This window comes from Mesocricetus auratus, unplaced genomic scaffold (assembly GCF_017639785.1).
Source record: "Mesocricetus auratus isolate SY011 unplaced genomic scaffold, BCM_Maur_2.0 Super-Scaffold_100007, whole genome shotgun sequence".
Taxonomy (NCBI): Eukaryota; Metazoa; Chordata; class Mammalia; order Rodentia; family Cricetidae; genus Mesocricetus; species Mesocricetus auratus.
In genome coordinates this window covers 77,286,297-77,356,109 of record NW_024429191.1, presented here as the reverse complement: position 1 = coordinate 77,356,109, position 69,813 = coordinate 77,286,297, and the positions used below count along the sequence as shown (strand labels likewise).

Here is a 69,813-nt window from a genome sequence, read left to right as displayed (position 1 = left end):
CCATTCCTGTCAATTATGCGCCCATATCCCAGACTCAGGAAAGCGGCTTCTGTTGACTTCTACCTCGTCTCAGTCCAAAATATGAAATTGGAGGTTAAGAAATTAATACAGAGGAAGGTGGGAGTGGATCCTGAAGGAGTTACGGGGAGGAGTGGAAGTGTTAATGTGATCAAAATTCATTGCACGTTGTGTGTGAAAATTCTCAAATAATTAATACAAAATGCTATATTTTTTAAAAGAAGGTAACCAGAGTGCAGGTCTTCTCTATCCAAACGGAAATGCCTCCAGCGCCTGTAGAGTCAGATTATACCCTTACAGCTGGAAGTCTCTTGGGCCACCTTGCTTTCCCTTTAACTGTGACATCTTTGTACCTTATTGCTGCTACTCTAAATAAAATGTGTTTCATTGGAATAGAAAACCAATTTTCCTGTGTTTGTTGCTTTATAATGATTGTCTCCGGTTAATGGAAATTATATTCAAAGCCCAACTACCCCAAACTTTCTTGACCCTGCTCTCATGATGTCAGGAAATGTCCAACATGAAGAGTTAAAAATTGGAAAAAAGGAACTGCAGTCAGTCATGTGTAGTAAACTCATGAGTGTATCAACCTGCCACGTCCAGAAGACACTGGGTTTTACACTCTTTCCACTCTCTTTTTCGTGATCTTTCCTGAGCAGAGTGTGTAAGTGTGTGGGGTGTGCATGTGTGTGCGTGCATGTGTGTACACATGTATGTGTATGTGTGTGTATGTGCACATGCATGCATGTGTGATAAAATGTCCATTTTAGGTCTGAATTCTCTCCAGTCCCTTATCCTCTACTTTGATGGTTGGGATTCTGCATTAAGTACCCATGTCTACTGCAAAAAGAAGTTTCACTGGTGAGGGCTGGGAGATGCCTACTTTTTTTTTCCAGAGGTCTACCTGTTGATAAGTTGCCCGTGTTACACGAAATAACCTCCTACCAGTGCTCAGGAAACCAGGCCCGCTTAAACACAGTAGGTCACACCCACAGGCAAAGGCAGGAAAGAAGGAGGGGGGTGCTAGTCAGGAGGAAGCTCTGGGTCTGAGGAGAGCTGAGACTGGGTGACAGGAAATGACAAAGACTAGAACACAACACACACAGGAATGAAAATTTCAAAGAATAAAGAATAAGAAAAGTGGTACTGGAGAGATGACTCAGTAGCTCTGACTGCTCTTCCAGAAGACCTGAGTTTAATTCCCAGCATCCACAAAGCAGTTCACAACTGTCTGTAACTCCAGCTCCAGAGGCTCCAACACAGCCATGCAGGCATACATGCAAGTCAAACACCAATGAACATGAAAAGCTAAAATATATGAATGGAAAAGAAAATAAAAAGTAAAAAAGTGAAAGAATATTTTAAGAGATTCTGTACCAAGCAGTTAAATGACAGTCAGTTTTTCATAGCAATTTATTAAAAACTTTTTTATTTAAATTAATTTTATTTAAATAACAACTTTTCATTTATTTTACATAGTAACTGCCATTTCCCCTCTTCCTCTTCTTCAAGTCTCCACTTCCCAAATACCTCCTCCCTTCCACTCTTCCTCTCCATTCAGAAAGGCACAGTTCTCCCATGGGCTTGAGCCAAGCATGGCACATCAAGTTGAGGCAGGACCAAGCTCCTCCCCTTATGTCAAGACTAAGCAAGGTAATCCAGCATGGGGAATAGGTTCACAGAAGCCAGCTGAGCCCCAGGGACAGGTTCTGACCTCACTGCTAGGTGTCTTACAAGGAGATCAAGCTGCACGACTGTCACACACATGGGGAGGGCCTAGGTCAGTCCTGAGGAGGTTCCCTAACTGTTGGTCCAGAGTACATGAGTTCCCATGAGCTCAGGTTAGCTGTCTCTGTGGGTTCCCCCATCATGACCCTCCTGGCTCTTATAATCCCTCCTTCAAGGCACCTGAAGCTCAGCCCAGTGCTTGGTTATGAATCTCTGCCTCTGCTTCCATCAGTTACTGGACAGAGTATCTCTGAAGACAATTAGGGTAATCACCAATCTGCTTACAGTAGATGGTCAGTTCAGGCACCCTCTCCACTATTGCTAGGAGTCTTAGCTGGGGTTATCCTTGTGGACTCCTGGGGGTTCCCCTGGAGCCAGGTTTCTCCCTGTCCCCCCAAATGCACACCCCATCAAGATGTCTGTTTCATCAGTCTCCCCCTCCAACCCACCAGTCTATCAGCCTTGAATAACTGCATGGGCTTCAAAATGAGTGAAGTGCTAAGAACACATGGAGGGAAATCTTTTTTCAAATGCCAAAGTTTGGCTGTCCTGGGTTTTTTTGCTTTCTACATGAAACCGAGTAGTGTCTTTCAAGATCTGTAAAGAATTGTGTTGGAATTTTGATGGGGATTGCGTTAAACCTGTAGATTGCTTTTGGTAGGATGGCCATTTTTATTATGTTAATACTACAGATTCATGAGCATGGGAAATTTTTCTATCTTCTGATATCCTCTTCAAGTTCTTCAAAGCCTTGAAGTTTTTTGTCAAACAAGTCTTTCACTTGCTTGGTTAGGGTTCCCCCTAGATATTTAATATTTTTGTGGCTATTGTGAAGGATGCTGTTTCCCTGATTTCTTTCTCAGTCTGTTTGTCATTTGTATATAGGATGGCTACTGATTTTTTACTACTGAGTTAACATTGTATCTAGATATATTGCTGAAGGTGCTTATCAGCTGTAGGAGTCCCCTGGTAGAACTTTTGGGGTTGCTGATGTATACTATCATATCATCTGCAAATATGTTACTCTGACTTCTTCTTTTACAATTTGTATACCCTTGATCTCCTTCAGTTGTCTTATTGCTCTAGCTAGAACATTAAGTACTATATTGAATATATACATAAAGAGTGGACAACCTTGTCTTGCTCCTGATTTTAGTAGAATTGCTTTGAGTTTCTCTCCATTTAATTTAATGCTGGCTATAGGTTTGCTGTGTACCACCTTCACTGTGTTTAGGTTTAACCTTGTATCCCCAATTTCTCCAAGACATTTATCATGAAGGGGTCTCCAAGACTTTTTAAAAGTTTTTTTTTTTGGCATCTAATGAAATGATCATGTGTTTTTTCCCTTTCAGTTTGTTTATATGATGGAATTCATTGACTGGTTTTCGTATGTTGAACCATCCCTGCATCTCTGGGATGATCACAGTGGATGATCTTTTTGATGTGTTCTTGGGTTCAGTTTGCAAGTATTTTGTTGAGTATTTTTGTATCTATGTTCATAAGAGAAATTAGCCTATAAATCTCTAACTTTGTTGAACCTTTGTGTGGTTTGGGTGTTAGGATGAGTGTGGCCTCATAGAGTGAATTTTCCATTGTTCCTTCTGTTTCTGTTGTGTGGAATAATTTGAGGAGTGCTGGTATTGCCTCTTCTTTGAAAGTCTTATAGAATTACCTGCTAAAACTGTCTGTCTGGTCCTGGGTTTTTTGGGGGAGGAGGTGGGGGGTGCTTTTAATGACTGTTTCTATTTCTTTAAGGGTTATAGGTCATTTAAGTTGTTTATCTGATTTAGTTTAGCTTTGGTAAGTGGTATCTATTGAGAAAATTACCCATTTCTTTTAGACTTTTCAATTCTGTGGAGCACAGGTTTTTAAGGTATGATCTAATGAATCTTTGTATTTCCTGGGTGTCTGTTGTTATGTCCTCCCCTTTTTGTTTCTGATTTTGTTAATTTGGATATCCTCTCTATGTGTGTTTTAGTTTGGATAAGGGTTTTTCTATCTTGTTATTTTTTTCAAAGAACCAATTCTATGTTTCATGGATTCTTTGTATTCATCTCTTTGTTTCTGTTTTATTGATTTCAGTCCTCAGTTTGATTATTTCCTGCTGTCTACTCCTCATGGATGTGCTTTCTTCTTTTTGTTCTAGAGCTCTCAGGTTTGTTTTAAGTTGTTAGTATGAGATCTTTCAATTTTTTAAATGTAGATACTTAATGCTATGATTGTTCCTCTTAGCGGCATTTTCATTATGTTTCATAAGTCAGGGTACGCTGTGCAATCATTTTCATTGAATTCTAGGAAGTCTCTAATTTCTTTCTTTTGTTTTGACCCAGTTGTAATGATAGTGCAAAGATTTCCTCATTCTATGCTGCCTTCACAGAGAATTATCATTTTACCACACTTGATTTATATCTAGATAGACACACAAGGAGACAGGTAGGTAGGTGGATGGATGGATGAAAAGAGGGAGGGGGAGGAATGAAGGAATGAATGAACAAAGGCCCGTATGTATAATACATGGATGTGTGTGTGTGTGTCTGTGAGAGAGAGAGAGAGAGAGAGAGAGAGAGAGAGAGAGGCGTCTGCACTCATATGTTCAGATGCAAATGTGCTCATGTTTGTGGAGAACAGAGGATGACCTTGGATATCATGCCTCAGGCACTGTCTATCACTTTAATTTTGAGAAAAGACCTGACTGGCTAGCAAACCCAATTCCACCTGCCTCTACCTCCCCAGTGCTGGGGTGACAAGTACATGCCCCTATGCTTGGAATACCTTCTGGGGGTTGAACTCAAGTCCTCATGCTGGCAGAGAAAGCACTGAGCCGTCTTTACAACCCTAAAACCAATGCTGATCCCCAGATTAAGAATTCTTTCATAGTAACTTAGCATTTTTCCATTTTTAAATGGAGAAATATTTTAAAATATACAAATGCCATGCCCCTAGTCAAACATTTATCGAATCATTTTAGGATTCACTGAGATTTCCTGACCAAGTTTTATTACCATGGATATAGAGACTCTGTAACTCCCTTGCTCTTTCCCATTTAACTCATCACCATTCCGCTGTTGTGGAGAGCTTCTGGTCTTCTTATATTTCTCTATTTAGTCTTAGTATAGGCTGATTATTCTTATTGCACTTGATGTGTTGAAATCCATTGCTGCCACTATTTGTTTTGATATTCAAGTTTTCCCATACTGGGCCAGTGAGAGTGCCTTCAAGGTGGCCCCAAAGGCATTTTCCTATTGAAAACAGTGAGTCATTGGTGACAGCTTGAAAATGGGTAAAGGAAGTATGGCTTCTACTGCATTCTTGGAGGTAGTCTGAATATCCCACCATCAAATGAGCATCCATGACTCACAGACAAGACGCTCTTCCTCATAGCTCACAGGGAGCTATCTCGCTATGATAAGCTACCCCCCTCACCTGCATTTCCCTGTTATCATCATTCTTCCCTTTGACATCAAAAGAGATGTGAGCACTGTGAGACACATTGGCTTAAGTAGCATCATGAGTGTTACGCAAACCACAAGCATAAGCAGTGACTGAATCCATAGGATGGGCCAACCCCAGAAGCAGAGTGGACAAACAAGGAAACAGGGAAGGAAATTTTGTGACAAAAACCAGATCCGGTAATCTTAATGCACAAGGAAAAGGAAATATTATTTTTCTTCATCTTCAAGTACTTAAAAAGGCAAAACAATGATCTGACTTAATGATGCCAATTTCTTCAGGGAAAAGAAAAACAACTTCGAAATATTCCAGGTCATGGTCATAGTACCCTTAGAAGAATATAAAAGGGGGCATGCAGCAGGGGGAATTTCAGATTCCCTACCTACTCATTCCCTTACTAATTAGAACCTCCACCTCTCACACCATGGCCAGCTCCTGTTGTGGCTCTGTCTGCTCTGAGGAGGGCTGTGGCCAAGGCTGCTGCCAGCCCAGCTGCTGCCAGACCACCTGCTGCCAGACCACCTGCTGCAGACCCACCTGCTGTGTGTCCAGCTGCTGCAGACCCAGCTGCTGTCAGTCTGTGTGCTGCCAGCCCACCTGCTGCCGCCCCAGCTGCTGCATTTCTAGCTGCTGCAGGCCTTCCTGCTGCCGCCCCAGCTGCTGCAGACCCAGCTGCTGTCAGTCTGTGTGCTGCCAGCCCACCTGCTGTCGCCCCAGCTGCTGCCGCCCCAGCTGCTGCATCTCCAGCTGCTGCCAACCCTCCTGTGGTGGTTCCAGCTGCTGCAGTCCTTGCTGCCAGCCCTGCTGCCGCCCCTGCTGTCGCCCCTGCTGCTGCCTGCGTCCAGTCTGTGGTCAGGTCTGCTGCCAGACTACTTGCTACCGCCCCACCTGTGTCATCTCCACCTGCCCCCGCCCCATGTGCTGCGCCACCCCTTGCTGCTGAGACCCTTGCCATGGATCCACTCCCTGCTCTGTAGATCCAGATATTTTGTGGATGTGTTTTAACTTGAAACACAGGGACAGAACTGATGCTGTGAAATTAACTTCATGAGTCCGGTGAGAAGCCAGACCATGGATGATGTCTGGAATCTGGATTTCACTTGGAAACAAGTTTTACTCAGTCAGCAAACAACTGGAAAAACACTTCTCTGCATGCTTTCTCTATAGCACTTTGCTAATATATTTCTGTACCAAAGGAAAGTTCCCATTTCTCTGCAATAAAAATTCAGTGTGACTGTTACTCTTTTAAGATGGTGTCTTCTCTTCCTAAACAAATGTGTTTGGGGGTTGGAAGACTCTTCTATCAGTAAAGTCCTTGCTGCACAGGCATAAGGACCTGAGTACAATCACCAGAATCCATATAAAAAGCCAGGGGTGGTGGCACATGCAAATTCAGTGCCCAGGAGGCAGAGCAAGTGAGTCCTTGGGCTGTTGGGCTACCAGGTTAGCCTAATATGTGAAATTTAGGTCCCAGGGAGAGACTCTGTTTCAAAAACTAAGATGGACAGACCTTACTGAATGACATTAGAGGTTGACCTCTGGCCTACCCAAACACACACACACACACACACACACACACACACACACACACAAGCACAGGCACATACACAGCAAGAGTATTTTAACTACAGAGCACACAAGAAATTTTCCTTGCTTTTCAGCTTCCATTAGTCCCTGACTTTTTCCCAGGTGTCTTACTATTTCACGAACAAATTACTTAGCACTATAATCAATTTGGGGGAAAGAGAAAAGCTGTGAAACATTGCAAAGCTTGCAGGACTTCAGGAATGTCAGAGTATGAAAAACACAATGTGTGCTTCACGCTTCAAACAGACAGCCTGCATCTTTGGGGTCCAGATGCTGCAGACCTGTAGTCCTTCTGCCTCCATGGAGAGCAGGGCTTCAGTATGAGCACAAAGCACATTGACACCTATGCTGAGATGAAACTCGGTTGTTTGTATGCTAGCCTCACATATTAATTGGGAAATAATATAGCAGGCATGTTCCAATATCAGATTAAAATGTACTTGAAATAGAGTAGGACTTTACCATGAGTAACCTTTTCTCTTGATAGTAAGTTTTCAAATCCCGATACATACGGAGGACAGAATCATATCTTAGAGGAGCGGGTAGATCCAGCAGGGGAAATAGACAAGCTGAATGTGGTCTGCTGTAAGCTGTGGCTAACTACAGACTGCATGCCCTCATCGGAGAAGTCCCACAGAGCTCCTGGTGATTGTTTCCATGTCCCTTTGACAAGTGGCCTGCTGAAAACTGAGTCTGCTGCCACTGACCCTCAGATCCCAGGCTCTTCATACACTCTTTCAAAGAGCATCTAGTGAATACTTCCATCACAACCCCAGTTGTAAACGCTGAGGCAACAGTGGGAGCCAACATGCATAGGACTCTGCACTTACGAGTCTACATCACAATGGAGTTTTTCAATAAAGTATCTGATGTGCTCCCCTTCAAATGTTTTCCCAAGGGAAGGAGAGAGGGTTCAGTGGCTAAAAGCATTGGCTGACCTTCCAGAGGACGTGTTTGATTACCAGCACCAGCATGGTGGATCTACAACTGACTGTAACTCCAGCTGCAAGGAATCCAATTCCTTCTTCTGGCCTCCGTGGGCACCAGGTACAGACATGGTACATAGACGTAAGTGCTGACAAAACCCACATACAGAAAATAATATGAAATAAAAATAAAACAAAAGTAAAATGTCCTTTTCAGTTTGCACATAGTATTTTTGCTTGTGACTTTATTCATATGGAAGAAACTGAATTTTAGTGTTCCGCTTTAGATGAAAAATGGGAAATATTCCCTCAAAAGGATATTTTTATTAATGACATATCCTATCTTTCCATTCTAGAGAGCAAATGACATCTTGTAGTTTGGAAAGGAAGCCAGAAGTGCAGGTCCATGGATGAAGAACAAAATGGACATAAACCTCAGCTATTTGTTAAGGATAAAAACTAAGTGAGCTGAATCTAATCCAAAAGACATTGCATGAGACAAGGTGAGATCCATGATTATGCTGCTGATGATATAAATGTATAAATATAGAGCAAACCTCAAATCAAGAGCTCTAGGACAATGGATCTCAACCTGTGGGTGTCACCTCTAGGGGGGACTCAAATGACCCTCTTACGGAGGTTTCCTAAGGCCATCAGAAAACACAAAAATTTACATAATGATCCATAGCAGTAGCAAAATTACAGTTATGAAATATTTTTATGGTTGGGGGTCACCACACACGAGGAACTATAATTGGAGGGTTGAAGCATTAGGAAGGCCGAGGTGCTCTAGGAGACTCAAGAATCAGAATGAAGGTCAATATACTGTGCAACTAAAGATAAAACACAAGAAAAAAACTGGCTGAATTTGAAATAATTACTCTGTAAGGCAGAGCTTATACTTGGCAGTGATCGCCAAAGTAAAACTTGCTTTCTAATGTAGAGTATCATTTTTATAACAAAACCTGGAATAATCCAAATGTTTCTCAGTAGAAGACTATCTAGATGAACTATAGTATGTCCACAAAGTTGAATATTGTATAGCTGAAATGCAATGAGAACTATCTGAAACCACTGCTATAGAATAAATAGTAACATGCCATTGTTGTCATGCTTTAAGAGAGCCGAAGCAAACTGTAACCAAGTGTGCATAGAATGAGAACAGTTATCAAATAAGCTGGAAGTAAATATGACCTTGTATTAAAATAACAATTTGAGGATAACCTTCAATTTAAAAAATGATAAACATTCAAGTTGGCCGATATGCTAATTAGTCCGAGTTAATCATTATCCAGTATGCACACGAGCCAAGAAATTACATTGTACCTTCCTAGTATGTACACATAGCATGTGCCAATCAAAGGCAAGTTCTAGTCCTAGAGGAGAGAGAGAGAGTGCACGCAAAGAAGAAAGACAAAAGCAAGACTTCTTTGGATGTGCCTCATTTTGTAAAACTTATTTTGGAGCCTAAAAATTTGCATAATAATAAAACAATTAAAGTTCTAAAGTAATTTTAGGACTATGAGAAGTAAGTATGGGATGTACAGTCAATTCCAAGTATATTCATGTTTTTCATGATCAAATACCTGACAAATGCGTCTCAAGGAAGAGGAGTTAGCTTTGCTTGCGCTCAAGGGGATATGGTCCATTGTGATGGGAAAGACCTGCAGTGGGGTATGGAGGATCTGGTCACACTGAGTCTGAGTCAGGGAGCAAAGAGAGATGAATGTTGGTTCTCCACTCTTTCTCCCTTCATTCTGTATGGGATCACAGCCCAAGGAGTGTGTTGTCAACACTCAGGGTGGCCCTTCCTTGCTTTGGTGAAATTGTCTGGAAACATTCTCTTTGATACATCCAGATGTGGGTCTCCACGGAGATGCTTAATCCCATCAGGTTGATCATGAAAATTATCCATCACACCAAGCAAGACAATGACGTGGTAACACATAGCTGTAAATTAGTCATTTGACCTCGAGCAGGTATAAAGGCAAGCAAAAGGAGTAGGTGAAATTTCCATAAACTAATAAAAACAATGTCAAAGAAAACACTCGGGAGGAAGGAGGGCAGGCTGCCTACTGACTTGAAGTAAAAGAACTTTCTGGAAAGTTCTAAGGAGATGGAACAGGACAATAAAAGGAATGGGACTTAACATTTCTGCCCTGGGGACTACTTAAGTCCCTAACAACTTTAATTCATTTCTGCATGAGCTTAGTGACCTCATGCCTTTGGGTTCTTTGAGAAGTAGCCTCACTGCGATAATCACAAAGCAGGAATAGGAGGTCTGGAGTGTGGCTGACACTCACTAACAGTGACGGTCTCTGTGACCTCGATTTTCATTGAAAAGTATATGATGTGTTTAATTCTTGATTTGAATTCTGATCTTCAGAACGTTCAGTTTGCGTCAGAATTTCCTTTCAAACATAGCATACTTCAGAGCTTACAGGACAAGGAGCACAGCTTACTATGCCCTCATTATCTAAGCAGAGTGTCTCAAACCCATAATTATTGAAATAGTGTTGCATGGGACTTTCTTTTTATAGGAAGCAGAATCTACAGCATATGCTGGCTTATCGGACGATGGACCAAACCTGTTCACATTTCATGTACCATACCTAGGGAGGATTACTAAGGGGATAAGTTTGTCTGGATAAATGAGGCTTGGCCATTGAAAGACACCCATATAAAGCTATCCATTCAGGTGCAATCCTTTCAATGAGCTATGAACACAGTTGTCCTTGACTGTAGCCAGATAACTGCCCTGAAGAATCTTCCCCCCATCTCTCTCTTTACCAGGACTCTACTGGGAAATCGATTATGTGTATCCGCATTAAAAGAGTCGACATTTTGTGAGCCGTTCTCAAAATATTATCAGGCCTGCCTAGAGTGACACATGTATCATGTGCTAGCCCCAGTTTAGAAGGTACACAGGCAGAAATAGAAGCACAAATCCCGTTTCACATGCCCAATTCAGTGAATCATTACAATGTAGAAAAAGAAAATGATGCCTTTATACATGTTTGAATATTTGACCTTACAGATGTAATTATGCCTTAATAACACTAATTACTGTCCTGGTAAGAAAAACACGGAAAAGAGCTTTGCTCATGGTGACACCAGCAGAGTATAAAGGCAACACCAACCAGGAGACCTTCAGATTCTCAAAACTCACTTTCTCAGAAACCCATCCCAAACCTCCACCTCTGACACCATGGTCAACTCCTGTTGTGGCTCTGTCTGCTCTGAGGAGAACTGTGGCCAAGGCTGCTGCCAGACCACCTGCTGCAGACCTTCCTGCTGTCAGCCCACCTGCTGTGTGTCGAGCTGCTGTAGACCTTCCTGCTGTCAGCCCACCTGCTGTGTGTCGAGCTGCTGTAGACCTTCCTGCTGTCAGCCCACCTGCTGTGTGTCCAGCTGCTGCAGACCCAGCTGCTGTCAGTCTGTGTGCTGCCAGCCCTCCTGCTGCCGCCCCAGCTGCTGCAGGCCCAGATGCTGTGTGTCCAGCTGTTGCAGACCCACCTGCTGCAGGCCTTCCTGCTGTGAGCCCAGCTGCTGCCGGCCCTGCTGCCGCCCCTGCTGCTGCCTGCGTCCAGTCTGTGGTCAGGTCTGCTGTCAGACTACTTGCTACCGCCCCACCTGTGTCATCTCCACCTGCCCCCGCCCCATGTGCTGTGCCACCCCTTGCTGCTGAGCCTCCATCCCTGGATCCAGCTTCTGTTTCATCTCTGTCCCTGTAACTGACCACAAGGACATACAGAATGGGTTCAATGCTGTTTTTGTTGAATCATGTCTCTGCATTTTATTGGACCCAACAACAGCTATTCTAACTCCGATCCAAATCCCTCATGTGGGCCTCTCCTTCCCATCTATGTGTGGACTTGCTTGTACCTTGCCAGCTGTTGTACTGACCTGACTAATCCTTCAGAGACTCCTCTTGACTTCTAGGTTCAGGTCACAAAGCTCAAAGGTCCACAGGTTGATTTCAATATTTCTATGGTGTTGCTCTTTATAGTATCTGTGTTAATTGTTCAATAAAGATACTCTTCGGCCATTCTTACTTCTCCAGTTTCCCTGTGTTGTGTCACTGTGTCAAAATAAACGACCACTTTCCCACACAGAAAATCCAGTGTGAGTTTATAAGTCTCTAAGATTTCCTCTTAACCCTGAAGAACTTGTGTTTTGGCATGCCTGTAGTGTCTGTGTGGTGGGGCGGAAGAGTCTGAGGGAAGACGCAGCCTGGAGCTTGGTTACTTTACCTCAAAGATTCAGCTTCAGCTTCATCTTTCCTGTGTGCAAATGAGACTTTACATACTAACATTGAACCTCCGTCTCTCACGCTCATCCTGATTTCAAACTTAGAACTTTTAGCTTTCATTGTATTAAAAGAAAACCAATTGCCCTCAGCTATAGACACAGACTCTACTATCCTGGTAGTTACTATGAGATATTTGAATGTCAACAGAAGTACACCCAGAGAACATGATTTACAGTCTTTCTAAAATGAGATTTCTGATTTATATCCATGAGTTTTTACATGTTGTCTAAAGACAAATGAGACTGTTGATGAAAGAAAGGCAAATGTTGTTTAAATTTTGTTTACATCAAAAAAAGCCTTTTCGTTCACCCTATAGATATGGCCAGCCTCTCCTCCTTGCCACACACCAAGAGTCTCTTACCCTACCTGACAGCCAATATCTGTACAAACCTGTGTTCCTTTTCTGTTTGACTTTTCAATTCTCCCAGACAAGAATAAAGCCTACCCCAATACTCTATCTCAGCACATTTTAGATTTTTATTTTATGTGTGTAAGTGCTTTGTCTGCATGTGTGTCCACGTACCACACGTGTACCTGGTATGAATGGAGGGCATCAGATCCACTGGAACTGGAGTTACCAATAGTTGTGAGCCACCACGTGGGTGCTTGGGATCAAAAGCAGGTCCTCTTCCTCTGGAAGAGCAGCAAGTACTCTTACCCTCTGAGCCAGCTCTCTAGCCCATATGCATTTTTATACTTGAATCATGTTTAGACATACTACAGAATGTGATGAATGTTTAATACACTTGCTTTACCACTGCTTAACAATATACTGCTTAGCAGTAGCACAGAAAGAGGCACCCTGTTCACTTTCGGGGCAGAAAGGAGAAAGCTGCTGTCATTTATTTCTGTATCTCATAGAAGGATGGCCAGGATATGTCCAGTTCTGTTTTGTTACTCTAGTTCCCCTTGCTAACAGAACGGATATAAATAACCTTGTAGAAGTGACTTCATATCTTTTTCTGGGTTATATCTGGGGATACATTATAGATTTGGAATAGCTATGTCCAAGAATAATGCTGCTATTTATTGGCAAATCTTAACAAAATCATGAGTGCACTTATTTCCATATTGTCAAATTTTGAGCTTTTGACCTAATGACTGCAAAGTATCATCTCTAATTATTTTATTTCTTTCATGATGTATGAAAGGGCATATGACTTATTCCCCTACCTCCAAATATTTTCAAGGCCTCAAAGTTTTCACACTTTTCTTCCCACTGTCATGCATCTCTATACAAAACATCTTTTCCCCATTAAGCAGCTGAGCTTTTTTCTACTCTATCTTATTTTTACCTTTAAATAATCAATTCTATTTAATAGGAGCTATAACAACCATCTCAAATATCAACAAGGTTGTTATTATTATTAATGTTATTACTTGTCTAATCTTTTTTTCCTGTTTTTAATACAAAATATTTCACTAATGTTTTCCCCTTCCCTTGCTCCTCCCAGATCCTCCTCAGCTCTCTTCCCAGTAAACTTTGTATTCTCCCTCTCTTTTTTTTATTTTAATTTTAAATAGCTTGTTTTGCATGTCAATCCCAGTTCCCTCTCCCTCCCTCCTCCCGCACCCCCATGCCCCCCATCCTCCCACCCTATTGCCAATTCCTTCTGCATAGGGGTTATCTAAAGTCTATCATTTCACTCAGGGTCCAGGCACTTCCCTAAGAGTCCAGACAGAGAGAGCAACCCTCTTTGTGTTATGGACACACGATGTCTGTTAGTATTCAAGGGATAAACACTGATCCACTGCTCAGGACCCCATAGGTAGCCCAGGCCTCCTCACTGACTCTCACATTCAGGGGGTCTGGATCGGTCCCATGCTGGCCTCCCAGCTGTCAGTCTGGGGTCCAAGAGCTCTCCCCTGTTCAGATCAGCTGTCTCTGCTGGTTTTGCCAGCCCATTCTTTTTCCCTCTCTTTAAAACAAGAAAAACAAAGCCGGGGGCGTTGATGGCACACGCCTTTAATCCCAGCACTTGGGAGGCAGAGGCAGGCTGATCTCTGGAAGTTAGAGGCCAGCCTTGTCTACAGAGCGAGTTCCAGGACAGCCTCCAAAACAATACAGAGAAACCCTGTCTCGAAAAACCAAAAAAAAAAAAAAAAAAAAAGGAAATAAAGAAAAACAAATGAGTCAAGAGATAAGACCAAAAATAACAAAACAAAATGGAACAAAAGCCCACAAAAACGTAGTGTTATGTAGTGTTTGTCTAGTAATACCCCAAAATAATTATAGATGTGCCCCTTTCCACCATTAAGTGAGTTAATAGCTTATTTTATCAAATACCAAATCTGTTCATCTGTCCTGTGCCTTTTAAAGACATTTCAAGCTGTCATTGAAAATGGGAGTTGAGCATGATTATAAACCACTTATCACACATGTCCAGTGTCTGAAGTTATGCCATTCTTTAATCAATTAATTAATAATTAATATTTTCACATTTTATTAATTAAATCTGTTCTTTGACAATTTCATACATGAGCATAATACATTCTGATTATTCTCACCCCCACCATCTCCCTCATTTATGTCTTTTTGTTTTATGGCACACTGAGTTAAACTGGGTCCATGTGTGTGATACTGAGTTTGGTGCTCACTGGAGACTGGTCCACTCACCAGTGAGCAAAGGAACAAAAGGCAAGGACTACAACTTGCCCAGAATCTACATACAATTCCTTGCTTAGAGGATGGCAGTCCATAGCCTTTCTCCCTATCTTTCCCATCTTACATTCTTCTAGTCCGCTCTTTGGCGATGTCCCCTGACCCTTAAAGGATATGGTGTGAGAGTCTTATGTAGAGCTGAGCCTTCATCTGTCTCCTGTTCTCAACATTTGGAGCAGCCATACAACCCTGCCTTCGTTACTGTTGCCTGCAAAGAAAAGTTTCTCTGCTTAAGGCTGAGAGTAGCATTTGTCTACAAGTGTATACATACACACCTACAAAACAGTTTGCCTCTCTCTCAATTTAGATAAACAAGCAATAGTAGTAAGTTTTCTTCTAGGGACTATGACTTTTCTAGACAATTTTTCACCAGAGACTATAATACTGGGCATGGATTCCTTCTAATATATCTTTTACACACACACTCTCTCTCTCTCTCTCTCTCTCTGCCATTTCTATTTTTGTTTGTGATGACTTAGCATGCAGTATTTTTAAAATTTTTTGTTGAGTTTGTTCTTTGACAATTTTATAGATGTATCTTCATTACTGGTGTGCCTTGTTTCATATCAGAACTATCAGGAAGGATTAAACTGCAAAAGTGTGTGTGTTCACATGTATGAAACAGAAGCATATGAAACTTCTCACATGATGAGGCCCTATGTATCTGTCTTTGTAGCTAACATTATCTAACTTCATTGATATTCTACCAAGCCAACGTCCTTCCTCCTTTCTACATGTATTCTTACAACCCTAGACAGACCTTCACATTTCACACCTTTAATACAACCACCGCCTCAGTGTTCTTCATGCTTCCTGCCATTCTCACACCTCCAAATACTTACAAGGTCTAGGTGTTTATCCAACTTTTGTTTCCACTGAATGATGACACAGCATTCAGTATAAATTCAAGAAAATCCTTAAATTCTCTCCATCCTGCTCACTGAGCACTGTCTTCCTCTGCAATCTACACACACAATTGGCAAGTCATTGGGCCCATCAAAAGCCCAAACATGGGCTCATCTAAGCCTATGTTTATCATCTGAATGTTTCTTCCTTTCTTCTCCGCACAAATAGTTTATTTCAATCATTGGTAAGTATCTTTCTTTTTAATACGTCGCATATTCACTCAACTGACCTCCCACTTATGAGTGGGTGCCATTCTAATACATACAAGTGAAACATTTCTTGAGAATAAGACCTTTTAGGCTACACTTTGGAAAAGGGAGAAAAAACAAGAGTTCTAATATGGTGTCATACCCTAAAACTGAAGCAATAGTGAAAGAAAGATTCAGTTGATGCAGTAGATGTCAAGAAAGAGGTCACAAGTGAGTTGTGCTGGGCATTGAAGGATGAGTAAGAGTTTGCTAACTTGACAAAGAAGAAAACAACATTCTAAGCAAATAGAATATTCTAGGCCTAATAAATGGCACCAGATTATCATTCTTCATATTCTATGACAGACTGGCTATGTCCCTTTACTCCATTTGGGACCCTAGTAACCTCATGAGTAAGGAATTAATAAGAATTGCACCCAACTCACAGAGTCCTTGAGAATTGTAAATAAGATAACAATTACAGAGGACTCCAAAAATTCCTAGCACACAGTAAGTATTCAACTAATTTTAAGTAGCAGGGCTATATCACACTGTCCACTGTGAATGCAGGGATTTAAATATCTAATTATTATTTTATTGACCAGTCCAACAACCTTGGAAATAACTGACAACCTCTTTACCATGTATGTGTCCTGACCCCTGAATCATTTGTAAGATGCAGATGAAAGTTTATGCCTTTATTTCTATCTTATCTCAAGCAAAACTCCAATATACATTTTTAAGGAAAAGAATAACTCAAAATATGAAAATACATACTTTAAAAGTTATTTTTCATTTATTCCATGGGAATTTCATGCATCTAGACAATATATTAAGACGATTGCATTGAACATACTCATTGGGTTTGTTGACTTACCAAAAGGTTGACCAAAATGTGCCCTTAAGTAAGTGTCATTGCAAAGTTGTTTCACCTTGGAGAGATTAAGTAAGACAAGATTGGTAGGACCTTAACTAAGTTTGCTCACACCTGACTGACCAGGTGGGAAACACAATATTCTTTGCTTATTGCAAGCTAACTCCTTCATATCCCCAAAATACCAATATTCCATCCTATTTTCCCACCAGTATCCCAGAAGGTCTGCTTCTAACCTATTGCTTCCAGAGATATAGTCACCATGATGTCTGTTCTGAACATATTACCCCAGGATAAGGCCAGACATAAAGAATTAACACTCAACCCAAGGAAACAAAGTCATGAACCGTGTCTAATTTGGGGGATATATCAAAGGGAAAAAGGAAAGCTGACTCTCTCTGCCAAATTAAATAGCACAGAGTGCAGCAGGAAAGAGAAGCAGCTCCTTTTCTATATATAAACACAACTAATTAGGGAAAACTAACTGTTCTTCTGTACTATAAACAAGAGTCATAGGGTTAGTAGCCCTCAGTCTGGTATAAAAGCAAGAGACAGACAGCAAGGAGAGAGACCAGACCTGGAACTCTCACCATCTTGTAAACCCGCTCAGAACCTCCACCTCTCACACCATGGTCAACTCTTGTGGCTCTGTCTGCTCTGAGGAGGGCTGTGGCCAAGGCTGCTGCCAGCCCAGCTGCTTCCAGACCACCTGCTGCAGGACCACCTGCTGCCAGCCCAGCTGCTGCCAGACCACCTGCTGCCGCCCCAGCTGCTGTGTGTCCAGCTGCTGCAGACCCAGCTGCTGTGTGTCCAGCTGCTGCAGACCCAGCTGCTGTGTGTCCAGCTGCTGTCAACCCTCCTGTGGTGGTTCCAGTTGCTGCAGTCCTTGCTGCCAGCCCTGCTGCCGCCCCTGCTGCTGCCTGCATCCAGTCTGTGGTCAGGTCTGCTGTCAGACTACTTGCTACCGCCCCACCTGTGTCATCTCCACCTGCCCCCGCCCCATGTGCTGCGCCACCCCTTGCTGCTGAATCTTAACTTTGAATTCACCATCTATCTCCTCATTCTCTACCAATGAAGTGCTTCCTTCTAGAAAATATGTAGTGTTCGAGGGACTTAATTCCCCAGTCCCAGAAGTCAGTGTTATTTGCCATTGTTCCGTGTGCACATCTGACTTCTGTCTAAAGTTCTTCCTCTTAGAATGAATTTATCAAAAATCTCCCAATGACTTAACAGGTCTCCCCCACATGTCTTACCTTGTCTTTTATCTATTCATCATGCTGGAGGAATTTAACTTTTTCCTGGCACTTGTAGGATCACAAATTTTAACCCTTATGCCATTACAGTCCAATAAAGTGTCTTTTATAGTCTTTGCAAAAATGTCCATACTTTGCTATTTCTGTGTAACAAAAATAAACATTCATCCCATGGGTACTGAAAATTGAATGTGATTGTTATTTTCTTTTTTTAAAGTAAATGTGTAAATAAAGAAGGGGGCAAGGGGAATGGTTCAGCAGATAAAAGCACTTTATTAATGAATCTGACTATCAGAGTTCCGAATCTGGCATTCACATTGTGGGAGGAGAGAACTGGCTCCCACATGTTGTTCTCTGTATGCTATGGCAACTGCAAACACACACACACACACACACACACACACACGCACGCACACACACACACACACACACGCACACACACACACACACCACACACACACACACACCACACACCACACACCACACACATACCACACACACACACACACACACACACGCACACACACACACACGCACACACACACACACACGCACACGCACACGCACACACACCACACACACACACACACACGCACACGCACACGCACACACACCACACACACCACACACACACACACACCACACACCACACACCACACACATACCACACACACACACACACACACACACACACACACACTGGGGGGGGAGAAGGTGGGAGAGAAAGAATATTTTAAAACACACATTTACATATGCTTCCTGAATAAATGTATTTTTGTCTTTATTTACTTAATTTTTGAGATTATATTTAGGTTACATTTCCCCCTCCAAATCCTTTCATATACCCAATCCCCACTCTTCTTCAATTCCATGGCCTCTTTTTCTTCAGTTGTTACTGTATGCGTATATTCCAAGGTCTAACTTGTTGAGCCCACTACAGAAAACTGTAACCAATCAATATGCAGAATTGTGGCGTCCAGTCCCTATAGATACGTCTATAAAACACTCCCTCACCTAAGGCTCAGGGAATGCTGTGGAAGAAAGGATGGAAAGATTGTAAGAGCCAGGGGGATCAGGAAGTTTACCGTGAGACTGTGTCTCCTGGAAGCGTCAGAAGCTGCACCCATAAATCTCACCAACATGACTGCCTAAATGCAAATTGCATTTCCACTACACTTAAATGCAGACAACATAGGTTAGTCAAACTTCCAACAGAGATGAAATGGCATTAATTACTGCCTAGCTTTCTAAAGGGATTAAAACGATAGAGCAGCCGTGAGTATATAACAGGAGAAATTGTCAGGGAAGACTGAACACAATTCACACTGCCTTTTAATCTTTAGGGAACTACAAACAGCCAGTGGATGGCTTAGTCTTCTTATCTTCTGCTCCAGTCAGATGTGGTGAATCTTATCTCCACATGCGTGCTTCATGAGGGCAGAATGTCAACAGGGCTTTCATCGCCCTGTATAGGGGACCACTCTGAGGTGATATAAGTGAGGGCTGGGGGAAGCCCATTGTTGTTGCTGGAGGTGGTGCGTTTTCCCCAAGGCTGCCCTCCTTTTCCAGGATGACATGATAAAGAACCACATTCCTCTCCTCCATTTAGAGATTGTAAACAATGCTATTCCATTCTCTGAACACAGAAGACCAGCTAAGCCTGCCCATGAGGTGGCCTTCCAGTTTGGCTTTTCCCAGTATCCAATGCTACTTGACCCTTCCCTTCCATGACAGTTGATCCCCACAGCATGTCTCTGTGAACCTCCAGCACCCTTCTGACTCAGCACCTGCTTTCTGGAGATTTCCACCTGTATCCAAAACCCATTCATGATAGATGACTTGAGAGCTGAAACCATTCATTAAAATGAATGTTCAATCTTTCGGTGCCTGGTAGAAATAAGAATATAAGTAAATGGCAGAAATACATTGTACATAATCCTTGAAGAAAATTATAAAGTTTATATAGGAACTCTACCTCTCTCACACACACAGTCCTTAAAATATAAAACAACACAGAAGTCTTTGATCAAAAGTAAATTCTCCTTCATGATTCATTGCTAATCTCATTCAAGAGTCATTGGTATGCATTACACACTTAAACACATTCATACACACAGTGAAAAAACAGCATTCACTCACACACCTAGCTTTTGTGTGTGTGCCATCATTTATGTAAAGATTATTTGATATACTTCAGGAAATGTCGGTACTTAAGCCATCCAGACTGAGTGTGTGGCTAGGCATGTTTATTTGCATTTTTAATATTTATTGTGAGAATGATGAGTAGATTCTATGAAGGATTGTTGTCTGTGTGTAAGATATCCATCTGTTTTCATAAATTCATATTATACTGACTTCATGGTTAATACTAATGCCCAACTGGTCCTCTAAGATATTCTGAGGAGACTGTCATGGCAGCCGAATGCATCTAGGCTTAGACATTTCACATGGCTGGTGCCCTATAGCCCACAGTATAAACCCATCATTAACACAAATGTTTTGGATTTTTTCTCCTCTTCTGTCCATTTTCCCCAATTCCTCTCTTGTACCTTCTGGGATGGAGTCTTCGTCTAGGGTTCTGTAGGATGTAAAACTCAAGCAAAGTCAAGGGATGTTCAGAAGTACTTTTAGCTGACAGTTTTCTTAGCAGTAACAATAAAACTGGGAAGTCTAGGGGCAAAAGAGAATAGGTGTTAACTTTTGGTAAGTGCCTGCGTCCTACCCACACCCAAGCCTATAGATATGTGAGTTAAGCCTGGTATTGATGGACATCTAAGAACAAGTCTCCCTCTGCAAATCAAATTTTCTGCTGCTTCCTACACCTAGCCTTTCTTTGGTGACACACTGCCGCAAATGCTGCCTCATAAGCACTATGAACATTTGACCAAATAATGGATTAGATAAATAAATGAGTTTTTCTCAGAGAGGACTGTGATATACCTTGGGGCTGCTTCCTGCCCACGCCTACACTTCCATCTACCGCACAAGCCTCTATCATAAAGTAGAATGTGCTGAGTTAGAAGCACAGTACAGGAGGTTCATGACCTGTGAAGAGGGCCCTTTAGGAGGACAGACACCACAGGGGAGGAAGCATCTCTGGTGAGCCTTGTCGGATGAGGAAGGGTTTGCAGAGCTGACCAGAAGCATTCCAAGAAGACAAAGCAAGCGCGGCAAAGGCTTGCAAGCTTGAGTCTTCACACTTTCTTTGCTGCTCAGAGGCAAGTTCAGCTCACTGTGTTTCCTCTTGGACATAAATTTTAGTTTTAGCCTCTCTCTGCTGCTCTATCAGAAGAAGAGTGCACAGTACTTCATAGAATTGCATTAAAAACAAAAGAAATACAGCACAACTCACACAGTGCCTGATACACAGGGACAGTTTACAAACCTTATCTCTGCCAGGACAGGACACAGGGAACACATTCTTATACTGCATATTTTGATTTTAGATGTTTCATTAAACTCATTGGAATTCTTTATTTTGTGCCAAGTGTTTCCTTCTGTCTGTGTCTTATCCAACCACTTACAGAAATACATGAGGCTATACCTGCTGTATGCCTAGAATATCCCAGCTGAAACTCTTGCATATATATCGACAAAGAAACTCAAAATGTTGTTTACATATAAAAAATTCAGACCAACAAGGTGACTCAGCAGGTGCTGGCATGCATGATGACTGGAGTTCCATCCCTGGGACCTACACGGTGAGTGTAGCATACACCAACACACTAAATCATAAATAAAAAAGTGTAATAAAATACTAATGAAGTATACTTCCTACTTTGTAAATTTTTTGGATGCCACTATGAGTAAAAAAAAGTCTACTGTTCAGTTTCCCAGTTAAAAGTTGAATAAAATTTCCTCACTCATAATCAATCTCCAGGAAGACTTACAGTAAAAAAAAAAAAAGTTTCTATGATTTCTAAGTGGTTGAACAACTGCCAAGTCCTTCAACTTAAAAGGTTGGAATGAGACATGACATTTCAGAACTTTCTCAGATCTGACCATCTCCCCAATCTTCCAGTGGACACACAAGACCACCGTCATCCTCATGGGAGATAGGACAGTCTCCCTCTAAATAGCCTTTCCTTCTAATTTATTCCTTTAATCTCACCTGGATAGAACATTCCTTGACATCAAAAGCATACTAGAATTTGTGGAAAAGCTTTTCCACAATTTGCAAGGAACTATGGACACACAGGAGGGAATTTTGCGTTTAGAAAACAAAATGCTAAAGAGTCATGTGACAAGTTACTTGCAAAAAGGACCAAGTCGACCCACTATGGAAAAAATGCCATGAGTATTTTAGTTGCAAACATGCGAGCTACCCGGAAAATAAAATGCCTTGTTTTCTATCTTTTGGAGTATTTAACTAGAAACATTATAATTATGCAATTAAATGATTAAGTTTCCCAAGAAGGAAAATACTAACAAGGAAATAATGATGTAGTCATATGATGTGTTCAGCGGGGTATAAAAGGGGCAGAGGTCAAGGAGACTTCCAAACCCAGTACCATTCACTCTCTTGTAAACCTGTCCAGAACCTCCACCTATCGCACCATGGTCAATTCTTGTGGCTCTGTCTGCTCTGAGGAGGGCTGTGGCCAAGGCTGCTGCCAGCCCAGCTGCTGCCAGACCACCTGCTGCAGGACCACCTGCTGCCGCCCCAGCTGCTGTGTGTCCAGCTGTTGCAGGCCCAGCTGCTGCCAGTCTGTGTGCTGCCAGCCCACCTGCTGCCGTCCCAGCTGCTGCATTTCTAGCTGCTGCAGGCCTTCCTGCTGCCGCCCCAGCTGCTGCAGACCCAGCTGCTGCATCTCCAGCTGCTGCCAACCCACCTGCTGCCGCCCCAGCTGCTGCATCTCCAGCTGCTGCCAACCCTCCTGTGGTGGTTCCAGCTGCTGCAGTCCTTGCTGCCAGCCCTGCTGCCGCCCCTGCTGCTGCCTGCGTCCAGTCTGTGGTCAGGTCTGCAGCCACAGCACTTGCTACCGCCCCACCTGTGTGATCTCCACCTGCCCCCGCCCCATGTGCTGCGCTACCCCTTGTTGCTGAGATCACTGCTCTAGGCTCATCTCCCCCTGCAGATAAATGCCAATCTTCCATGTGAACCCTTAGGACACATGGACTCTGTTTAACATCATTTAACAGGATGGACTGCACAATTCCGGTGAGCCCGCCATCCTCCCCCGAATAGGGCAGAGCATCCCAGCTCACTTGACATTCTCTCTTTTGCTACCGTTTCTTTCTAATGTTAGTGAGGTATAGAAATTAACTTGTATTTCATGGGCTAAGGATTCATCCTAATTCTACAAATTGATTAACTTTGTGACTCTCAATTGTTATTCCCAGTAAATTAGTCTTAACATTGACTTTACAACCACAGCCCTGAGGGTTTGGGTATATTCTGTATTTTATTTTTCTAAAATGAATTCCTTATGTCTTGTTGTTTCTCTTCCTTCTAATAAACTTTCTTACATGTAAGAATTAATTGGTCCTGTCCTCTGTGTCTTCCATAACCATTGTACTAAATAAATGGGGACTTAGATCTGGCTGCTTCAGGGCAATTTCTGCTATTGCAAAGTACCTGAGATTAGTTCCCAACATCCATGTTGAGCAACTCCAGCTCCAGGCAATGTCTGCTCATCTTTGGCCTCTGCAAGCCACCCCAATTAAAGTAAATTTTTTCATTTATAAGAGTTGCTGTGGTTATGGGGTCTCTTCATAGCAATAAAAAACCCTAACTAAGACCATGTGTCTATGTGTGGTTCTTAGTATTCAAATTTAGGAAATTTTTAATTCACATCATTAATTAATTAAAATACCTATACCATTAGTTCATTATACCTTTTAATCCCATCATCTCTATTTTGTAGAAGAATGCAAAAGCTCATTTCTGAGGGAAAAAAGTACATGCCAATGAAATCAAGAAAATCTTCTTTTCAGAGTTTAATAATCCAGTGTGGTGGTGAATGTCTGTAATTCCAGTATGCAAGGGAGCTGAGGCAGAAGACTCATAGTAAGGTTAAGGCAACTGGACTACATAATGAGTATTGGGCCAGTCAGCACTACACAGCAGGGCCATGTCTCAATTAAGTAACTGATTAATTAATATAAAAATAATGTCCTCAACTTATTCCATTTAACGAAGCGGCATGTCCGAATTACAACCACAAAGTGAGTTGCATTACTACTGAGTTCTGCTGTGAAGAGATTCACATTTTGTTGTGTTGTTATGGGCATACAACTCATCTGGATAGTCAATAATGTCTCAGAATGTGGTCCCTCAGGGTCTTTTTTTCTCTCAAGCATCTTCACTCTCAGTATTCTAACAGACACACACCCTTCATGGCTGGAATTCCTAAGCTCATTTCCTCTTTTTGAGGAGTTTAAAAACTAGGTCATAGCCAAGTGTTATGGTACAGGGCTATTGACTCAGGCCCTGTTCTAACAGTTCTTTAAGTCATGAAGCTCACCAATGAGTTAGCCCAGTGTGGTGGTTTGAAAATGGCCTCCACAGGCTCAGAGGGAGTGGAACTATTAGGAGGTGTGGTCTTGATGGAGGAAGTGTGTCATTGGGGTTGGGCTATGAGGTTTCAGAAGGTCAAGCCAGGCCTAGTGTCACTCTCTCTTCCTGATGCCTGCTGTTCCAGATGTAGAACTCCCAGCTTCTTCTCCAGCACCATGCCTGCCTGCATGCTGCCCCTCCTGCCATGATGATAATGGACTAAACCTCTAGACTGTAAGCCAGACCCAATTAAATGTTTTTCTTTCTAAGAGCTGCCATGGTTATGGTGTCTCTTCACAGCAACAGAAACCATAACCAAGGCAGCCTGTGATGCAGTTTACCCTTCTCATAGTCCAATTACCCTTTAATAGCATATTAGCTAGGGACTAACCTATGAGCCTTTTAAAGGGAGCACTCTTTTTCACACATGGGCCTTTGAGGCACTCACATATGAGCCATTTGTCAGCCAGGTACTTGGCCTTTCTTTCTCCTGGTGGACTTTCCTCAGCTTCTTCCTAGAATGTCACAGTTGTTCCAGAGAGAAAAGTGAAACTTCAACACGTCAGACTCAGGTCCCACAACTCGAGTAAACATCACTTCCACCATGTTCTGTTGGTCGCAGAAGATTGTTAAACCACAGCAGATGAGACCCCTGTGACCAACTGGCACTCAGGCAGACTAAATTTGTGGTAAGCTGACACCAGCCCTTCGAGTTCTTTCCTTGCTGCCTTGCTTATCTGAATAAGTCACAGCAACCCTTCATGTGGGTAAGCTGGATCCTCACATGGCTTGTGATTGGAAAATCGTGGCTACAGCTGTTTGTAGGGGAGAGATCACAGGTATCAAATGCTTTTTGTACATAAGAGAAATGAGACAGGGAAGCAAGAGCTCCAGGTTGCCAAGGGATTTGAGGACCGAGACCAGCTTCTCATGGAAGGTGGAAACTTCTTGTCAAGTTAGAATCTGGACTGCCCTACACACTGAGATAATCGTGAATAAACATAAAAAAACTGCACTATCTTCTCTGCTTCCTTGATCCATGAATGATAACTTGAAACTTTGTAAGAAGAACTGAAAGAAGCCTGAAAGTCTAAGGTTTGAGGCACAGCTGGACGTCAAAGGTCTGAGGAACAGCTGGCATGCTAGCAAGGACAGGAAACCCAGAATATCCACTTGACTGACATCTAGTGAAACTAGACAGATGACTCCCACCAAAGCTCATCTGCTGCTGCTATGGGTTAGTGGTGGTCCATTTTCTCTCAAAAAGGTGATTTCACTAAGGGGTGTCCAAGTCATAGACTTGGGAACCACCATTTTCACTGCTACCCACATGATCTGTGTGGCCTCATGTGGGTAAGAGGATGAAGTCCTGTCCATCACTGTCACACCAAACAGGCTACATAGTGGGAGCATGCTACAATTCAAACATAACCGAGATCAGCAATTAGTTGATTAACAAAATAACCCAGTAAGGACAGTTCTACAGCCAAGAAACACAGAACTCCTACAGGGATAAAAACCTCCAATTCATGATAAGTAATGATGTGGGGATCACAGACCCTGGCTGGAAACCCACCCCTCCATCAGCCTGGGAGCAGGCAGCTGCGAGATAATGTTTACTGAAAACAATTCAGTGCTATAAAGCTCTTGATAGGGCTCCGATAAGGGCTCACTCACTGAAACACCATGACTTTGATCCCCCCTACGCCTAGATGCTTCTTCCTGCTCCCTGCTGTTTCTCCCCAATTCTGGGGCCGGAGATTAAACCACCAGCCAGGAGGGTGAGAAGTCTGTGAGAGCTGTGAGAGGTGTGTGAGAGCTCGGTTGGAGAATTGTGTGTGTATGGATGGCAGTAGTCCTTACAAAGGGAAGCGTTTTTTCTTGGGGAGCTCTCCTAAGCCGACTTGGGGAGCATAAAGTTTTCTTAAAGCAACCGACCGGTCTCTGTGTCATCTATCCCGACCACCTCGATACATTCTCGGATGCAGGCTGCTCAGCAGGTGCGACATAATGACACTTTGGGTAAGGAAATGGATGGCCGATAGTATTTCTCCAGATGGTTTCCAGTTTGCTAGGAGCTCCCTGACCTGAGACAAATTAATATCTTCATTTTGTTTGGATCCTGACATTACAACTGTCTGGAGTTGGATTTGAACCCTGCATTAGATTTTTGGATCTCTTTGTAAACACGGGGTTTACTTTTCTTCCATTAACTTTCATAAAACCAGGATCTTCCTAATATTTGGTGTTTTGTTTTGTCTTTTGGGTCACAAATAAATACAAACTACCAGGAGACAATGTGAACTTCTATAGGGAAATCCAGCAGTGTCTGTTCAATAACTGATAATCCTTGACTATCTGGAACAAGAGGAAGCAAGAGAAGATGTGACTTACACAAACAGAGCCCATAATATCACTTCCTAAAAGGCATTGTCCAAGCACCACAGCAGAGGTCACTGAAGTCGTTGATTCTCAGCTTCATTAGATTATCTGTCAGTAACATTAACGCTCCCTTCTTCTCCCATCCAGGCTTTCTCTCTGCTAAGTAGGAATGGCACCTAAAATACAGGATAATTTGTTAGATTTTGACTTCAAATAATCAACAAAGACTTTTTGTTGGTAGTGGTGGGGTTTTTTGTCGTTTCTGTTTTATTTTTTTCAGGGACAGGGTTTCTTAGTGTAACAGCCCTGTCTGTCCCAGAACTCACTCTGTAGACCATGCTAGCCTCGAACTCACAGAGATCTGCCTGCCTCTGCCTCCCAAATGCTGGGATTAAAAGCATGTAACACCACTGCCTGGCAAACAACAAATACTTTTAAAATGTAAAGATGTATCATCTAACTCAGGTGCAATCACTATAAAATTATGTATGTAGAAAACAAAGATTTCATTTCTGAAATATGGCACCGTTAGTTCGAAAAGAAGTCCCACACTAACCTTTGACCAGAAGCCATTTCCAGTTTTAAAGCAGACAAACCAGGAAATAAGCCCTTATTGTTCTGCTTGGTGAGAGTTCATGGCTGCTTGTTCTGCACCACAGTTGTATGTAACTAACTTACTCAATCCTGGTAATAACAAACTAACTTAGTATGCCTGTCAGTGTGCAAAGATGGGAAGAGCTTTCACACAAAGACAGTAAAAAATTAAGCGATATCCAAGAATACACGCCAGGACTGGTCATTGTTGGGGTACCCCAAATTGAGAAGGGTCCCCAAGCTGGATTCGTCACCCCAAGAATCAAGAGTCCACACGCCAATTGATGCAACACGCAAGAGGTTTTAATTAGGCATCTGCAGATGGGCCTCTCAGTCAGCTTTTAGACCGATTGGCCCTGAGGTTCAGTCACAATCAGCTTTTAAAGACAAAGCCACAAGCCTTTGGGAGGGGTCCCTATCTTGTGATGGGGGGGGGTATGTGACTACTGACCAGGGGAAGTAGGTGTCTTCCTGTTGTAAATTCCTCAGACCTTGATATGAGTTAATCATCTCTCCCTAAGTAAATGGTGGTTATCATCTCCTGTTTCCCACGAATCTTGTTTGCCCATCTTTGACGCCCTGGTCAGTTCTTCACAGGTGGTCAGCAGCCCAGAATTGGCCTTTTGTGGGTTTACAGCCCTTCTGCAATTAAGGTTGCTAAACCATACATTCCATTCTGTGGTTTGGCCAGTTCCTGGGATGGGGTCTTTTGTTCACTTCCCGAGTTCTCTAGTGGGGTGCCCTCCCTGTTTAAGCTTATATTTTATTTCTATAAATTTGGGGTCTTTCAGTTATATTTTGGGTTCTAATAAATCTTGGAATCATAAATTTGAAGGTTAATAGACAAAACTAAGCATGTAGAGACAGTGTAAAGCCAACTTATTAATGTTGAGTTGTAGGATGAGTCCATTCACTTGTTAGCATCTTTGTTTAAACATTAACCACTGAGGTATGTCTGACTTTGTAACCAGACTCTATTAGTAAACAGCTGTGGGATCTTGAGCAAATTACTTACCTTCTCTAAGTTTCAGGTTACTCCTCTTTAGGGTGGAAATAATAATAGCCACGTCCATTGATTAGCATGGTAGTCAATCAGTTATTAAAATGTCTGTTACAATCCATAGAAAAGATCAAGCATCCAATAACAGATAATTTAAAATTCTCATGTGATAGGCAGGAAAACGGCAGCTGAAACATTAATACCAATAAATGAAGTACATTCAAGAAGGTAACTATGGTAAGCTGTTCTTAGACTAAAAAGGTTATTTGTAAACGAACTGGGAGTTAATTTCTTTCTACCAGATCATTATACAAGAAAAGACAGATATGATGGATTTAGGAAAACTCACAGCTATGTTTCCATGACATGGCTCATGTGCAACAGAGCTAATTTCCTCATGATGTCAATGAAAAGCCTCACCATTAAAATCCAAAAAGAGTAATTTCAGGATAAATGACATTTAAAGAGCATTTGAGTCAAGATTGTTTTTATTTTCTAACATTTATCGTGCGTCTGTGTGTGTGTGTGTGTGTGTGTGTGTATGTGTATACACTTGTCAGAGCATGTGTGGAAGTCAGAAGATAACTGTAGGAGGTGGGTCACTCCTTTCACCATGTGGGGCCTGGGACTGGAATTCTGGTCCTCAGGCTTCATGGTTGGCACCTTTATCTGCTGAGCCATCTTGCTGGCTCTTGAGTTAGATTTTGAAAGTTGTTCATCCTCATTTCCCACCATTTGCTAAATCAGGCCAAAATCAGGGAAACAAGGGTGCCAACAAGGGGTTGTCTTTTGGTGACCTTCAGCGAGAACCTTCTAGTCTTGTTCCTTGCCCAGAAGTTATCTATTTCTTTTTTTTTTTTTTTTTGTGGGGGGTGTTTTGAGGTAGGGTTTCTCTGTGGCTTTGGAGGCTGTCCTGGAGCTAGTTCTTGTAGACCAGGCTGGTCTCAAACTCCACAGAGATCTGCCAGCCTCTGCCTCCTAAATTCTGGGATTAAAGACATGTACCAGCACCACCTGGCAGAAATTATTTATTTCAGTGATCAAAAGCTTCCCCACGCCGGGCGTTGGTGGTGCACACCTTTAATCCCAGCACTCGGGAGGCAGAGGCAGGCAGATCTCTGTGAGTTCGAGGCCAGGCTTGACCGACAGCCTCCAAAACAGAGAAACCCTGTCTCGTAAAACCAAAATAAAAAAAAAAAAAAGCTTCCCCACCCCGCTGATGTGATCAGTTAGCAACCCTACATAAACATAAAAGGAAACTTCCTCCTTACTTTGATAAAATCACAGTTTACAGAATAGTAAGCATAGACCTCAGGGCAGACTGTTTACATCAGTAAAGAGACTGTTTACATCAGTAAAGACTGTGTGACCTCAATAAACCCTACAACTGTAAATGAGGCAAGGGACTAGTCTATAGATGCTCAAGGATCCTTTCCTGGATTCTACAGATGCAATGACTAATCCTAAATAAATCCCAAAGATAAAAATGTCAAGAAATCTTTATGATCAAGGTGGAAGTTGAGCTCAGGACAAGCAGGGCATTCCAGGTCAGTAAGAAAACAACAGCCAGGACTGGAAAGCCCTGATCCTCAGCAAGAGAGAGTGACCAAACCAGTGAGACAGGCTGGAAACGCTCATGTGGTCCTTCATCACATGTAAAACCACGCACCTGCCAGAGGTGCATACTGGAGTTCTCTGGGAAGTAGGCTAGGATTGGTTTGTTTGGAGTGGCACTACTAATCTGCTGCTGTCATGTGTGTACTAATAGGGCAAGTCACTGATTAGGTGGCAACCTGGAGAGTCTTTGAAGGCAAATTGCTGATGTCAGGGCCAGGAGAGAGTGGTTAGACAGTATCTGGTTTAGAAACAAATTCTTTCCTCCTTGATGACTTAAAAACATTCCAAACTCATCATAATTGAATCCAGAGTTTGGATTCAGTAAGAATAAACCACAGATGAAAATAAAGACATATTTGAAATGTATATGTATGATACACATAGAGGGGGAAAAATACCATTAGTCAACACTAACTCTTCTCTTAATTGGCTTAGGATTTACAAGAATGATCATGTGCCTGGCTGTCATCAGCACTGGCCAGGTATATAAAGGGACCCAATCCAGAGGGGACATCACACCTGAGAACACCCAACCGCTCTCTACTCCTCAGCCCCACTCCAGCCCAGACACCACCATGACCGGCTCCTGCTGTGGATCCTTCTCCTCCCAGAGCTGTGGAGGCTGCTGCCAGCCCTGCTGCTACCGAGACCCCTGCTGCTGCCGCCCAGTGTCCTGCCAGACCACAGTGTGCCGCCCCGTGACCTGTGTGCCACACTTCACCAGGCCCATCTGCGAGCCCTGCCGCCGCCCCATCTGCTGTGACCCCTGCAGCCTGCAGCAGGGCTGCTGTCGCCCCATCACCTGCTGCCCCAGCTCTTGCACAGCTGTGGTCTGCAGACCCTGCTGCTGGACCTCCACCAGCTGCCAGCCCATCTCTGTGCAGGCTCCCTGCTGCAGGCCCCCCTGCTGCCAGCCTGCTCCCTGCCGTACCACCTGCAGGACCTCCCCCTGCAACACCTGCTGCTGAGCTCCTGGCATCCCCACCAAGGATTTTCCCATTACCTACACACCTATTTGGGCTTTTAATCAAATTGAAAGAAAATATATTTCGCCAAAGATGACAGCCATTTAACATTCTGCAACCTGGATATGATGCGAAATAAGGACATTTTCTTTCCTGTCCTATGCCGAATTGGCAGACATCTGTATCAGCAGGTGTCGCCATGGATGATAAGTCTCCTTCAGAGGTCCCCAGAATGAACTGTACAAGCCCATCTTAAGCCCTTATGATTCAGGCAGTTCAAATCCCCACCCATGTCTTTGCCTTATGTTGTTCATAGTTTCAATAAAATGGTTTTCCTGGCATAGCAAATGCCACACTCCTGATTCATTCATTACTGTGTGCTATTAGAGTATACACATGAACAGGAGTCTAGACCCTGCACAATGAAACCAAAGCTGTCATTTCTCTCAAACATTCTTTCATCTCCTTCTTTTGTGTACTTACCTCTGCTTCATTTCTAATCATCATCTCAGTCTCTCCAGCGGACTTGTCTTAAACCTCATACCACCAAAAACACGCATGTGCACATCCACTTGCATGAAACCAGGCTACAGTAGGTACCCCAGCATATTCCTGAAGCATCCTGAGTTATCTCACTCCCCATAAAGCACTGCACTGAGATGATCTAGTGTCTGCCTTTGAGGAAGAAATGGCCATTTATTGGCCTTAGCTGCCCAGACGGAGCTGGCGCTTGATTTCCACTTGTCAAATGAAACTGAGCTGCAAAGGAATTGTCTTTACAACAATTAAAGATCAGGAGGTATTTGCTTAAAGGAAGCAAATCATCGCACACAGCTTAGCTCCTCTAACTTTTCTGTTTGTTACAGTTTGCTTCACGCTGTTGTGATAGACACTATGACCAAAATCAACCTGGAGAAGAAAGGGTTTCTTCATTTCACAGGCTACAGTCACAATCAAGAGGGGCCAGGGCAAGGCAGGCATGAACTGGAGCAGAGGAGCACAAGGAAGAGCGCTGCTTACTGGCTGGCTTCCACAGCTGCCTTTCTTACCTTGTCTAGGCCCACCTACCGAGGGATGACACAGTAGAAAGGGAAATTTAGCAATTCTCCCCATAGATATCTGGAAAAGTTGAATGACTTCTACAGGCCACACATTCAGTGCCCAATGTCACTATTTGTACTAGTTATACTGTGTCTTAAAACAGCGACAACAAACAGCCAAAAACATGCTCTCTGGTTCAAATGAAATCATTGAGGGTCATAGAGAATTCAAGGAAAAATCTTACTCATATGTTTCAATATTTCTTTTCGGAAATACTTCACATCCATTGGCAGAAATGTACTTTCTAATTAGTCTCAATATACCTTCGTATCAGATTAATATGGACTTAGAAAGAAAAGGAATCTTTAAAACTTATTTTTTACAGTTTTTATTTATATTAATTTATTTTACAAACTGACCACAGTTTCCCCTTCCTTCTCTCCTCCCACACCCTCCCCCCACATTCCATCTGCCCTTTTCATCCAAATCCTCCTGTTTCTGTTCAGAAAGGGCCAGGCCTCCCATGGGTATAATCAAAGCATGGCATATCAAATTGTGTTAGACTAAGCACCTTCCGTTGTCTGAAGGCTGGGCAAGGCAATCCAGTATGAGTAGATTCCCAAGAGACAGCCAAAGGGTTAGGCACAGCCCCTGATCCCGCTGTTAAGAGTCCCACAAGTAGACCAAGCTACAAAGCTGTCACATATGTGTAGACGGCTTGGTCAGTCCCATGCAGGCTCTCTGGTTGTTGGTTCAGACTGTGAGTTGTTTCTGTGGGTTTCCTTATGATGTCCTTGACCCCTCTGGCTCCTACAATTCTTGCTCCCTCTCTTTAGCAGGATTCCTGAGCTCAGCCTAATGCTTGGCTGTGGGTCTCTGCATCTGTTTTCATCAGTTATTGGATGAAGGCTCTCTGATGACAATTGGAATAGTCACCAATCTGATGCCTGGATGGCCAGTTCAGGCTACAAATCTACTATTGCTATGGGTCTTAGTTTTAAAACCATTAGAAATGAGCTCTAGACTCTAGGACTCCTGAGGAGAGTTGAATAACTAGAAAAGAGCAGTAGAGTAATATGTGTATCTGAAAGTCTTTCAAACTTACCCATTCAAGGGGACTTAAATTTAAAAGCAGTAAGAGATGCCAAGCTATTTGTTTAATCTTCCTGACTTTAGGCAGATGAACATTTAAATTTAAGGGAGATGATAAATCTATGGATAGATTATTTACCATATATATATACATATATATATATAAAATCTTTAGTTACTGATAAATCCAAAAATTTCTATCAGTTCCCTGATCATTGCTTTTCCATATTTTTCAATTTGACTCTTTTTCTCTTTTTGGTTAATTATATGCATCTCTCTATATTCTGTACTTGCATGAATGTTATAATAAAATGGTCCATGAAGAGCTCCAGATACTGAAGACTTCATTTCACAGATGAGGAAACTGGGGCTGTGGAGATGTTATCTTCCCTGAAATAATACTTCCCTTTTCCCTCAACCCACTTCATTCTCATTTGTGACCCCTATAGCTGGAGTGTATTTTAAGAAAGAATTCCCTATGAAAAACATTTTTTTCAGAATGTTAGACATCTCCTGATATCTAGAAACCACCAAACTAGATTATCATAAAACTATCAAGATGAGGACATGGCCTACTGGATCAGCTGTCACCATCACTACATTCTTTTCCAATCCAATCTCAAAAATCTCACAATTATCGTTGTGCTTAAAATGCACATGCTCCCACTGGTGACTATGATCTTGCAGAATGCTTGGAATTGGAATAATATGGCTTTAAAAGATTATGTCATAAAGTCAGGGACACACCCCTTTCAACAAACCTGTCTCTGAATGCATGTCAGCAAGAGCACCCACCCAGCAGAACAGCAAAGAGACGGTGGAGGTCATCATAGGATCTGGTGGGTGGTGGCATTCTGGTGACATTTCATGAAATGGTTATAGATAAGCTAAACAGGAATGTTTACAAAAGGATTGTCATCATCACGGGCTGTCAAACAGATGCAATATCCCTCTTCCTCAGGAAATGACATAATGAGTATAGAGGGCAATATTGTGACTTTATATCTCCTACCTGAAATTGGGATCTTCTATTAGTTTCTTCTTGCTGTGCCAATATTCCTGACCATGGCAATTTGAGGAAGGAAAGGTTTATTTTGGTGCACAATTCCAGATGACAGTTCATCATTGTGGGGAAGTCAAGGTGACAGGAAGTTGAAGTCACTGGTCGTACTACATCCGTACTCAAGAGCATCAATGACTTAGTGCATGCAGGGTGGGGCTCAGCTCGCCCTGTACTTTTCATTAACTCCAGGGCCCAGCCCTTGAAATGGTGCTACCCACAATCTTGGTCTTTCTTCCCATCTCAGTCAACCCATAGAAAAAATAAAAAAAAATAAAAAGCTCATAGGCATAGCCATAGGCTGACCTAATCTAGACAACTCCTCATTGCAACTCCCTTCCTAGTTGACTCTACAGTGTGACTAGTTGACAATCAAAACTAACAACCACACACAGATGAAAATTTTGAAAGACCCCAGTAGGGATACTTTCACGGAAGGGAGACCCGAACCCAAGGAACAACGAGACCACGAGCTTGGATGCAACAGCAAGAGGCTTTATTGATAATACACGGGTACCCGGGGCGTCTCAGTCTCGGGAACTGAGAGCCCCGAGCTGGGGACTCAGGGGTTCTTTTATAGCAAAAAGCGCAGTACAGAAGCGAGAAGCCTAGTAACAGGACCCTGATTGGGCAATTGAGGTTTTTCTTGGAATTCAAGTCTTGGCCCTATCTGAGGAACAATAGGTCTCTGTGCTTGCCCAATCTTGCTGAGCTGGCCATCTGGTCGCTCGCAGACATCTCTGTGTCCTTGGGCTGAGCACCCAGCCTGTGTCCTTGTGCTGAGCTCCCTTCTGATAGGCAATGACTATGCAGCTGGGGGGGGGGAACGGAATTTTCCATAAGCCTCAGCTGCCTGTTAGACTGGGCCAGGGTCTTTCAATTTGATCCAAAAGTCTTCAGCAATCCTTGTCCGGTGCTATCATTCACCTGCCTTCTTACTCTTCCTTTATCTTCTACACCCCCCTCGTTATGGTGGGGAAGCACAAGGCTCTTTATCCACTCATCGGCTCTCCTTCTACTTTGAAATAATGCTATCTCACATTTCATAAGCAATCTAAATTCTCAGCCAACAAACCACAGTATTGACCACAGAAGGATGATTGATACCTTCACACACATTTCAATAGATTTTATTTATTCTTTATTTTGTGCTCGAGTACACACTCATGTCTGTGGGAACAGGTGTGTTCCGGTGTGTGTGTGTGGAGGTCAGAGGACAACTTGTATGCCTCTGTTTTCTCTTCCTACCAAGTGGGTATTGGGCAATTGAACTCCAGCTGCTAAGCTTGGTGACAGGAGTATTTGCCCAGGCAGCCATCTCACCAGTCCTACAACAAATTTTAAAGAATTTAACATGCAGTGTTTATGTTATACTTAGAAAGCAGAAAGAAATATAGCCGTCATAAAAGAGATTCAAAAGACAGATAGGAATTAATCCCTTGGTTTAATCTTATTGGCCTTTTAGAAATTCTTCATCTTTAATTCCTTTTACCTTTATCTTGTCTCCCTTCTAATTATGACTACAAAATGCGACAAGAAATTTGGGGGCTTAGTTTTGCCTTTCCATCCCCCTAATTGCATGGTTCACAACCTAAGTGTCTCGTGAGAGGGTGTGAGTTACAGGATAATTCAGGCTCCTTTCTTTAAAGCCACTCTGATGCTCTGGTGATTATCTCTCCCCAAGCAAGGCAATTAGCTATTCTTCAGAAGCCTTGGGTCATATTTTCCACAACAAAATAGACACATGTCCACTTTTATGAACCATTTTGGCACTTCAGGAATTGTTACTTTGTTTGAAAGTCAACCAGAAACCAGGCTTATGACTCAGGTGTATCATAGCCTCATACCTCCTCAGAGACTGTGAACAAGGGGAAAGTGACATCAGTAGTGCCCTTCAGACTTTCAGTCTGTCACATGGCCTAATCCAGGACGATTGCCTGAGAGGTGAGCAATAGCTCTGATGATACAAACTATCAAGTATTCATTCCAAGGGAAATAGTAGAAGGGTGGAAAGAAAAGCATCCTTGTAGAATCTGGAATTGTTGCCTAGCAACTGAATCCAGGGTTCTCTTTTCATTGGGTAACCACGAGTCCAGGAAATAACTCTGTGTCCTTAGGATCTCAGCACTGGCCAGGTATATAAAGGGACCCGACCCAGAGGGGACATCACACCTGAGAACACCCAACCGCTCTCTACTCCTCAGCCCCACTCCAGCCCAGACACCACCATGACCGGCTCCTGCTGCGGATCCTTCTCCTCCCAGAGCTGTGGAGGCTGCTGCCAGCCCTGCTGCTACCGAGACCCCTGCTGCTGCCGCCCAGTGTCCTGCCAGACCACAGTGTGCCGCCCCGTGACCTGTGTGCCACACTTCACCAGGCCCATCTGCGAGCCCTGCCGCCGCCCCATCTGCTGTGACCCCTGCAGCCTGCAGCAGGGCTGCTGTCGCCCCATCACCTGCTGCCCCAGCTCTTGCACAGCTGTGGTCTGCAGACCCTGCTGCTGGACCTCCACCAGCTGCCAGCCCATTTCTGTGCAGGCTCCCTGCTGCAGGCCCCCCTGCTGCCAGCCTGCTCCCTGCCGTACCACCTGCAGGACCTCCCCCTGCAACACCTGCTGCTGAGCCATCTAATATACAGCTTTGCCAGATGAACAGAACTCTTCCTACTCCTGCTGGAGCAGATAAGAGGTGCCATCTTTGCAACCCACTTGTTCTTCCATAACTCACTCATCTGTAAGGCATGCCCAATTTCCCACATATATGCAGCTGGTCATCTGCATACCTCTGGAAACATCCTAGCTCTCATCAGCTGAATTCTTGTAATTTTTCTATTTCAGGGTTCAGATGGGAGATATCTTCAGCATGATATTTTTAGTCTGTGGTTTTGCATGATAAAAAATAAAATTTTATTTCTGATGAAGCACATATGGGTTTTGTGTTCTTTCTTGATAGTCACAATCTCCTTTGCAGAATAAATTACAGTGTTCAGAATGAGAATAATCAATGGAAAATGTTTCCAAGGGCTGTATTTTGAACCCCCCAGAGCATTCGAGGTGCACATCTGTAATTGTAAAAAGAATTAAGATATTTCAGATAATTCTGCTGATGGGCTTTCATATTTAAGGACACACACTTTTGTGGTGATGGGACAGAAATATGGAGGCAGATCTTTGGTCATGATTTTGAATCATGAGTGATCCATACACAGGAGAAAAGAAAGAAAACCCAAGTTGCAGCTCCCTTTACTTCCCAACATAGAAAACTATGCAATGATTGGATTAGCTAGTAGTACCCAGGGTCACCCTCTCCACTGAATTCCTTTGTATTTACTGGATCAGCCATTCTTTCATCCACGCCCCAAACAGTACCACTATGGCAGCTAGGTTTCCAATGTGCCTGATGATGAGAAGACCAAATACAGCCTTGGTTAGAATCTGACATATGGTGGGTGTGCTTAAAACAGTATCACTGTGGGTGACATGATGTTTACATTAACCCTTGTGGGATGCCTTCACTGATGCTAGGTACTTGTTAGGACAGTTAGGAAGATTAACCAATATTTGTTTTGCTTTGTTTGCTTTGTTTTATTTATTGCTTTTGTTTTCTTGAATAAAGACCTCTACCACAGAAGTCATTATAGAGAAAGGACAGACATGAACAAATTACAAAACAAGGGCTGAAAATAGTTCTATATGCTTCTTGAGTCCCCAGAATCCAATCTAAATGGGTCTTTTGAATGTGATACTTGTACACTTAGCCGTAAGCACTGATTGATGAGAGAGGGCACGTGCGGGAGCTTTGTGAGGGGAGGGGCTGGACTGATTTTGGTCAAGATCGGGTTCTGATTCAACATTTGGTGCATTTAATAGAATAGAATGATACTGAGAATAAATAAACTGTAAGGAGAGGAGACAAGACATCATCTTCCCAGCCCCGCTTGCCTCAGTTTTGATATGTGCATTCTTATAACACGCATGATGTCTCCACAGGAAGTCCTATGTACAGGGTGTTCTGTGGCTAAGGAACTCCAGAGACCATTTGATAGAGGTACATCTTTAGTATGTGTACAATGGAGTTTTCTCATTAACAGAGAGGGTAGTTGCTTTCCATCAGACCTTGGGATTACAAATTCCATTTCTTTTCTTTTGGATTTTTTTTGAGACAGGGTTTCTCAATGTAGCCTTGGCTGTCCTTGAACTCACTCTGTAGACCAGGCTGGCCTGAAACTCACAGAGATCTGTCTCTGCCTCCCGAGTGCTGGGATTAAAGGTGTGCGCCACCACCATGCAGCCAAATCCCATTTCTTTGTTTGGCTTTCGCAGTGCGTATTCTCAGACAGATAGCATTGTGTTTTCTTCCAAGCATGTGATTATTGTTGGTGCTTGTTTGCCTCCATGGTAACCCTACACCCTAGTCAGTTATAGTGACTGCTACAGTGCTGAGTAGCCTTATGGGGAACTATGCCAACAGCATAACAAATGAAAAGGGGTAAACTGGAGCCTTCGATCAGAGATCTAGAACAGAAGGCATTATAGAGAAAGGGCAGGCACAAGAGCCATAAAATAAGGCCAGATAGCTTGAAGCAATTGAACATCACAGTTCAGTCTGCTACTGGGAATGAACTTCATGAAGTCCAATACACAGGGAGGTATTGGTGATACTAGATACAGACAAGACAGGACTGAAGCCCACTGTCTAGTGATGTGACACTAGGAGATGGATGCCTTCCTGGATGGCTCAGGTTCTTTGACTTCCTCACATTGTGGATGGCTTTGCTCAGAGTGTCTCATGACTAATTATCTTCAGTTTGTTTGGGGACATATTTGGTGATTTCTGGAATTCTTAAATTATATGCAACTCAGTTCTTCCAGTTCCTGGGGATATTTGGTAAGAGACAGAATGCATGCAGATGACTCTGAAAATGTCACATATAATAGTTGTAAAAGTAAATTCACCATTAATATTCCTAAATGAAGCAAATGTTCTCTGGTCATGCGGTCCTCATCAATCATGCTGCAGCTCTTTGGACTTATAAACAATATTATGACACGTATCTGGGGTCTTAGTGTTGGCTGCAGCATCCACTAATACAAAACATTGATCAAACCACTTACTTAGTCTGATATAGGAAAATCGAAGGATATAGTAATCCCTACCTTGTAGCAATTACAAAGAATAAATTAGTACATTTATTTAACTAAGAATGATGTTCACCATGGCATGTACTCTCTCATATATGGATTTTAGACATAGATCTGGGGAGTTCTGGCCTACAATCCCATGGCCAGAGAGTCTGGGAAACAGAACCTTCATTCAGTGGCTGATGGAAGCAGAGGCAGACTCCCACGGTTAAGTACTGAACTGAACTCAAGAAATCCAGTGATAGAGAGGGAGGACTGATGACCAAAGGGATTAAGACTGGGTTGGTTTAACCCCCAGAAACAGCTGACCTGACAAGGGTTAGCTCTTGATTCCCAGACTGATGCCTGGGAACCCAGTATGGGACTGATCAAGACCCCCTGAATGTGGGTGTCAGTGAGGAGGCCTAGGTAATCTATTGAGCCTTGGGTAGTAGATCAGTATTTATCCCGGACTTTGGACTCCCATCCAACAATGAGAGATGCACTCTCACCCTGAACTCTTGGGGAAGGGTCTAGGCCCTGCCCTGGATGAAATGACAGACTATGGACACCCCCATGGAGGGCTTCACCCTCCCTAGAGAAATGAGGGGATATTGGGGGGGGTTGGTGGGAGGGCACGGGAGGAGGGGAGGGAAAGGGGGAGGGACCTGGAATTGACATGTGAAGCAACCTTGTTTCTAATTTAAATTTATATATACATATATATATATATATGAAAATAGATGCCTTTAAGACCTTCATTCTGTCTCCATGTATATGTATATTTAGGAAAAGTAAATATTTGCTGAATTTAGGGTACTGAATAAGATTATTTCATTGTTTTCTGAGCATGAAAGCACAAAACCAAGTATCAATAATATGCTAAAAATAAATGAAAATAATTTTTTAAAAAGAATGATGTTCACATTGAACTGAACTCCTGGAACCTAGAGATAGACAGGGAGGAATGATGAGCAAAGGGGTCAAGACTGGGCTGGTGAAACCCACAGAAACTGCTGATCTGAGCAAGGAGGAGCTCTTGGACCCTTGACTGATGCCTGGGAGGCCAGCATGGGACTGATTCAGACCCCCTGAATGTGGTTGTCAGCGAGGAGGCCTGGCCAATATATGGGGCCTTGGGCAATAGATAAGTATTTATCCCTGGCATACAAATGGACTTTGGGTGCCCCTCCTACAATGAGGGATGCTGTCTCAGCCTGGACTCTTGGGGAAGGGCCTAGGCCCTGCCCTGAACGAAATGACAAACTCTGGATATCCTCATGGAGGGCCTCACCCTCCCTGGAGAATGGAGTGGGGATTGGGTGGGGAGCTAGGGGGAGCGGGTAGGGGGCACCAGGGGAGGAGGAGAGGGAGAGGAAGCTGGGATTGGTGAAGCAAGCTTGTTGCTAATTTAAATTAAAAAATGATGTTCAAAACAGTTGGAATTCAGTGATATTAAGCAAAGACTGAAAACAATAGGATTTCCTTTGACATAAAAGTTAAGACACTGAAAATCAGGGAATGTGTAACTAAGGCAAAAGCCACTGAAGATGCAGACCTACTAAGATGTGTTCCTGGAACTCCCGAAGGAGATGGGAAACTCCTTTCTTGTTTTTGTAATGATTTTGACATACTCTTACAACATTGTTGTCTTGCTTTGTCATGAGCAGTGGAGAAGGAACCACACAATGATTTGCTGAATTCACTTCTGCTGTTAGCAAGTAACCCCAAGGGCATGTCAATTCTTTTGTGCCATCAAAACACCACCTGGCAAAAGCATCATCAAACTATGAAGATAATTGGTGACTTTGAAGTTAGGGCTATTAAGTTCATATTTGAACTACAAATAGCAAAATATAATGAGTTGCCATTAAAGAGACACAATCTTTCACAAGGACCTGAGCACCTAAAACATGTCAAGAGACTAACCCACCAATCCCATTTCAGAAAGAATCAACCAAAACAAGGAAATGGCTATCTGTCCTGAGGATTATCAGCACTGGCCAGGTATATAAAGGGACCCAATCCAGAGGGGACATCACACCTGAGAACACCCAACCGCTCTCTACTCCTCAGCCCCACTCCAGCCCAGACACCACCATGACCGGCTCCTGCTGCGGATCCTTCTCCTCCCAGAGCTGTGGAGGCTGCTGCCAGCCCTGCTGCTACCGAGACCCCTGCTGCTGCCGCCCAGTGTCCTGCCAGACCACAGTGTGCCGCCCAGTGACCTGTGTGCCACACTTCACCAGGCCCATCTGCGAGCCCTGCCGCCGCCCCATCTGCTGTGACCCCTGCAGCCTGCAGCAGGGCTGCTGTCGCCCCATCACCTGCTGCCCCAGCTCTTGCACAGCTGTGGTCTGCAGACCCTGCTGCTGGACCTCCACCAGCTGCCAGCCCATTTCTGTGCAGGCTCCCTGCTGCAGGCCCCCCTGCTGCCAGCCTGCTCCCTGCCGTACCACCTGCAGGACCTCCCCCTGCAACACCTGCTGCTGAGCCAATTAACCTTAGCACTAAGGGTCCTTGGGAGGTGGACAGGTTCCTGCTGCTGCCACTCAGGACATAAAAAAATGCTTTTTCTTGGCACGTATGTTCTTCAAATTAATTCAACCTATACATGAAAGACACCTTTGGGGACCCTGTTCTGATGAAGAACACTGCATCCCCTTTGGACTGTGATCTAATCCTTAGGTCATACTGTCTGTTTTCTAATAAACTCAACATTCTCAGCAGAGAAATTATGGGCGTTGTGATCATTTCCTTGCTCTAGTGCCTCACTTACTAGAACGTTTTTCAGTACAAGATACAGAACAATCGTTAGTTTGGAAAAACAACTGAAGTCTGAGTTGTTCTCTTGGAATCATTGTAAGTGGCATTTGGAGCAAACCAACTGATGAAAATGATGGCAGTTAGTCCCCAGCTATTGACCACATCATCCAAATTCCTCCCTCACCAGGCAACTAAGACCCTCCTGCCCTGACCAGTCTGTTAGGAAGCTGTGTCCAGGCGACATCTGCATGCCCAGGCTGATGGCTTGTCCCTTGTCTCTTGAGTGGACATCTGTTGGGAAATGGAAACAGGAGGATCAGGGGTTTGAAGCCAATGTTGGCTACAAGGCTATATGAGACCCTGAGATCCTGTCATTCTTCCAGTCCTGGTCAAAGAGACAAAAGTGTGTGGGGAGGTGCAGAGAGAGAAAGACAGAGACACAAGGAGACAGAGAGAGGTGACAGAAACGATTTAAATGGATGAAGATGATAAATTTACTAGGAAATACAACACAACTGTCCATAGCATACTCATATTATAAATCAAGCTATAAATATATGAGGCAATTTTGTAAGAAAAAATTCTGAAATAAACTATATTTGTTTATGCCTAAATTGTAATATTATACAAAATCTACTCATAGTTGATAATAGTACTCTGTTTCTCTTTTAGGTTTTCTTAATTATATAATTTTTAAGTAAACACATGTTTTTACTATAAATGAAATACCATATATGTAATCTATTATTGGGGTAAAGGAGAATAGAGAATAGAATTTATGTGTTTTGAACTCGAGAGGGAATACTTTAAATGGGGGAGGGAAGATAGTAGTTAAAGCAAATAAATATATAATAAATAAAATATAGTGATATAAATGAACATGTCACAATGAGACCCATTTCTTTGTCTGCTAACCAAAAAAGAAACTATAAAAAATTAAGTTTTTGAGAAACTGTTACTATTTTGGAAAAAACACTGAAGTCCCTTTTTCAACACATTCTGACTTCAAAACTTACCTATTTAATCAAAGTCAAATTGAGCCTAAACAGGTTTTTACTGCTAAAGAATTCTCTTGTCTGACAGGGAGGAGAAACAGGGGATGTGGTAGGATTCTCTGATATTTTTAAAATAGAACCAAATTATAAAACATCAAATTTGCCTTCTAACACTTGAAGATCAGCTTAATTGTATAAACAATCTGCATTAATATGTTCCAAATTAAGAATTTTAAGTTGTTAGCTATTCACGCTATATGTACAATTGTTCTTATCCATTGTATGAGCAATCAGGAATTTGAGAACACAGGAAAATATTTCCAACACAAAAAGCTTTTACGATGTCAATGCTGAATGGTAGTGTTAAATAGGGTCCTATGATTTGCTACACACACACACACACACACACACACACACACACACACACACAATATTGCCCACCACCAGTAGGAAGCTTTCTATATTCTGTGTAAATGTTTTTTAAAGGTTTTGTCCTAGGAACCCAGCCTGTTGCTGGACTGGGGGGTTTGCAGTAACACATTCCATCCACAGTTCTCACACACATGTGTCCTGTTCATTCAGTAGTAGTCTGACTTCCCTGAACAAAGACCTGGAAAGAATGCTAAGTCTTCCTTACAGGTACTTTAACTTTGCTTTATAATATTAAGAAAACCCATTGTGGAATATTCATCGTATTCCATGTGCATCCTGTGGCAGCTGAGCAGAGAACTGGCCTGAATCAAACATCTTTGTTCCAAGTTCAAATTTAAAAGTTTTACACACCAGAGTAATATGACCTGTGTGTGTGTATGCATGTTCATGTGGGGCATGAACATGTGTGTGCACATGTACGTGTGTGCTCATGCATGTGCAGACCAGAGATCAACCTTGGGTGTCACTTCTTAGGTGCCATCCACCACTGGTTAAGAGGGGCTGGCTGGCCAGGTAGCCCAGGGAAATCTGCCTGTCTCTTCCTCCCTGCATAGGATTATAATCACATGCCACAAACCATGAATTCTGGTGATTTAACCAAGGTCCTTATGTTTTCAAAGCATTGAGCCAACTCCCTTCCCAATAAAATAACCTTTTAAAATACATTGTTTTAGATAGGGTCTCACTACACAGTTCAGACTCCCCTCAAGCTAGAAATGCTAGTACTTTAGCATCCTGAGTAATGGGACTACAAGCCAGCTAAAATACATTCATTCAACTAACAAAAATAACATTGAGTGTCTGACTCTGCTCTTAGTTCCTGGACAAGTATGAGCTCATTTAATCCCCACAACAATCCAGATAGGCACAATTATATAACCCAAAGACACAAAGCCAGTGAGTAGCAGAGGCTCATGTGAGTGTTGAGTGTTGCAGGATAAGTAGGTTCAGAAAACAGCATCTGTCTTGCTGCCGATACCAGAGTAAGCAGTTGGGTCCTCAAAGCCCTGTGTCATGGATAATAGGAACAGGAACCATATGTCCTCTCCTGAAAATGAGTTCCTGACTCAAACAAACAAAATCTGATTTAAAGATAAAAATTAGTTCCCTGTGACCAAAAACATCAGAGGTGAAAACATCCTAAACTGGAGAAAAGAAAGATGCACAGTAACCTTAGGTGCTTTCTTTTAATATGTTTATAATATATTAATACAGTACAATGATAATATTTACAAAAATAAACTTTGGAGGACTGCAGAGATAGCTTAATATTTAAGAGCACTTATTATGAGCAGAAGACCCATGTTTGATTCCCAGAATCTATGTGGTGACTCACAGCTATCTCTAACTCCAGTTCCAGGGCACCCAATGCCCTCTTCTAACCTCTGAGAGGATGAGGCATGTACATGGTACATACACATGCATATAGGCAAAACACTCTTGGGTAGAAAATAAAAGTAAACAAATCTAAGAATAACTTTTGATTTTTCTGTATGTGAGTTCCTGCTCTAGCAAAAGGATTTATAGTCTCTTATACCTAATGGTAAGTAAAGTATTCCTAATGAATTCCTTAAAACAATATGCCTAGTGCCTGTTTCATTTACAGACAGGCATTTCTGTCTTAGAATTCAGCCAACCATCTATGTATCTTATTATACTCAAATATGTTGAAAACTGAGTTCTTCCATGGCCATTTGCTCCAGGCTTATCTTAATGTTATTGGTTGAAATGAGCTTGAGCCCAAGAAATGGTTGGAGGAGCAGGGGGAGATTGGTCCATAGGTAAAGTCACAATCCAATGGGTGACACTAGTTAAACAATATTGTGTAATCAAAACTAGAAGACAGAATTAAGAATGTTTTCAGAAGAATGGAATGATAAATGTTTGAGATGATGATGGCAAATTGCCTCCTGAATTGGTCAATGTATGGTGGGTAAGTGTACCACAACATCACACTCTACTCTATAAACCCAAAAATTTTCTGTCAAATACCACTCCATTATCTCATGGCTGTGATTTTCAAGTTTTCACAATGAACACTGAGTGTAAGATGTTCATATTTAGAAATGTAGTAAGAATCATTAAATGGGATCATGACTCAACCATTAGTCAAACAGAAGTGACTTAATTAGTTCAAAGATAAACAAGAGGGATCATCAGCTCCCAGCCAGGTATATAAAGGGACCCAATCCAGAGGGGACATCACACCTGAGAACACCCAACTTCTCTCTACTCCTCAGCCCCACTCCAGCCCAGACACCACCATGACCGGCTCCTGCTGCGGATCCTTCTCCTCCCAGAGCTGTGGAGGCTGCTGCCAGCCCTGCTGCTACCGAGACCCCTGCTGCTGCCGCCCAGTGTCCTGCCAGACCACAGTGTGCCGCCCCGTGACCTGTGTGCCACACTTCACCAGGCCCATCTGCGAGCCCTGCCGCCGCCCCATCTGCTGTGACCCCTGCAGCCTGCAGCAGGGCTGCTGTCGCCCCATCACCTGCTGCCCCAGCTCTTGCACAGCTGTGGTCTGCAGACCCTGCTGCTGGACCTCCACCAGCTGCCAGCCCATTTCTGTGCAGGCTCCCTGCTGCAGGCCCCCCTGCTGCCAGCCTGCTCCCTGCCGTACCACCTGCAGGACCTCCCCCTGCAACACCTGCTGCTGAGCAGTGAAGTCACGTTCCTATTTCTCTCTCTAACCTCCTGCCCTGCGACACCAATGCCCTAAATCAACCAGCTTGTGAGTGGAGGCCCAGAGCCTTCCATTAAGACTTGTACAACTCTTTGTAGCACTCTTTGAACTTCTTTCTTTCTTGGGTCTAAGGTCTTTGATCATGTTCATTTATTTAATAAATTTCTCTTCTTTGGCTTACTTACTTATGCCTTTTAAATTATTTTAATTTATTCTTTGAGAATTTACTCTACAACTTACATTGATCTCATCTGTCTCCCACACTCCCCTTCACCTACTTCCAGACCATCCTCCCCTCTCCCCAACCACAACCCTCTCATAATTTCATGCCTCTTTTTAGTTAACCCACTCAGTCTAATTGGTGCTGTGATAATTTGCATAGGCATAGGGCCATCCACGGGAACATGGGCACCCAATCAGAGGTGGGGTGGTCTGTTTTCTTTATGCTCGTTTTAAAAATTAGGCCTCCAAGAAATTTTTATTGTTTACCATCTGCAAGCCACAGACTGCATAGACTGTGAGAAACATTCAACTGAGGTTTTAAAATTTTTCCCCTCAAAATCTCACAGGTTCCATCTCTAAATGAAAAGATATATGCAATTAGTGGCTACTACTAAAAGAGAATCACTCCTCCCCATTGGTTATCCAATACCAAGTCGTCATCTCTAAAACATATACACATGAGGGACACATGAAGTTGCATTTATGTATGTGTGTATACATGTACTAATCATAAAGAAAAAGAAAAATTAAAATATATCCTTTTCGTGTTTTACAGTTTTTATTTCATGTGGTTGTTTGTTTTGCCTGTGTGTATGTATGTTCACCATGTGTGTGCCTGGTGCTTTCAGAAGAAGCTATGGGATTCCCTGGAACTGGAGTTACAGGTGGTGATGAGTTGCCCTGTCAGTATTGGGAACTGAAACCAGGTCCTATGGAAGAGCAGCCAGTGCTCCTAACCCCCAGGCCATCCTCCAGCTTAAATAGCTTAAGTTTTGTCTTTCATGTAAAGCTTCTGGAGAGATGAGTCATGTCTGCATTGACACAATTAAATATAACATGAAAAATAAAAGTGCACATATCATATAGTATCCACAAAGACATTACTGTCATTTAGAAAGAATAAGAAAGTTTGAAAAATGCTAGTATCTTATATAAGTTAAGGTCCTGTTGCCCAGATTAGGAGAGTATTTTTCTCATCAGTGGAAACAGTATAGACAAAGGTATAGAGGGAAGTACTTCAGGGTCATCCGAACATTTTGGTTAGAGCACTAGATCTTTGAGGAGAAACAGTAGAAGGATTATTTAGAGAATTGATGTGCTTTGCTAATCATCCGGTGGCATTGGTAAGAAAGTGCCAAGGAGCTGTTTAAAGCCTTGGGTCCATACATGGCATGGCAGAGTTGGTATTGGGATGGTCTATAGGAGTTTTTAAAATGAAGACAAATAGGAGATGGCTCAGTTAGTAAACGTGCTTGTCTTGCAAGACTGAGAAAAAGAGTTCAGTGTCCAGTACCCATGGGAGAAGTCAGACATGTGTCACGCTAATCAGCAAGCCCCAGGTGCCCAGGAGTGACTCTGCCTCAAAAAATTAGAATGGAAAAGAATGGACAGCTCTGAAGATGACACACAAGGTTGAGTTCTGGTTTCCATATTCATGTGTATACACAAAAATCTAAACACATGTGTTCACACAGAGGGAGAAAGAGGGAGAGAGAGAGAGAGAGAGAGAGAGAGAGAGAGAGAGAGAGAGAGAGAGAGAGAGAGAGAGAGAGAGAGAGAGAGAGAGAGAGAGAGGACAAACATGTTAAAGTGGTTTATTTCAACTCTGGGCTAAACATTTATGGTCTAAAAAGGCTTAAATGTATTTTAACATATGTTTCTTTGCTTTTGTTTTTCAGATTATTACTCTGTGGTGTATTTTGCCCAACAGCTCATTATATTCTTGAACTGCTAAAACACATTTAAAATAAAGGCAGTACACAAAGAGTTTTACTGCTACTCACTGAACCTGGACAAAGCATGTTACGAAATACAAAGAACTGGTCTAGGGAAAGGAGAGGGGACTATCATGCCCAGCTCTTCTCTCTGTGAGTACAAATGTTCACTCAACTTCTACGAACTTACCTGTTCCCAGACCACGTTCTTCTTTCAACAACTGATACCTAAGAAAATGAAACATTCCCACCACAACACCAAGGCCATGGTCTAGCACTTTGCAAATGAATGGTTCTGCTATTTAACTCTGTTAATTAATTAATCCTATTGATTGCTCTCAGCTTTGTGCACTGGAGCAAACTATGAGACAGATAATCAGAGTCTTTCTTTATAACCATTCAGGGTTCTGTGAATAGTAGAACTAAACAAGCTTGTGAGTATTGGTTTCTACACCTAAAATATTAAGTGGTCAAAAGTGAGTTATTAGTTATCTTTCCATTGCTCAATGACTACATGTGACCATTTTCAACTTCATGCCTATCGCCATGGATACCAGAGACCATACATCTTTACTAAAGCTGGCACGCATAATATTCTAACGTAATCTTACCACAGTCTAAAACAATATCTTCATCTCATGAAAGATCACGTTGTGCTTGTATTCATATAAGCCTACCACAAGAAGCAAAAATGACTTTTGGTCACTATGCTTCTTTTGTCCCCTCATGTAACCCTAAAGACTTAGCAGGAAAAAACATCACTTTTTTGTCAACTACCAGAAATGGTTTTAACTCCTTGTTTGCTAAGACTTCTCCTAAATCTATGCTTTTGTGCCTACTAACACATATTAATCTCCCTCACAAATGTTAGGAGCCAGAAAAGTAGCATCTCCTGATTCCTTTCGTCTCTTTGGCTCCTCTTTGTAAATTAAGCTGTTGTCCTCTTTGGTTCAATGCCCTTCTTACAGGGCACATGGTGTAGTAACATAAAATAACATAAATTGAGGGGACACTGTCCAAATGATCCACATATAGCATTAATTTTAAGTATTCTAAGGAAGCATAAATTTCACTTGACTGTTTTGTGGGCACTTTTCCTCCACTTACTGATTATAAATTTTAGCCTCTTCTTTAAATTAAATTGGAGTGTAATGGGTTTTGTTCCATATACTTTCCTGAGTGGCAGGTGTTTCCTCAAATATTAATGTCTTAAGCTTAGAAGGTCTCACAGAAATCATGCAAAAAATGTCTGGAGAGATCTAATTCTTCTTAATGTGTAACTTATCTTTTTATGTGTAACTTTCTGTGCAATGATGTAGAAACTGCGATCTTACCAATAAAATAAAAACAGAACAGTAAAGATGGTTTTCTCAAAGGACAACCCGGGGTCAATTATTCCCTTTTGAATATTTGAGATTTGATGAGTATGTCCCCATAATTATAATTACATGTGAGAGTCACCTTGTCAGGTGCTGTGACCACAAACACAAAACTGAGGCCAAGACTCAAGTGGAAACCACCACTCTGTTTGGATACAAAGCATTTAACATGTCAACCTCAGATGAACATATATGATGAGCATTAGCTGAGCAACAAGGAAAAACCCGTTTAAAGATGTTTAAAGTAACCCAGAGGCCCCAGAAAATCTGGTTTTAAGAGTAACAAGATAAAAATGTTGCCTGTCACAGAGCACCTGCCCAAGGCATATAAAAGGCTCCAGGTGGAATAAGCAGTCAGAATTCAGAAACTCATCTCAACTACACAGCTCTCAAACCAACGTCAGACACAATGGCCTGCTGCGCTACTAGCTTCTGTGGCTTCCCCACATGCTCCACTGGTGGCACCTGTGGCTCCAGCTGCTCCCAGCCCAGCTGCTGCCAGCCCAGCTGCTGCCAGCCCAGCTGCTCCCAGCCCAGCTGCTGCCAGCCCAGCTGTTGTCAGTCCAGCTGTGGCACTGGCTTTGGCCAGGAGGGTGGCAGTGGAGGCGTGAGCTGCCGCGTTAGATGGTGCCGCCCAGACTGCCGCGTGGAGGGCACCTGCCTGCCCCCCTGCTGCGTGGTGAGCAGCACACCCCCAACCTGCTGCCAGCTGCACCATGCCCAGGCCTCCTGCTGCCGCCCATCCTACTGTGGACAGTCCTGCTGCCGCCCAGCCTGCTGCTGCTACTGCTGCCAGCCCAGCTGCTCTGAGCCCAGCTGTTGAAAAACATCTGACAAGAATCTTGAGAGGATGACACTTCAAAATGAACCAACTAGAACCCTAGAGATCTGAATTTCAGTATTGATAATTCAGTTATTGGTACAGCTACATAATTTCCCAGAAAGTAAATTCATTTGGAGAGAAAGAGCCAACATCTTTGTTGGCTTGAACACCAACAAAAGCTCTGCAATGTGAAGAGGGACATATAATACATTACTATAAATATTTCATCAGCTTATTGGGACTTGTATTTAATAAAAAGTGTTTGATCTCTTCAATGGCCAACTGTCAATACTTTCTTTCCTTTGGAATTTGTTATTAATGGTACTGAAGTTTTTCAAAGTCTCAACATGGTACCACAGTTTTTCTTTTGTTTAACTATGCTTGTTCTTTTAATAATCCCTTTTCTTTGTCTCCCACTAAATGACTCACTGTTTTTGCAAGTGAAATACATCGTTTAAAAACACAACAGCAATTAGGACCCTCACCTGCACAAAGCGCTCTCAGTGTTCCAAAAGGTCAATTTTCCATATAGGAAGCTTGTGTCACTTTGGTGTCTCAGGCATTGCCAAGCCCATCCATCACTCACGTGTGAGTCCACATATGATTCTTTCAAACATCAAAGGGTTACTAAGGTGTGATGCAAAATTAAATACCATAAACTCAAAACAGCAGAATAATAGCATTAGATGTTTCTAGTTGAAGCTTGTAAGCCATGATCCATGACTCCTTGAGTAAGTCACTTCACTCGCCTGAGCAACTATTTCTCATCTGAAAACTGAGTTGTGTCCCTTTCATGGAGAGCTGTGTAGATCATCTAATAAACAGGTGACATGCTGGCAATATCCTCAGACATTTGAAGAGGAAAGGGACTCAATGATCCAATAATATTATGTGCCTTATTGTTGTCCTGGTTAGTTTGTATTATCAACCTCACACACCTGGGGTCACCTGGGAAGAGGGAATCTCAAGTGAAGAAATGCCTCAACCAGACTGGCCCGTGGGTATACCTGTAAGGTATTCTCCTGATTGCTAATTGATGTAGGGGAATTCAGCCCACTGTGGGCACTACATCCCTAGGCAGGTGGCCCTGGGCTGTGTAAGAGAGCTGAGCCCGGTTGCGATCCCACCAAGAATGTATGAAGGCTCCTTTTCCCTTCATCTTCACCAGCACTTATCAGTTATTTTCTTGATCTTAGCCATTCTGAATGGGGTAAGATGAAATATCAAAGTAGCTTTAATTTGCATTTCCCTGATTGCTACAGATGTTAAATACTTTTAAAGATATTTCTTAGCCAAATTAAAGTCTACTTTTAAGAACTCTCTCTTCATGTCTGGTATTGTTGATGCATGCCTTTAATCCCAGCACTCAGGAGGCAGAGGCAGGCGGATCTCTGTGAGTTTGAGGCCAGTCTTGTCTACAGAGTGAGTTCCAGGACAGCCTCCAAAGCAATACAGAGAAACCCTGTCTCGAAAAAACAAAACAAAAAAACCCTCTCTGTTCAGATCTGCGGTATTTTTTTAATTGGATTATTTATTTTCTTGGTTGTTTTTGGAGTTCTTTGTATATTCTTAATATTAATTCTAAGTAGGGATAAGCTCTCAATACTCCTTGATGAAGAACTATAGGCAATCAATGGCTCATGAGAGAGAGAAGAAAAACAGTTTTCTTTGGGGACAGTACCCTGACATATCATTCAGTCCTAAACACAAGCACATATCAGCAGCACTGAAATTTTAAAAGAAGAGGTTATTAATTTGACAGGGAGTGGAGGGTAAATGAAGAGGGGTAGAAATGACTTCACTACATCATTGGATGTTAATACATTCAAAATAAAGCTAGCTAAGCATAAGCTAACGAGCAAGCCAGTAAGCAAGTTAGTTTATCCCTCTATGGTCTCTCTGAAGTTCTTGCCCTGACTTCTCTCAGTGATGGACTGTGACTTGAAAGTATAAAAGGAAATAAACACCTCCCTACCTTCAGTTGCTTTTGGTCGTGCAAATCAAACCAGGACAACGGTCATTTAGAAGATTTTACAAGTTGCCTGAGAACATTAAAGAGGTTGTGGTGTCCTACAGTAAGACAGTCTCTATCCATCATGCTCAAACTGATAAAACCAGGGTGTTTTCTGTTGCTATCTCACATGTTAATGTCGTGTAGCCAGTGATCTCCAATATGTACTTTGGAAAATGATGAAAGGAAATAGCAGTCTACTAACCTGTATTTTTGTTCCTATCCAATCCTCTCAAGAGCTGTGAAGCAGAACACAGACCATAATGTTGGTCACATCTTATCACCAGTCTTATTCTAATCTCCAAGATGTGTTCTGTGGTGGAGCAAGTATGGAACAAAAGACACATAATGGAGCTTCCATCCCATGGGATAAAATCTTTGGACATAAAATCAATGTGGTGGACTACAGGTCACAATTAGCAGCATATAGCAAGTGATTGTCTCAAGGTTATTGAGTATTCTTCTGAGGTGATTTAAAAGATTTGACATCAGAGGTCTGAAATGTACCATGAGGTTGAGAAAATGGCACAGTGAGTAAGAGTGTTTGCTGTGAAAAGAAGAGGATTCCAGTTCAAATCCACGGTACCCATACCCACGTGAAAAGGGATGTGTTTTGGTATTTAGAAAATTCAAGAAAGACCTTATTACTTGATTAAGGCTAGAAAGTTAGGGATGAGAGGAAGTCCTTGATGTTTTCTTGTCACTTTGTTGGGGTTCCTGGGATAGAAGCATGGATGCCCTAAGCAGGAATGGTACATTCATTTGGCTGGTCATCAACCACCCATACTTTATCCTCCAGAAATATAAGAGAGAATTAGAACAGACTGGCATAGAACACCCATGAAATGAAGATGAAAATGTGAGAACTCCCCAGAACCAGAACCATGCCGTCCTTCACAGAAACCATGCAAACATCAGTGTCAAACTCTTTTTTATTTAAATAACATCTTTTCATTTATTTTACATACAGAGTCCAGTTTGCCCTCCCTCCTCTCCTCCTGTCCCTCCTATTTGCTCCCATCTACCTGCCTCCCCATCCACTCCTCCACCATCTCCATTCAGAAAAGGGCAGGCAGGTTCTTAAACAGAGGATCAAATATTCAAAAATGACAGTCTAAAAGTCCTTTGTTCTTGACATATAGGGTTGGTCTGGGTTCTCCAGAATGAAGTGGTAAAAACTTAAGAGAATAAGTGGGATAATTTTTATAACATGGGTGTCCAGACACCTGAATTTCCACTTAGACACAGACACAAGTTCCTGGTATTCAAAAAGGATAGAAAATCTACAAAGAGAAACATCATGAGGTTTCCGGCCTGCTTTCCGGTGTTGTGCTCAGAGCTGCCTGAGGCCTGAGGACTGCGCACTGGATATCCCATCCCAGAAGTCCAGCCCACCCAGAGACTGCCAAGGCCCTCAATACTAGTTCCACCTCCACCCATGGGAAGAGGAGAGTCATTGGAGTGTTGGACCTGCTTGCACCCACCAGAAGGGAACCTTGGATCCGTACCCACCAGGAGAGGAAGAGACCCATCTTGCACTCACTGGAAGAAGGGATAGGAAGAAGGCAATATAAAAATACACTCAACAACAGAAAATCCAATATGACACCACCAAAGTCTAGGGACTCTACACCAGCAAGACCTGAACATCCCAATGCAGATGAAGCAGAAGAGAATGACCTTAAAAACAACTTAATGAAAATGATAGAGGCCCTCAAAGAGCATATGAGAAAATTCCTTAAAGAGATGGAAGAAAAACAAACCAAAAATTACAAGAAATCAACAAATCTCTTAAAGAAAGCCAAGAAAAAATAATCAAATAGATCAAGGAAACAGTTAAAGACCTAAAAACAGAAATAGAGACAATAAAGAAGACAAACTGAGGGAATGCTGGAAATAGAAAAGCTGGGTAAACGTTCAGGAACTACAGATGCAAGCATAGCCAGCAGAATACAAGCGATGGAAGAGAGAATCTCAAGCATTGAAGATACCCCAGGAGAAATAGATTCATCAACCAAAGAAAATCTTAAGTCCATCAAATCCCTAACACAAAATATCCAGGAAATATGGGGCACCAACAAAAGTACAAACCTAAGAATAATAGGTATAGAAGAAGGTGAAGAAACCCACCTCAAAGGTGCAGAAAACATATTCAACAAAACCATAGAAGAAAACTTTCCCAACCTAAAGAAAGACAGGCCAATGAGAAACATGAATATTTTTATCTGTTTTGATTTCCATGGAAATCAATACAGAAGAAACAGACTCAAGTGGTGGGGGGAAACAAGTTTGGTTATATCCCATGTTCTAGATTTATTTGAGGTTGGTAAGGCAGAGAGGTGGAATTCTCAAATTTCAGGTGACATATTTTTAGCCACTTGATTAGATTTATTGTGTGTGCACCCACAGGTGCAGAGGTCAAGTAGGAAAAGTTGCTTCCTCCTCCCACTTCATGGGTCCCAGGGATCAAACTCATGTCATCCAGCTTGGTGACAAGCTCTTTTATCTGCTGAGTCAGCTTGCTGGCTCTTGAGCATTGTGTTTCATTGTTAGTAATTACCTAAGTCCATAGTCACGAAAGTTGACTTAAATATTATACTGAGGAAGCTGTTTAAAACAGTGCCAAGGTAGAAAAGGCATAAACAATAATGCCATGAATAATGGCATTATCTCCAGGGCCTTTTACCAGCATTGTACTGCAACTCCTCCAATGCACAAGATCAGTATCTTTAGCCCCAAGAATCCTGCTGAATTGGAATTTCAACATGAATTAAACAGCCACTGAGATTGCTGTTGTGGCACCTGTACATTGCAAGCACCTAAGGTGAAAAACTAGCTAACCAAAGAAGCCAGAAGATGGCTCAGTGGGTAAAGTGCTTACCGCACAAGTGTGAGGGCTTGAGCTTGACTCCCCGGATCTGCATAAAGCCAGAGGCATCTGTAATCTCAGACCATCTATGGAGAGATGAGAACTGGAGACAAGAGAGGGAGGTGGGCCTATCTTCTGATCTCCACAGGAGCTCCATGGCACATGCTTGTACACACATGTACACACACACACACACACACACACACACACACACACACGGAAAAAGAAGAAAACTAAGTTTTATTCTCAGTCAGATGGTAGAAGTTCAGACTTCAGATTCACCACTTGGATTTTTGTAGCCTTAAGGAACTTCCTTCCTTCATTCCTCCCCTCCCTCCCTCCCTCCTTCCTTCCTTCTTTCCTCTATTTATTTTAGTCTTCTCTCAGATAATACATCCTGACCCCATTTCCCTCCCTCCATTCCTCCCAGTCCCCCACCTCCCCTCTCCCCCAGATCCACTGCTTCTCCGTTTCCCTTCAGAAAAGAGCAGGCCTCCCAGGAATATCCACCAAAGATGACAAAACAAGTTAAAATAAGACTAGGCACAAACCCTCATATCAATGCTGAGCAATGCAACCCAGTAAGGGGAAAAGGGTGCCAATGACAAGCAAAGGAGCCAGACACCCCAATCTCCACTGTTAGGAGTCCCACAAAATGCCCATCTAATCAGTTAATGGCTCAGTTCCCTCCCGGTATTACAAGAGCAGCAGTAGGACTCACCCTTAGGATTGCTGTGAAAATGAAATGGATTGATACCAGGTATGATCAGTTATCTAGGAACATGATAAAAGCTCAGAAAACATTACTAGTAACCCTCCATTCACATTGTCCGGGTGCAAAAAAGGATCTTTTCTGTCCAGCTGAACCCACCTTTGCTCGCCAGTCAAAGGAAACAAAGGAATTAAACACCCACGTGAGATTCAAGACCCAATTACCAAGGTCAACACTGAGTAATTTTTGAGCCTACTTAAGCAGGAGCAACATTAGCCAATTGCCTTCGACAATAGGGAACTTATAGCGAATATGGATGAAACATGCTTATGTTTCCAATTAATGCTAGTGACTACTTTATGGCAGTTAAGAACCCTAATTGAACACCAAAGAAAATAAACTTTTTACAGGCTTTCAGAAGACTGAACAAGTAACTCAGGAACAAACAATTATCATTTGGAGGAAAATTACATAAACATAAACAAGGAAGAGGCTTCCGGAGTTAGGGAAACAGCAGCCAGTCAAGGATTATAAAAGGGCTGGAGTGGCAGTCACTACCCAAACTCAAAAAAAAATCTTCAAGCAAAGAAACCTTTAGCACAGAGTAACTCCTAGCACCATGGCCTGCTGCGCTACTAGCTTCTGTGGCTTCCCCACATGCTCCACTGGTGGCACCTGTGGCTCCAGCTGCTGCCAGCCCAGCTGCTCCCAATCTAGCTGCTGCCAGCCCAGCTGTTCCCAGTCCAGCTGCTGCCAGCCCAGCTGCTGCCAATCCAGTTGCTGCCAGCCCTGCTGCTCCCAGACCAGCTGTTGCAAGCCCAGCTGCTGCCAGCCAAGCTGCTGTGGAACTGGCAGTGGCCAGGAGGGTGGCAGTGGAGGCGTGAGCTGCCGCGTTAGATGGTGCCGCCCAGACTGCCGCGTGGAGGGCACCTGCCTGCCCCCCTGCTGCGTGGTGAGCAGCACACCCCCAACCTGCTGCCAGCTGCACCATGCCCAGGCCTCCTGCTGCCGCCCATCCTACTGTGGACAGTCCTGCTGCCGCCCAGCCTGCTGCTGCTACTGCTGCCAGCCCAGCTGCTCTGAGCCCAGCTGCTGCCAGCCCAGCTGCTCTGAGCCTAGCTGCTGCCAGCCCAGCTGCTCTGAGCCCAGCTGCTGTCAGCCCAGCTGTTAAGACCCAGGATGGTGATTCCTAAGACTTTCAAGTCCTGGCCCAAGAACACGTTCTTGAAATTCGATTTGGTTTGTGATTTTTGTGTGCGTGTCAGAGTGAAGTCATCAAATAGTTGACCTCACAGAACATTTTTTTGTCTAATACTGGAAAGGCTTTGATATCCTATGTAAAAATAATAAAATCTAAATTTGATCACAAAATGAGAAAATCAGTTTCCTTGGGATTGCCCCCGTGTTACAAGGCTCAGGGCTGCCAAGGCCATGGAATGATATCATATGCTAAGATAGTTTCCATTCATCTTTCACTGTTCTGTAAATTGCTCTTATAGGAAAAAAGAATAATGTATCAAAGGTAATAAATTATATCTGTTGGCATATTAAAAGTCGCCTCTTTTTTATTTAGTGTGCAAATAATAGATACTTCATAGAGAGCCACATAAAATGTCCAAGTTTGATTCTATGCCTTTATTTATTTTGCATGGGGTTGGGGCATGTACGGGTGGAGGCATGGAAGCAGAGATCAGAGGCAGTCTCTCCCTCCTCCGTATGGCGCTTACGATTGAATTCTGGTCCTCAGGCTTGGTGGCAAGGGCCTTTATCCACTGAGCTATCCCGTCAGCCCGTTTTTTATATTCTATATTGTTCTTCTTATCCTTGGTTAGGAAATGGGGTGGGTTCCAGCAGTGGTTAAACCCCACAGAAAGCTGCAGCATTCCCATGTCCTGGTTTCAGTTTGTTGCTGTTACAGACACCCTGATTAAAAGCAACATGGGAGGGAATGGGTCTGTTTGGCTTACACTTCCAAGTCACAGTTCATCACTGAGGGAAGGCAGGGCAGGAACCCGGGAGCCGGGAATCATAGTAGGATGCTGCCTAGTGGCTTTCTCTCTAGCTCACTTGCAGGCTCATTTTTTGCAAGCTCTCTTTTAAGACTGTCTGCACTCTTAAGTGCTAAGATTACAGATGTATGCCACCACATCTGGTTCATATAGTTCTGGGGACCAGACCCAGGGCTTCATCCTAAGCAAGCACCCTGCCATGTAAACTACAGCCCCAGTCAAACATGTACTGTCAGTCATTCTTTTATTGTTTGTTTGCTTGTTTTTTTATCCCTAGCAAGGTCATGAATCTTAGCAGCCACTTTATTAAGTCTGCATCATCCCTAACTGCATTCTAAATATGTATCTTCTACCCACAGATAGGTGTGGTACTCATCCTCAACAAAGAAGCATCTCTGCAACAGATGGAGACCATTACAGAAAACTACAACTACTCAGAAGGCAGAAAACAGCTGATCGTGTTGTGCCCAATACCAATAGAAACATCTACAGCACAACTTCTGCATCTAAGGCTCTGGGGACATTGTGGATGAGGGTGTGGACAGATGATAAGAGCCAAAGGGCCAGGAAATCTGCTGTGAGACTGTCTCCTAGAAATGACAGGGAACATCAACCATGATGCCTCAATAGTGTGCTGTCAAAACCAGACCAGAACAAGGACAAGACCAATAGACAAACTAACAGGGAGGGAGGAGCTCTCATGGTCCCCACCACTAGACAAAGAGCTACAGACAACTAAGGAATGCTGAGAACCGGAGCATTAGTCTTCTTCAAAGATGAGACTCCTAATTGACTGTCCAACACCAAGTGGTCAGCTCTAAAATCATGTATGTGCAAGAAGCACTAAACAGATGCAAAGGATTGTATCTGAAGGTTTACATCCATCTATATGTAGCAATAAGAATTACAGACAAAGAAGACTCTAATTTGAGAGGGACTAAAGAGTGATGGGGGACAGGGGAAGAGCTAGGGAGTAGAAAGGGAGGAGGGAAATTGTGTAATATGTTTTCGTTTTAAAAATTAAAATTAAGTCTGGCAGTGTTGGTACACACCTTTAATCCTGGCACTCAGGCGATAGAGGCAGGTGGACAGAGTGAGTTCCATAACATCCAGAGTAGTTACACAGAGAAACTCTGCCTCAAAAAAAAAACAAAAAAAATAATAATAAATACTCATAAAAGTAAGTAAATAAACTCTGCTTATTGTCATATTCTGAAATACTATATAGCTCTTACAATGAGCTTTATCTATAGGAGCCACTAAAAAACTGGGCTAGATTGGTAAAATACTTGTCCCTTAAACTCCAGAACCTGAGCTTGATTCTTAGCATTCCTGGAAGAAAAAACGTTGAGTGTGGCCATGACCAGCAAGCTCCAGATTTACTCAACCTGCCTCAAAAACATGAAGGGGAGAGCTACTGAAGAAGACATCTAGTGTCAACCTATGGCCTCCACACGTACAAAAAAAACTGAATAAAGTAGATAAATACTATCCAGATAAAACATATCTGTGGGGAAAAATCCTATAAGCACACAACCTATCAATACTTAGTCATAAAGAACTTGAAAACTGACCATAACTGTAATTAAAAAGTACACAAAATCCATAATCAAAAACTTTCCAACAAAGAACTGTCCAACTACCAGATTTGTTCACAGATAAATTCTACCAGATATATATATATAAAGAAAAATTAACAGCAATTCCCAAGAAAAATCTCCAAATATATTTATTGTTCTATCAATTAGGGGAAAAATAGAAGAGTGGAGAAATACTTCCAAACTTGGCATATAAAGCCCCCATCCCTCTGATGACAAATAAGACAAGAAAACCACAGAATAATATTCCTAAATAGTATTCATGTGACAGTAATCGTCAAATATTATCAAACAGTTCAACGGGACAATAAGATGATTAAAAAGCATCACTAAGTGAGAATTTATCTTACAATGCAGGAATTGTTCAGCATATAAAAAAATCAGTGTAATCCCTATTTAACAGATAAAAGGGAAAACATACATGGTTATCTCAACTGCCTTCCCCAAAATGTTTTGATAAATTTCAAAACCCTTTGAACATTTTTTAAAAACACTCAGTAGGGTAAATGAGATGGCTCAGTGGGCAAAAGTTCTTGCTTCCAAGCCAGACAGACTGAGTTTGGTCCCAGAACTCACTTGATGGAAGAAGAGAACAGATTCCTTCATGTCATCTTTGAGCTCCCACCACACCCCTATGCATACACAAATACATAGATAAATATAATTTTTAATTTAAAAACCTCAATAAGCTGTGAAAAGAATGAAACTATGTCAATATAATAAAAGCCACCAATTAAGAGAATACAATTAACCTCACACTCAGTAGTCAAAGCCTTATGGTTTTCCCATTAGCTTGGAAATAAGACAAGAACGTCAACTTTTGCTATGTTGTTTATCATACTACTAGAAGTACTAGCTACTAGAGAAATCAGGCAAAAAAAAAAGAAAGAAATGTCAACCAAATTGGAAAAAGAAAAAGTAAAACTCTGTTTGAAGATAGCAGGATCCTGCACACACATACACCTAAAGATTCACAAACAAAAGAAATATTAAGGCCGATCAAGAAACTTAGCAAAGTTCCCAATACAAACTTAACACACACACACACACTCAAATTTCTATACACTAACAATAAGCAATATGAAAAGGAAGTTACAGAAAGCTACATTTACAGTGGCCTCAGGAAAAAACAAATTCTGAAAGGATCAATTTGACTTTGGGAAAATATTTGGACACCACAAATAAAAGATTGCTGAGACAAATTTTAAAAGATGCAAATAGATGGAAATACATCCCATGTTCGTGGATTGTAAAACTTATACTGTGAAAATATTTATAGCACCAATATATCTACAGATTTAATGCAATCTCTACCCAAATCTCAATGCTGAAGTGTAGCTTTTCCCAGCACCTACACTGAGCATCTCCATCTCCAAGGGGATCTGTCTCCTCTGGTCTCCACAGGCACCTGAACTCCCATGTACATACCAACATGCATACACATAATTAAAAATAAAATTCACACTGCCAGAGAAGCTAGGAAATAAGGGGGACCCTACGAAAGACATACATGGTCTCTTGGAGAAGGGGAAAGGGACAAGATATCCTGAACTAATAGGGAGCATGGAGGGAAGGAAAGGGAATTAGGAGAAAGAAAAGGGGATAAGAGGACAGGAGAGAGCAGGAAGATTGAGTCAGCGGAAGAATAGAGGAGAGCAAGAAAAGAGATGCCATAATAGAGGGAGTCATTACAGGTTTGAAGAGAAATCTGGCACTAGGGAAATGTCCAGAGATCTATAAGGATGACCCCAACTACAAATCTAAGCAATAGTGGAAAGACTACCTTAAATGCCCTTCTCTGATAATGAGATTGATGACTACCTGATATGCCATCCTAGAGCCTTCATCCAGTAGCTGATCAAAGCAGAAGCAGACACTCACAGCTAAACCCTGAGCTGAACTCTGGAATCCATTTGCAGAGAAGGAGGAGTGATGAGCAAAGGGGTCAAGGCCAGGCTGGAGAGACCCGCAGAAACAACTGACCTGAACACAGGGGACCTCATGGACCCCAAACTGATAGCTGGGAAACTAGCATAGGGTCTGTTCCAGATCTCCTGAAAGTGGATGTCAGTTTGGAGACCTGGGTAATCTATGGGGCCTCTGGTCATGGATCAGTATTTATTCCTAGTACACGAATGGACTTTGGGAGCCCATTCCACATAGAGGGATATTCTTTCAGCCTAGATACATAGCAGAGAGTCTAGGCCCTGCTCCAAATGATATGACAGACTTTGAAGCAGAAAGGGGATGGGATAGGGGGTCAGTAGGGAGCAGGGGAGGAGGGGAGTGGAGGAAGAGGGGAGAAGGGGAGGGAGAGGGAACTGGGATTAACATGGAAAACAAGCTTGTTTCTAATTTAAAATTTAAAAAAGAAAAATAATAAAATAAATCATTTTAAAAGAAGATTTGTTTTGTAAACTTCCCAATTTCAAAATTTATTTTAAAAACTAAAGTAATCAAAATAGTGTGGCATTAACTCAAAAACAGACATACAGAAGAGAAGGCCCAGAAATAAACCCTTATGCATAATCAAAAGGTTTTAACAGGGTAATAAGACCCAAAGGTTAAGAGGATTGACAAAAATATTTCAAATGTTTACTTACATGCAATGAGTATTTGTCATGATTAAAATTTGAATTTAAGCATGTATAAAACCCAAACTTTATTGAAATTGAAGTGTACACACACACACACACACACACACACACACACACACACAAACACTTGTTATTACTTCTAGAGCAGGAATGAAGGCGTCAAAGAATAAACCCCAAACTGCTGATATTGATCATCTCTGGTATACCAGTTTAGGAAAAGTTATGTGTGTGTGTGTGTGTGTGTGCCTGTCTGTGCACACTGGAGAAAGGGGACATCAGGTTTTCTTTATATGTTTCCATTATTTGCTTGCCTTGTTAAATGCTATATATTGATAGTATATATTACAAATATATTAAAATATATTTCATGTAACAAAGACAAAATAATACAAAAGCAAAATTATTAAAAGTTTCAGTTTGTAATGTGTGCATTGGTGATTGCCTTGTTAAGTAGCATCCACTGATAGCATACTATATATAGCATATAAAATACATGATATGCATGATGTATCTATGTAGATATATATACTATGACAAAGAGAAAACAATGTAAAGGCAAAGTCATCAAAGGATTCGGTTTGTAATGTGTGCATTGGTGATTGCCTTGTTAAATAGTATCCAATGATAACATGCAATAATATATATCACATATAATATGCATGCAATATATATATGTAATATGTATATTATGACGAAGACAAAGAGCAATGTAAAGGCGAAGTCATCAAAGACTTCAGTTTGTAACGTGGGCATTGGTGACCAAAAGGAAGAAGCATAGATCCTTAAGGATCTTCTGTCCTGCACAGACTGATCCCAGGAAGGCAGACTTTGTTTGGATGCTGATCAATTAAATATCTCGTGTTTTGATGACACCAATATTAGTCTTATGGAGTCTGAGGAAGCTGTTTATGAAATCATAATTGTTATTGAGTGACTGTTTAGGAAACAAATATTCAATTTGGATGAACTGTGCCTAAGGTTATCAAAGGTCAGCTGAGACAAAGCAAACCAGTGCAGTGTTTGGCTCTCAGTCTGTCATGTGACTTTCACAGAGGGCTGCTGTGTTTGGCAATACACCTTCCCTTAGACCAGAGGGGATAGAGGAAACTCAATGCCACTTAATTAATCACTGACTACAGTGTTGATGGAAACATTGTTTATAATTTTCTCAATTACTCAAATACTGACCAATCAGAGACTGACTCTGCAACTAACATCAAGGGAAGATGCTAACTGTTAGATGGATATGCAGATCTAGAGAATATATAAAAGGCCAGGTGAGGAAGGTGCAGTCCAAACTCAGAAACTTCCCTTCACAGATCAACCAACTTGACTCCTGACATGGCCTGCTGCGCTACTAGCTTCTGTGGCTTCCCCACATGCTCCACTGGTGGCACCTGTGGCTCCAGCTGCTGCCAGCCCAGCTGTTCCCAGTCCAGCTGCTGCCAGCCCAGCTGCTGCCAGCCCAGCTGTTCCCAGTCCAGCTGCTGCCAGCCCAGCTGCTGCCAATCCAGTTGCTGCCAGCCCTGCTGCTCCCAGACCAGCTGTTGCAAGCCCAGCTGCTGCCAGCCAAGCTGCTGTGGAACTGGCAGTGGCCAGGAGGGTGGCAGTGGAGGCGTGAGCTGCCGCGTTAGATGGTGCCGCCCAGACTGCCGCGTGGAGGGCACCTGCCTGCCCCCCTGCTGCGTGGTGAGCAGCACACCCCCAACCTGCTGCCAGCTGCACCATGCCCAGGCCTCCTGCTGCCGCCCATCCTACTGTGGACAGTCCTGCTGCCGCCCAGCCTGCTGCTGCTACTGCTGCCAGCCCAGCTGCTCTGAGCCCAGCTGCTGCCAGCCCAGCTGCTCTGAGCCCATCTGCTAAGAGGCCAGTTGCTGAGTATCGAAGAATGAAGTGGAAAGCAGCGCAGAATTGCAGGGATCTTTAAGGACGTGCTCTGTGGGTGGATGCTAAGTTTCTCCAGGTTGCTAACCAACTCATCAATAGTAAAACTATTCATCAGGACCCCTACATATGTGCTGGAGTTGATGTTCTGAAAACATGCCTCAACCAGCATGTTTAAAGGACTCTGCTTTGCTTAGGCAGGGCACAGGGATGGGGCGGTACTTCATTCCAGTGACATATGGACTTCCTTCCCTAGTTTGTGGTCCCCACACATCTTCAGCCATGCTGTCTACTTGAATACTCCCTGTTGCTCTCAAATAAAGTGTTTTGTGCACAATGGATAGATTTCTGTCCATCTTCTAATTTTAAGCTGCCCACCTACAGACATAATCTAAAACAAAATTGTCTGAAAATTAACTTATATTTGAATCATCTGCTAATAAAAATGTTCTGTGCATTAAATAATCTTCATGGCTATTTCAGTATGTGGATGGTTTTATTAAAATAGATCCAGACAAATAGAATTACCCTGGATGGACTTTTTCTATCAGCTCTGACCTTGTTCCTTTTAGTACAGTAGATGTTTTCTTCATCTGTGCACAAAAATAAAGAAACTGGACTGTCTACTTAATAAATTGGAAAACATCTACCAACATTACTACCAAGAGAACTTAGGTTTAATTCCTACACCTTGGTCTGTCTTCTTCCCACTGGTCCCCAGCTGTGTAAGCTTCAACTCTGAATATTCACCTTCACTTACCGAGTATGTGAGGGGTCCATGTATTAGATGAGAGTAGATCAGACAGATTTTGGGTATATCTGCTGAGTTCTAGCATCATGTCATATGGACCCATTAGAATTCTCAAACAGAAATACCACAGTTTATAATTTACAAGCCAATCAAAAAATGCCTTTCTTGAAAAATTAGCACAATGCCAGAACAAAAAGAGACAGATACTACCATCTAATTTTAATTCTATGTAAGCAGTTGACTACAATGCATAAAATATGTAAATCTCAGAAGAGATGAGAAAATTCTCTCCAGGTTATTTACAAGTACCCAGCACTTACCTCTCTCATTAAATTGGCAGCAAGGATGGATCACAAACAGGATGGTACATTCCAGAAAATTGAATGGCTGTGCATTTTTTGAAGGTGTTGTAACTCCTAGACATTTCCCCAAGCTTTTGTTCAACCACTAAATTAAGACAAAAATAACTTGACACCCCAAATGTCTTCACAGCAAAGAAGTCTCCTCCGTGGGTGGTGCTACAACTTGAAAGTGCTATTTACTCATTCTTGAGTGGTTCAAGCGTCCATGAATCATACCTTATACTCCACCCCTTCAGTTAATCCCCACTGAATCAGATTCAATAAACATTTAATAAGACTCTACTAAAATCAGGCTAGATACTTTCTGAAAAACCAACTTTTTTGGTTCACAATGGGAAAACCTCTCGTTTGAAATACAAATAATCAGCTGAAATGGAAAGAACTATAAAGATCATTTGATATGGTGCTGGATGGAGTCAATGTGGTAAATGCTTCTATTACATGTGATCAAATACACCAATGTTCTAAACTCAGTGGAATTTGGTCTATGTATCCAGGAGGGAAAAATAATACTTGAAAGGAACAAATTGTCCACTGCTTTAGAGGTTTGCACAGATGGCCAAGTGGAATGACAACTATTCAGAATAAGGGTGTTGCCTTAACCTAAAGTGAGAAGGCTCTTTGAACATGGAAACCACAAACACTCCCCTAAAGAGTGTATGGCCAAGAGCGAGTCACAGCGACCTTTAAATCAAAGTCATTCCCATAATACATCACAAGTATTTCAATGGAAGCCAATCAGAGGACCACTAAGGAACAAATTTAAACAAAAACAAGAAAAATATGCTAAGAATTTTCTAAACAGTAGCTTGCTTGCCTATATAAAGGGCCCCATGTTCAGGTCAGCTCCCAAACTCAGAAACTCATTCCAGCTACTCAACACCCAACCAACTCCTAGCACAATGGCCTGCTGCGCTACAAGCTTCTGTGGCTTTCCCACTTGCTCCACTGGCGGTACCTGTGGCTCCAGCTGCTGCCAGCCAAGCTGCTGTGAGGGTGGCTATGGCTATGGCATCGGGGATGGCTGTGGCTATGGCATCGGGGGTGGCATTGGCTATGGCATCGGGGGTGGCATTGGCTATGGCCAGGAGGGTAGCTATGGAGGCGTGAGCTACCGTGTTAGATGGTGCCGCCCAGACTGCCGCGTGGAGGGCACCTTCCTGCCCCCCTGCTGCGTGGTGAGCAGCACACCCCCAACCTGCTGCCAGCTGCACCATGCCCAGGCCTCCTGCTGCCGCCCATCCTACTGTGGACAGTCCTGCTGCCGCCCAGCCTGCTGCTGCTACTGCTGCCCTCCTACCTGTTAAGAGCCAGGCTGCAGATTTTCAATTGCCCAGACCATGATGTTCTTGAATTGTGCACCTCCTTGACCAACCCTGAACCAGTAACAAATTCTTAAACCTTTACTTCATTGTCTATTATGGGGCCACAGAGTTCAGGCGCATCACGGCCCTGTCTGAGTCTGTTCTATAACCAATATCTTGACCCTCTACAGCGGACCCAGAATGCAACGAACCGCACTCTGATCTCCAAGTTGTTCCAGATACACTGCTTCTGAAACTCTTGCGGGAGTGAAAATTGTCAAACTCTTGGGGAATCTTTTCTTAAGAGAAGACCGGAACTCTATCTGCCTGTCCTGCTTGTTGATCTAGTTTTAGCCTCTGTTTACTTCAAGCTTTTCAACATCAAAGGCACCAGACTACAGACACATCACATTCTTCAGATGTCATTAGAGAAAATGGAAGTACTTTATGTTGACCTCATTTGACCACTGAATCCCTTACTTAGATTTTTGGATCATAATTAGCTTGCCTGTTGGCTATTTCCATTATATCTGTAGTATTGTGTCTTGTGATGTTCCTTAATAAAGGTTATATCCTGGGCAAAGAAACCGTGGTTTGTGTTTCTACTTGTTTATCTAGTGTTTCACCTACTTATAATTTTAGAAAATGTATTTAAATCAATTATTTTGCTTCTTTTGAGGGACTGAAGTCATTCATGCATCATGTATTATTCACTCCATTAAAATGCACTAATGACCACGCTAAGGCAGGAAATTGGAAGGAATGATAGATACTAGAAAGAAGAGTCGATAAAAGCATATGGTCAAATAGCTACAATGTGATGAGATAAATTACAATCTTTTCCCAGTTCCCAGAAGTGTCAATGGCAGGTGAATGTGCTCGTGGCCAATATGTCTTCAGAGGCCTGAATACAATAAGATATTTCCCTACTGGTCATGAAGTACCAAGATCCTACCAAAATGATATGAAATAGTAAGACATAGAACTGAAAGAAAATTTTTGTCTAGAAATAGAATACAGAAAAAAATGAAGAAAGAGAGAATATTATGTCCTTGGGAGCTCATAGATCTTGCTATGTGATCCCTCCCCATTAAGTCCACAAATTCACATAATCTTTGAGACTCTCTGTGAAAAGCAGTAAAGAGGCCGGGTTTCCTATGTGGATCAATTCAGAAAAAGACAAAAAAATCCAGAAACTGACAGGACAAAAGGACCAAAAGAAAACAATGCCTCCAGAGCTTTCAGAAGTGACCAAGAGTCTTTGAAGAGTCTCCACATTGGAAATAATACCTTGGGTTTGTTTACTGAAAAGAATACATAGGATGAGCAACCCGATGTGAAAAAGTAATTGATTGCTTAACCGTGGGACCAGTAAGGTCTGTGTGTGATGGTGTCAACAGCAAGAGAGGCGTCACAGAGGAGAGAATCCTTGTGGGGAGCTGTGAACGTCCTACCCAGTGAAAAGAAAAGGATGAGAAAGAAGAACCCATATACCTCTTAGAACAACTAAATCCAAAGCAACAACACAACCAAATGCTGATGAGTATGCACAGCTCACTTGTTGCTAATGGGGATGCAGAATGCTACATCCCTTTGGCAGTCTGGTCCCTTATTACAAAACTGAGCATACTGTTACCATAGAATCCATAAATTGTGTTCCTGTATATATACCCAAATGAGATGAAAACTTGTATCTACATTGAAAACCTGCACTGATGTTAAGTGACCAAGACATCTTTTGGTAGTAAACCAACTCTGAGACATCTCTGCAATGAAATACTATTTGGCTTACTATAAAATAAGTGAAATGAGCCAATCTAGAAAGACTACATGCTAAATAGTTCAACTATAGGTCAATCTGCCAAAGACACAGAAACAATTAATAGTTAACCTAAGTGCCCTACCTACTGTGCTGTGCAGTTATCTGCAGTCTAACACTGGACGACAAGCTTAGGAATGAAAGAAAATAAGTTACAGAAATAGAACATCACGGATCTAGCTGATGAATCTTACAAAGCAAAAGATTAGGTTTCTGAGACAGCATTCCTTCCCAGATAAACGGAGCATGTGAGGTGCTATACTCACTTCCTCATCACCTCAGCTACCCTCCTTATTTGAAACATACACCTGATGCTTGGAACAAAGTCCTGTGAAAGTGAGAGAGCCCTGGTCCTGATATGGATGAGTCTGTACCAATTCCAGCAGCAAGCCCACCAGTGAGGAGAGCTGGAGTGACTCAATCAAGCCAATGCTTGTTGGATTTCCAAACCCACGAGTCTAGACCATTCCAGTTACATGGTACAGTAGTCTGCAAGCAAATCTCAAGAATGGAAGCTTCCCATATACAATATCTACTGATCATGAACAGGCAAGTGATGACAAAGGGACACACGTTTCAAATTCCAAAGCAGAAGTGGGAATGTTTCTTTAATGTGAGGTTATTGGCATGGGAGGGTTAATGAATAACCAAGGGATAGGAAACAAATTAAGTATTAAATGATGGGGGAAGAATTACAAAAATGTAGAAAAGAACAAAAGAGAGAAGAAAAACAGAAAGAATACACAATGAGAAAGAAGAAGGGACAAGAGGCAGAATAGAAAATGAATCGTGAGAAAGATGCACAAGAAGGGGAAAGATGGAAGCCAACCTAGCCCTGTTTAGGACTGTGTAGTGTTCTACATGCTAACACTTATCATTGATACTCATGCTAGATTTATTTTGAGTAACCCTTGTATCAATCATGTGAAATAAATATGTGTATCCTGGCTTACACATGAGTAAATACATTTTAAAAAGGCAAAATGTCTTGCTTTCTGATGCGTAGCTCATAAGAAAGAAGCTGAAATCTGAATCCACCTCTATCTGACTCCAAAATCCACAAATAGGCAACTAAAGAATTAGATGGGCAGCATGCCAAAGTTCCAAAGACGGGGCCAGCAAGATGGCTTAGCTGCTGAAGCACTTTTCACCCACCAACCTGAGTTCAGTCCCCAGAACCCAAGTAAAGGTGGAGCAGAGAACCAAGTCCACAAAGCTGGCTCTGACTTACACATATGTATCAATCATAATGTGCATACCCACACACACCATACGAATAATAATAATAATAATAATAATGTAGAAGTAGTAGTAGTAGGTTGAATAAAACAAAATTCTTAAGATTAAAAATGGTTACTTTGGGAATCTTGGACTTCTGAAGAAGTTATTAGATGATGGAGCATAGGTTATGATCTTGTAACTCTGTTCCCTTCCCCCGATCCATACTCAGCTTTTGCTATGCAAACCACATCACTGCCTCCGTGACAGATTTGTTCAGGCCACCCAGCACCCACCCTTAGAGTTCTGAGTCCTTTGGGGCCATCCTCCAAGTTCAAGACACTAGAAAACATCAAGAAGACATGTAGTGAGTCAGCTCCCCAGGACCCGT

The 69,813-nt window shown here is 42.5% G+C and overlaps 11 protein-coding genes across 16 annotated transcripts in view; all 11 read left to right on the top strand.

Moving 5' to 3' along the window:
• The window catches only part of LOC121141497 (keratin-associated protein 4-6-like), a 6,639-nt gene extending 500 nt beyond the window's left edge, over nucleotides 1-6,139 (top strand). For 2 of the 3 annotated variants that reach the window (XM_040749667.1, XM_040749666.1), the window contains exon 2: nucleotides 5,673-6,139. In XM_040749667.1, coding sequence (XP_040605601.1) covers nucleotides 5,673-6,139 — 467 coding nt within the window. Of the gene's footprint in view, nucleotides 1-5,620 lie in introns of those variants that run through there. The other variant, XM_040749669.1, reaches the window with a different exon arrangement.
• Nucleotides 6,140-10,917: 4,778 nt separating this feature from the next.
• Nucleotides 10,918-17,679, top strand: LOC121141496 (keratin-associated protein 4-7-like). 4 transcript variants are annotated; one of them, XM_040749664.1, is made up of 3 exons: nucleotides 10,918-11,284; nucleotides 17,330-17,487; nucleotides 17,548-17,679. In XM_040749664.1, the coding sequence occupies exons 1-3, from the start codon at nucleotides 10,918-10,920 to the stop codon at nucleotides 17,677-17,679; spliced, it is 657 nt and encodes a 218-aa protein (XP_040605598.1). The 4 variants fall into 4 exon arrangements, with proteins under 4 accessions (XP_040605598.1, XP_040605596.1, XP_040605597.1 ...); XM_040749662.1 differs by having other exon boundaries at nucleotides 10,918-11,254; nucleotides 17,330-17,679; XM_040749663.1 differs by having other exon boundaries at nucleotides 10,918-11,291; nucleotides 17,370-17,679.
• Nucleotides 17,680-22,461: 4,782 nt separating this feature from the next.
• Nucleotides 22,462-22,950, top strand: LOC101834195 (keratin-associated protein 4-11-like). The gene has a single exon (XM_040749670.1). It carries the CDS (start codon nucleotides 22,462-22,464, stop codon nucleotides 22,948-22,950), a length of 489 nt encoding a protein of 162 aa, XP_040605604.1.
• Nucleotides 22,951-30,546: 7,596 nt separating this feature from the next.
• On the top strand, nucleotides 30,547-30,964 carry LOC121141183 (keratin-associated protein 2-1-like). Its single transcript, XM_040748026.1, has one exon. The coding sequence runs from the start codon at nucleotides 30,572-30,574 to the stop codon at nucleotides 30,962-30,964; it is 393 nt and encodes a 130-aa protein (XP_040603960.1). The 5' UTR covers nucleotides 30,547-30,571.
• A 5,255-nt stretch (nucleotides 30,965-36,219) lies between these two features.
• On the top strand, nucleotides 36,220-37,035 carry LOC121141182 (keratin-associated protein 2-1-like). The gene is made up of 2 exons (XM_040748025.1): nucleotides 36,220-36,841; nucleotides 36,991-37,035. The coding sequence occupies exon 1, from the start codon at nucleotides 36,383-36,385 to the stop codon at nucleotides 36,773-36,775; it is 393 nt and encodes a 130-aa protein (XP_040603959.1). The 5' UTR covers nucleotides 36,220-36,382; the 3' UTR covers nucleotides 36,776-36,841; nucleotides 36,991-37,035.
• Nucleotides 37,036-41,308: 4,273 nt separating this feature from the next.
• LOC121141181 (keratin-associated protein 2-1-like) lies at nucleotides 41,309-41,766 on the top strand. The gene has a single exon (XM_040748024.1). The coding sequence runs from the start codon at nucleotides 41,374-41,376 to the stop codon at nucleotides 41,764-41,766; it is 393 nt and encodes a 130-aa protein (XP_040603958.1). The 5' UTR covers nucleotides 41,309-41,373.
• A 3,935-nt stretch (nucleotides 41,767-45,701) lies between these two features.
• LOC121141180 (keratin-associated protein 2-1-like) lies at nucleotides 45,702-46,123 on the top strand. Its single transcript, XM_040748023.1, has one exon. The coding sequence runs from the start codon at nucleotides 45,731-45,733 to the stop codon at nucleotides 46,121-46,123; it is 393 nt and encodes a 130-aa protein (XP_040603957.1). The 5' UTR covers nucleotides 45,702-45,730.
• Nucleotides 46,124-49,874: 3,751 nt separating this feature from the next.
• LOC101825415 (keratin-associated protein 9-3-like) lies at nucleotides 49,875-50,288 on the top strand. The gene has a single exon (XM_040748022.1). The coding sequence runs from the start codon at nucleotides 49,875-49,877 to the stop codon at nucleotides 50,286-50,288; it is 414 nt and encodes a 137-aa protein (XP_040603956.1).
• Nucleotides 50,289-56,499: 6,211 nt separating this feature from the next.
• Nucleotides 56,500-59,323, top strand: LOC121141212 (keratin-associated protein 9-3-like). Its single transcript, XM_040748054.1, has 3 exons — nucleotides 56,500-56,578; nucleotides 56,684-56,944; nucleotides 59,217-59,323. The coding sequence occupies exons 1-3, from the start codon at nucleotides 56,500-56,502 to the stop codon at nucleotides 59,321-59,323; spliced, it is 447 nt and encodes a 148-aa protein (XP_040603988.1).
• Nucleotides 59,324-63,425: 4,102 nt separating this feature from the next.
• Nucleotides 63,426-63,947, top strand: LOC121141211 (keratin-associated protein 1-3-like). Its single transcript, XM_040748053.1, has one exon. The coding sequence runs from the start codon at nucleotides 63,426-63,428 to the stop codon at nucleotides 63,945-63,947; it is 522 nt and encodes a 173-aa protein (XP_040603987.1).
• A 2,020-nt stretch (nucleotides 63,948-65,967) lies between these two features.
• On the top strand, nucleotides 65,968-66,857 carry LOC121141179 (keratin-associated protein 1-1-like). Its single transcript, XM_040748021.1, has one exon. The coding sequence runs from the start codon at nucleotides 65,984-65,986 to the stop codon at nucleotides 66,386-66,388; it is 405 nt and encodes a 134-aa protein (XP_040603955.1). The 5' UTR covers nucleotides 65,968-65,983; the 3' UTR covers nucleotides 66,389-66,857.
• The last annotated feature ends 2,956 nt before the right edge of the window (nucleotides 66,858-69,813 follow it).

Coding starts and splice junctions, on each gene's coding strand:
- LOC121141496 (XM_040749662.1), top strand. CDS start 10,918: ATGGTCAACTCCTGTTGTGGCTCTGTCTGCTCTGAGGAGAACTGTGGC. Junction 11,255..17,329: donor GCCTTCCTGCTGTGAGCCCA/GCTGCTGCCGGC, acceptor GCTGTGGCCAAG/GCTGCTGCCAGCCCAGCTGC.
- LOC101834195 (XM_040749670.1), top strand. CDS start 22,462: ATGGTCAATTCTTGTGGCTCTGTCTGCTCTGAGGAGGGCTGTGGCCAA.
- LOC121141183 (XM_040748026.1), top strand. CDS start 30,572: ATGACCGGCTCCTGCTGTGGATCCTTCTCCTCCCAGAGCTGTGGAGGC.
- LOC121141182 (XM_040748025.1), top strand. CDS start 36,383: ATGACCGGCTCCTGCTGCGGATCCTTCTCCTCCCAGAGCTGTGGAGGC.
- LOC121141181 (XM_040748024.1), top strand. CDS start 41,374: ATGACCGGCTCCTGCTGCGGATCCTTCTCCTCCCAGAGCTGTGGAGGC.
- LOC121141180 (XM_040748023.1), top strand. CDS start 45,731: ATGACCGGCTCCTGCTGCGGATCCTTCTCCTCCCAGAGCTGTGGAGGC.
- LOC101825415 (XM_040748022.1), top strand. CDS start 49,875: ATGGCCTGCTGCGCTACTAGCTTCTGTGGCTTCCCCACATGCTCCACT.
- LOC121141212 (XM_040748054.1), top strand. CDS start 56,500: ATGGCCTGCTGCGCTACTAGCTTCTGTGGCTTCCCCACATGCTCCACT. Junction 56,579..56,683: donor TGGCTCCAGCTGCTGCCAGC/CCAGCTGCTCCC, acceptor GCTGCTCCCAGA/CCAGCTGTTGCAAGCCCAGC. Junction 56,945..59,216: donor AGCCTGCTGCTGCTACTGCT/GCCAGCCCAGCT, acceptor CTTGATTCTTAG/CATTCCTGGAAGAAAAAACG.
- LOC121141211 (XM_040748053.1), top strand. CDS start 63,426: ATGGCCTGCTGCGCTACTAGCTTCTGTGGCTTCCCCACATGCTCCACT.
- LOC121141179 (XM_040748021.1), top strand. CDS start 65,984: ATGGCCTGCTGCGCTACAAGCTTCTGTGGCTTTCCCACTTGCTCCACT.